This window comes from Haliotis asinina, chromosome 10 (assembly GCF_037392515.1).
Source record: "Haliotis asinina isolate JCU_RB_2024 chromosome 10, JCU_Hal_asi_v2, whole genome shotgun sequence".
In the NCBI taxonomy this organism is placed as follows: Eukaryota; Metazoa; Mollusca; class Gastropoda; order Lepetellida; family Haliotidae; genus Haliotis; species Haliotis asinina.
In genome coordinates, this window is record NC_090289.1 from 36,443,772 (window position 1) to 36,515,860 (window position 72,089).

The 72,089-nt window shown below is 39.9% G+C and overlaps 5 protein-coding genes across 9 annotated transcripts; 3 read left to right on the forward strand and 2 right to left on the reverse strand.

Annotated features, from left to right (window-relative positions):
- Positions 1 to 16,086: 16,086 nt before the first annotated feature.
- LOC137298830 (uncharacterized) lies at positions 16,087 to 20,735 on the forward strand. Its single transcript, XM_067831117.1, has 5 exons — positions 16,087 to 17,220; positions 18,304 to 18,396; positions 19,316 to 19,390; positions 19,769 to 19,833; positions 20,021 to 20,735. Exons 1-5 carry the CDS (start codon positions 16,998 to 17,000, stop codon positions 20,120 to 20,122), a joined length of 558 nt encoding a protein of 185 aa, XP_067687218.1. The 5' UTR covers positions 16,087 to 16,997; the 3' UTR covers positions 20,123 to 20,735.
- LOC137297755 (uncharacterized) lies at positions 16,138 to 16,887 on the forward strand (the record flags this gene model as incomplete). Its single annotated transcript, XM_067829695.1, has 1 exon — positions 16,138 to 16,887. A coding segment is annotated over one exon (750 nt), but the record flags the coding sequence as incomplete, so codon positions are not given.
- A 2,084-nt stretch (positions 20,736 to 22,819) lies between the features above and the next one.
- LOC137298828 (uncharacterized) lies at positions 22,820 to 33,801 on the forward strand. Of its 2 annotated transcripts, XM_067831113.1 has the most exons (6): positions 22,974 to 23,097; positions 23,675 to 25,125; positions 28,906 to 28,998; positions 30,535 to 30,609; positions 31,809 to 31,873; positions 32,074 to 33,801. In XM_067831113.1, the coding sequence occupies exons 2-6, from the start codon at positions 24,909 to 24,911 to the stop codon at positions 32,173 to 32,175; spliced, it is 552 nt and encodes a 183-aa protein (XP_067687214.1). In that variant the 5' UTR covers positions 22,974 to 23,097; positions 23,675 to 24,908; the 3' UTR covers positions 32,176 to 33,801. The 2 variants fall into 2 exon arrangements, with proteins under 2 accessions (XP_067687213.1, XP_067687214.1); XM_067831112.1 differs by lacking the exons at positions 28,906 to 28,998; positions 30,535 to 30,609; positions 31,809 to 31,873; positions 32,074 to 33,801 and having other exon boundaries at positions 22,820 to 23,097; positions 23,675 to 24,885.
- Positions 33,802 to 34,619: 818 nt separating this feature from the next.
- On the reverse strand, positions 34,620 to 42,237 carry LOC137298829 (uncharacterized). 3 transcript variants are annotated; one of them, XM_067831115.1, is made up of 7 exons: positions 42,190 to 42,237; positions 39,242 to 39,850; positions 38,029 to 38,554; positions 37,027 to 37,131; positions 36,318 to 36,392; positions 35,912 to 35,985; positions 34,620 to 35,267 (listed from the first exon to the last, which is right to left on the reverse strand). In XM_067831115.1, exons 3-7 carry the CDS (start codon positions 38,267 to 38,269, stop codon positions 35,154 to 35,156), a joined length of 609 nt encoding a protein of 202 aa, XP_067687216.1. In that variant the 5' UTR covers positions 38,270 to 38,554; positions 39,242 to 39,850; positions 42,190 to 42,237; the 3' UTR covers positions 34,620 to 35,153. The 3 variants fall into 3 exon arrangements, with proteins under 3 accessions (XP_067687216.1, XP_067687217.1, XP_067687215.1); XM_067831116.1 differs by lacking the exon at positions 39,242 to 39,850 and having other exon boundaries at positions 42,190 to 42,224; XM_067831114.1 differs by lacking the exons at positions 39,242 to 39,850; positions 42,190 to 42,237 and adding an exon at positions 38,736 to 38,805.
- A 4,398-nt stretch (positions 42,238 to 46,635) lies between these two features.
- Positions 46,636 to 55,512, reverse strand: LOC137299001 (uncharacterized). Of its 2 annotated transcripts, XR_010957772.1 has the most exons (6): positions 55,365 to 55,512; positions 53,254 to 54,771; positions 52,377 to 52,475; positions 51,567 to 51,632; positions 51,197 to 51,243; positions 46,636 to 50,467 (listed from the first exon to the last, which is right to left on the reverse strand). XR_010957772.1 is itself a non-coding variant. In XM_067831464.1 (5 exons), the coding sequence occupies exons 1-5, from the start codon at positions 55,414 to 55,416 to the stop codon at positions 50,345 to 50,347; spliced, it is 387 nt and encodes a 128-aa protein (XP_067687565.1). In that variant the 5' UTR covers positions 55,417 to 55,506; the 3' UTR covers positions 50,265 to 50,344. The 2 variants fall into 2 exon arrangements, 1 of the variants encoding a protein (XP_067687565.1); XM_067831464.1 differs by lacking the exon at positions 53,254 to 54,771 and having other exon boundaries at positions 50,265 to 50,467; positions 55,365 to 55,506.
- Positions 55,513 to 72,089: the final 16,577 nt, after the last annotated feature.

Sequence of the window (72,089 nt, forward strand, 5' to 3'; positions counted from 1 at the left end):
CTAAAACTGAACATTACCTGATAAGATATCAAAACAGTTATTACAAGCATCAGCCAACGTCATATAAAACACATCCCACATTCCAGAAAACTATGTGTTAATGGGAGTCAGTCGCGGAAGGGAATGCTTTCCTTCTTTTCAAATAAAATTCTGTTTGATCTTGTGCAACTTGTGCTCTTTTCTCGTTGCTGCAACCTCTCATGATTTTTCATCTTTTCCTTCATCGTTCCCACGTGTATGTCATGCACAGCAAAGGTCAATTATTGCAGGGCGGAATACGTCGCCCTGATCATCTGTGTCTCTAAGCCATTCTTCATCAACTATATCCTCCTGTGTGTTGTTGCTGAGAAGGAATGTAGCAACATCCATCTTTGAATTTGACCTTGGGCAATTGTTAGGAGGAGTCTTCTCATTCCTGCGTGCTGCATCGAAGAATGAGACAGTTGGACGCTTTAAAAAGTATTCCAGATACACGAGGTTTTGTCAGTCTTGATGTGAGAGAAAAGACTAAACCGATGAATGAGTCAGTGAGTTTAGGTTTACGCTGCACTCAGCAATATCACAGCTATATGGCGGCGGTCTGTAATAATCGAGTCTGGACCAGACAATCCAGTGATCAACAACATGAGCATCGATCTGCGCAATTGGGAACCGATGACATGTGCCAACCAAGTCAGCTAGTCTGACCACCCGATCGCGTTAGTCGCCTCTTATGACTAGCATAGTCGCCTTTTATGATAAGCATGGGTTGTTGAAGGCCTATTCTACCCCGGGACCTTCACGGGTACTAAACCGATGAAGTACATAAAGTTCGGCAGAAGAAACTAAGCATTAATATCGCGGACAACGTAGGATTTGTCGGATACTAGACACAAAAAATGAGTGCACAACAATGAATGAATGAATGAATGAATGAATGAATGAATGAATATGGTTTTACGCAGTTTTTAGTGATACTCCGGCGATATCACAGCGCAACACCAGAAATGCTTACATATTGTACCATGTGGGGAATAGAACCCTGGTCTTCGATGTGACAAACGGACGCTACCTCCGCACTTGTTCCTTTGTGCTGCGCCTTCCACTAACTTGCCATCAGTGCATGGATGACGTCGCATTTTTGTCACATTGTAACTATTATTGACAATCAGTAAATGATTTATTGTCAATACTCATGATCGTGATGTTCAATATGCATGAAAATATTATTCCAGCAATACCACGGCGTCTTGATGACAATCGAGTACGGCCCAGATAATCTAATGATTGATATCATGAGCGACGCTGAATGGTTAAGATGAATGGCATTCAATTGAACTTTCACATCCGATTCATTTTATCGCCCGTTACGCCCCATTGCTTTCAGGGGGTCTCACTATTACATGGGACCCGATGGGAGCGGATAAAAAGTAGAGCTGACAGATTATTACATGACGTGGTCCCTGTTTGCATGGTAAGGTCACTTCAAATTCCTAGTGATTACAGTATTCGTTCGTTACGCCGAAAAAACGGGTTCGAATCCCCACATGGGTGCAATGTGAGGAGACCATTTCTGGTGTCCCCGGTGTGATATTGTTGAACTATTGTTAAAAGCGACATAAAACTATACTCACTCACTTTGGCTAACTGTATTTGAATGAGTGTAAATAGTCTAAATTAGAAGATTATACGTCCGCTACAACAACGAGAGGCCGTTGGTTTAAGGGACACAATTCCTCACTAAATATACTCCTCGTTCCTCAGAAAAAATCAATATAATGTATACAGGTTTATGTCTTGTAAGTACAATATCTTGCCGGTTATATGTATCATATATACCATAGTTCAACATCAATAATGGCAGGCGCAAACAAACCCTATTTCTGGCACACGTTGCCCCTATCTCACAACCACCAATACTTCGCTCCTGCGAGGCAGTGTTGGTTAACATGTCCTGTCATATTAATTAGTGGGTTTACTTTGAAGTTGTTTAGGGTGATATTTCGGCTTTGACCGCAGCATACGTTATAGTTACTATTCGTTTGCTTCAAAATGGTACCGACGAAATTCAAAATATAATCTGAAAAGAAAACGAGAAGAAAGATATGTGACCATACCAACTCGAAATTTTATGTATTACCATGAAGAGTAGCAAAACAATGTTGATCACTGAGTATAATGTAACTGTCGGTGTTTTAATACCAGTTGCCCCGTGAAGGTCCCGGGGTAGAATAGGCCTTCAGCAACCCATGCTTGCCATAAAAGGCGACTCAGCTTGTCGTAAGAGGCGACTAACGGGATCGGGTGGTCATTCGTGCTGACTTGGTTGGCACATGTCATCGGTTCCCAATTGCGCAGATCGATGCTCATGTTGCTGATCACTGGATTGTCTGGTCCAGACTCGATTATTTACAGACCGCCGCCATATAGCTGTGATATTGCTGAGTGCGGCGTAAAACTAAACTTACTCACTCACTCACTAATACCAGTTGTGGCAAGGGTTCGAATCTCTGTTTGTACAATAATTTTCAAAAACATAAATCTAGACTTTTGCAATCGCATAGTGTTTGTAGGTGCTATAATTCACATATATTTCAAATTTGAATGAAATCGAGGAATAAATAGATTTTTTAGGAAATTTTACCGCCACACTCGTTACTTAAAATACAGTGTGGAGGCTGAAGACCAATTCTAACCCGGATCCCAATTGCTTAGAACGGTGCTCATTATATTGATCACTGGATTATCTGGTCCAGAGTCGATAACTTACAGACGGTTGTTACGTGGTATCGCCGGTTGTTGCGTGACCGAGCTCTACCATTCGAGTAAAGTACTGCAATAAATAAATGTCACGTGTAAACAAACTTCCATCCCATTCCATTTGAGATATGGAGGTGCAAAATCGGGATAGTTTCTCCGTGCGAGTCACTATCTAAGTAATTATAGCAGCATTAAGTCCTGATAAATATTTAACGTGTCTCTGGGACAGGTCTTTGTTAAGAGCATTGTGTAAATTTAGAACATCTCTTCATGATTAATATATAAGTCACTCTGTTCCTAATGATCTCAACGTTATGAAGGACGAGGTCCACGTCCTGTTTATGTATAAAAGATATCATGACCTGAGATAAAAATATCCCCCAAGCCTATCCAATCACTATTCAGTGTGTAATATGTTAAATTAAAATAATGAGGATAATTTACGAGAACTCGCCATCTTTCCTAAAACTTAGAAATAGAAATAGAAATGTATTGTTCACCACGTGACATGTGTTCAGTGAATGTGAAACTAAACTCACTCACTCACTCACTCACTCATATGATCAGTAGGTATTATTACTCTCACTGTCATATTATATGGAATTATGGATTTATCCGAAGAAGAGAATATGTAAACTATCGATTATATGCTTATCTATACAAATAATACAAAGGGATTTATGTGAACTATTTTGATATTGTTATTCTCACATTGTCGCCTGTAGATAGAAAACAGCCTTAAATATTTCCCTTCATTTGAACGTCAATATATACAACCACATATATCCAATGTGAAACCGCGTAGGACGTCCTGTAGGAATTCCGTCCCGATTCGATGTAACACAAATGTTTAAATTGTGTACAACCATGATTTAACTTCCTGCTTGTGACCAACACGACACACGTCTTAAAGTACTCTAAGTGGCCCACAGCCTTCTAGGACATGGATAAAACTGAAGCATATAACTGACACCGCGGTAGCAGTAGTGTCTTTTGTGACGCCGTTATTACCATCGCCACACACGATGCGAGCGTGAGTATGTTAACTATAAGTCGTAAACTTTGTAATGTATATACATGAGAAAATATCACTCAAGAACTGGATCACACACAATCATGTTCGAATGGCTGTCTGTCTGCTGAAGTATACAACACATTCAAGCCATATTGACATATGTTTTTGTAAATCATTAGAGATATATGTTTGCATTTGACATATCCGTTACTTCCACGTAGACATCATATCAGTTTAATGGCATAAACTTTGCATTGTTCCATAAGGTGCAAGTAGCTTTGAGAGTAAATTTTGTTAAAAGAGGAATGTTTGCAGATGCGGAACTATTTGACTTCGAGACTGGACAGGGTGAAAATAATCGCCTTGTTTATTTTCCTTATTTCTAAATGACATTGTTGACAGTTTAGCAGCTACTGAAGAATTGAATATTAATTTAATTACTTTACGTATGTGCGCGCATTTGTCAGCTACATAGGTCATTCAAAGGCTCAATGTGATCACCACTTGTAATTATTTCCAGAGCAAATGACCTTTCCCTTTCAGAAAAGTATGTTACGCAAGTGTAGTACCTGCAAGGAGGTTATACGCCTGTATGTAAAGACACAGAAAAAGGAGCCAAATTTGTTTGTTGATCACATTGACATTTGTGATTTGAAAGGCAAAAGGAAACATAAAACTCAAAAGCAGTTAAAACTGAGAGAAATCGAAATCCATTTGTCTGCCCTCCGAAATACAGCAGGTGGCAAAATTATTCTTCATGTCAGCGGGACTGCTGGTGATGATCGTTACCTTGGATGTGTTGATGAGTTTCTGGAGGAGAGTTTGAACAATTTCCTATGTGATGGAACCTTGTTTGTTGATACATATTCACGGAAATGGCTAAGTGAAATACGCACATTTGAGGAATTCACAGATTGCATTCAACACGTCACAATTTAATTCTGGACTCACAAAAGTCCAGAAACTCTCAGCACTGTGGCCACTCTCTCACAAGGGATTTCGCAAAATTAAACAGGCAGCTGTTATGTATATGTGCTAAGGATGAAAAAATGAAAAAAAATTTTTTCGAAAACTCAAAATTTAAACTCGCTCGCCCATGGGCACGCCCATGGGCGAACAGTGGCCAATGGGTAGGTGTGTTTAATTTCATCCAGAATAAATGTTTTGGAGGTTGTAAATGAATTTAAAAATGTTGATAAGTATCATGACACAAATTTCAGCTTGTTGTGACTTGACACTGCTAACTGACAGCGATTTAAAAAAGTCTCGCCCATGGGTGAAAAACATATTGGCCCATGGACGAGAATAATTAATTTCATTGAAACTACATGTTTTTTTCCCAGGCTTTGCAGCTTTTCAATGAATGAACGTGTATTTATTATTGTCTTGACACGAAATTAAGCTTATTTTGACTTAATTCGGCTAATTTAGAGTGATTTTTCAAAACGCCTCGCCCATGGGCGAAAACCATTTGGCCCATGGGTGAGAATATCTACTTTTACTCAAAATACACCTTTTCCCATGTTTTGGAGGTTGTGAATGGATGAAAGTATGTTCCTAAGTATCATGTCACAAAATTCAACTCATTTTGAATTAATTCCGTTAATTTAGAGCTATTTAACAAAATCTCACCTATGGGCGAAAAACATTTTGGCCCATGGGCGAGAATATTTCCTTTTACCCCAAATCCATCTTTTCCGATATTTGGAGGATGTAAATGAATGAAAGTACATTTATGAGTATCATGACAGAACTTTCAACTCATTTTGACTTAATTCCTCTAAATGAGAGCAATTTTGAAAACTCTCGCCCATGGGAGAAAGACATTTTGGACCATGGGCGAGAGTATTTGCCTTCACTCAAAATACATCTTTTCCTGTGGTTTGGAGGTTGTAAATGAAGGAGGATATATTTATGAGTATCATGGCACAAAATCCAACTCATTAGGACTTAATTCTGCTAATTGAGACCGATTTTCAGAAACATCTCGCCCATGGGCGAAAAACATTGGGCCCATGAGCGAAAATATTTCCTTTTCACTCCAAATACATCTTTTGTAATGTTTTGGAGGATGTAAATGAATGAAAGTGCCATTGTGAGTATCATGACACAAAATTCAACTGATTTGGACTTAATTTTGCGAGTTCAGGAAGATTTTTTTTAAAATATGCCAGAATAATTACTTTTACTCAAAATACATCTTTTCCTGTGTTTTGGAGGTTGTAAATGAATGACGATATATTTGTAAGTATCATGGCACAAAATCCAACTCATTTTGACTTAATTCTGCTAATGTGTAACAAGTACAAGAATCTGGACTTCCACTTAAATTTTCATAGCTTTTTTTTATTGTCTTGGGGGTTGTAAATTTATGAATGAAAGTGTGTTTATAAGTATCACGACATAAAAATGAAATCATTCCGGTCTTAATTCGACTAATCTCGCTCGTGGACGAAAATATTTTCGTTTGCTTGTTTTCTTTATTTTGCAAACATATGGTTTAAAAATAGATGAAATTCTGATGAAAATTCAGTTTAATTTCGTGAGTTTAGTTTTATGTCGCACTCAGCAATATCCCAACAATATGGCGGCGGTTTGTAGATAATCGTGTTTGGATCAGACAATCCAGTGATCAACAGCATGAGCATCAATCTGAACAATTGGGAACTGATGACATGTGTCAGCAAAAGTCAGCGAGCCTGACCACCCGATCCCGTTACTCACCTCTTACGACACGCATAGTCGCCTTTTATGGCAAGCATGGGTTGTTGAAGCCCTTTACTTCCAGCAACATATACAGTACACTTAGAATACTAAGCCTTGAGATTCTTTTGAATTTAGGTATTCTATAAATATAACAAAATTCAACCTATATCTATGAAGTTGAAGTTATTTGTGAAAGCCCTAATGAAGAGTGACCAAACTCCAGTGACTATGCTGGGACACATTAATAAACGGTGTTGTGAGATCTTTAGACTGTATTGAAATATGTCTTGTCAATTCCACTGACATTCACCAAATGTACCTACTTAGTAGTTTTAAGTGTGCCTACCCAGTTTAGCATGTTTCGTTTTAATAGTGTGGTCTCCATTTTTAGTAATTCCCGTTTGCCCGTCCCGGCTTTTCTTCGTCCGAGGTTTTATGGGGTATTCTCCTATTTGTCAGACCAGAAATAATCTACAACAGGGGTAGGTCACTCGCTTGTTTTCTTTACCATTTGTACTAATTAGTATGCGCGTCCTCATGCTCCAATGCACACAGTGACCTGATTCGTCTCCATCGCAACTTAGGCTGCGTTTAACAGTACTTCAGCCAGTTTACTGTATCAGTCGAAATCTTGCAATGAATGAATGAATGAATGAATGAATGAAGAGCAAGAAGTATATGTGAATGAATGAAAGAAATGATAAAAGAAAGAAGTGCATATGTGAATGAATGAGAAAGATATAATAAAAGAAAGAAGTACATATGTGAATGAATGAAAGAATAAATGATAAACCACTGCCGTCCCTTCCAAAACATGCTAAAGAACGCAAAACTATCGTTAGATCACATGTGTTAACATCAGCTCGTTATTGTCTCCCTGGTCAGACGTAACAATTGTCAGAAAGGTTAAAAAAACAAACTATCTGGTTGACTGCACAGCTGCCTGTTGACGTAGTCTACCCACATCACCTACTTTTCCTGCGTAACCTTCATCTACATCACCATCCTTAATATACTGAGCAGAGAGCACAGAAGGCCCTATAGCTGTAACCACTGAACCGTGGCGTCTCTCTGCTTCCAAGTTCCCAAGTGGGGGTGTCCTTTTCTACCTATTCCATTAATCTTTAAAACATCTAACAAGCTCAACGCATGAATTTTTTTACTCAAATGTGATGTTATACATATCATAAGAGTATTTTTTATGTATTATTCAGTTGATAAATTATTATTTCATGATACATATATGTACAATATTTTGCTTCGATTCTGTAACTACCCACATTATGACATTGAGACCATTCTGATTTATCGAGTAAAATACGATTGTATAGTTTTGAGTTTGAATCTTGGCATATTTTACCGGTTTGCCACTTTTGCACTCTACCTTTTGAAAGGGGGCGTGCATATTTTGGTGGTTTTTAGTATTCCATCTATTCATTTGGATTTATTAATTTATTTGTTTTTGTTTTGTTTTGTTATTTCCTGCTAGTGGGCCTGTTAGTCTGCTTTGATAACTGTAAATTTATTCTGACGTTTGACGAGCGGAACATGAAGTGTTGTTATCATGTATGTTATGTAATTATATTATTGGTATGGAGCGGCATTGATATGTATGTTTATGCTTGCCAATCCAGTCCCGATTACTTGAGGAGATTAGTTTAAACTATAGATTAACGTATCCATACTATTAATGTATAATCATTATATCGGGCTATGAGGAATACGTAATGTAATCAACATTGACTTTGCATTCACTTTTCTATTTTTTAAATAAATTTTCACTATTTTTGCTTCACTCGAAAAGATTTACTTTGGATTTCGTGATTGTGGTCTCTAGGTATTTTAGAAATTATGTTGTTGAGACAACTGGAACTGTTGATCTGCAGTCTTTCAAAATTCCTTTTCACGAGATATATTCACCCTTTTTACCAGTTCTCAAAATGAAGATATAGCTGTTTACACAAAGGTATCTTCCCGTAAAATAAGTAGGACGAAACGTGAAGCATAGCAGCGCATTTGCCATAACTGAAGTTGTTAAAATGATCCTGAAAACTGTCATTTTCAACATTCACCTTGCAGGCAATTTTATCAAGAAACTAAATAACTCATTACTAATGGAAGGAGTGAACTGAAAGCCCATTTCAGTAACTGACGTCACTGATTGAACTCGCTATCATCGATTCACTTACATTCTGGTACACGTGTCTTATTTCGTTTCCTGAGGACACACATTTTACTTTTTTTATATAGAAAATCCGTATAATCCGTAATCTAATCCCATAAAACAACACCGTTGTCACTGCACCAAACGATTTTGACCACGACCCAAAACAAAGGTTTAACTTACAGGACTACCTGTAAGATATCCCTTTCTTGATAACGAGTTTAACAGCTACGCCGAAATGCTGTTTACCTTATAAGAAGTTGTGCATCCATAGAACTTTCGTGTTTTTTTTCCAAATGATCATGACCTGAACAGATATTACTTTGTCGGAGACTTCATGAGTGATTTTCAAGTTCTAATCCACACACTGATGTCCACTTTTTCATCATTTTGACTTTTATCTCAGTTTGCTGAGTATCTCAGCATAACTCGCAAAGACAATGGAAACTGAGCGGAACGATGACACTTTCTGTTTCTTCCGCGTTCACTTACGTAATTTCCGCAAAGCGCCTACGACAATTTGCGCCGAAAAAGTTATGTCTCGTCCGCTGGTCTTGTTTATTGGAGTAAAACAGCTGCCGCTTTCAAGTGTATTTTACTTGTCATATACAAAATTCATCCATGGATCACATTAGGTCATTAGGGGACACCAGCTTTTAAATGAACAGGTGTTCGTGAGTGTATATGGATGAAAAAGACTGATTGCGCAAGACGCGCAGCCAAATATCTCACATTCAAAGGAAAACTCGAATTGATTGTTTTATAAGGCGTCGAGCTGACCAGTTGGTTTTGGTGTTGTGTATGAACCTCCTTTGCAAGAACTTTGTCAAGCATACCTGCTTTGTCCTTTTGCAAGACCTGCACATATTAGTCTTTGAAAGACATTGACATTTATGTGCAGGTGCTCTGGAAAACCTTGTCCGGCACGATATTCCTTCCAATTTAGTTATTGTGTGCATGCTGCATTTCAATTTTGGAAATGTGCTTAAAACATATTTTGATTCTCAAAGAATGTGGTTCGTTTAGCAAGCAAAATATTGCTTTGCTTTGCTTTGCTTTGATTAACACTTCACCAGTACCATACAATATTACAGAATACACAAAACCGGATACACAAAAACGACATATTATAGCATTGTGATTAGGGGTATATGGAGTTATAGGAGTCCCTTTTTATCCACCGAGACAAGATTCGGGGAGGGGGTAACGGAGGAGATGACCAAGACACACGTACTCCACACGCTATCATGGTCTTCCTTACTGCTTGAAGATCGACCTTTTCTCACTGTGGTCTATGATGACTCGGTGAACGGAAAAGAACTTATTCACTGTGAAGACCAGAAAATAGTTGAACCTTCTCACACATGTTCAGTGTTTCTACAAAGAGCTAGTCAGACACAACAAACCATAATTCTATTTTCATGTTTACTTATATGATAGATGTATTTGATGTAATGATATGTATGCATATCTTATTATATGATAGTTCATATGGATGACGACACATGCTTCATTTATATTTTGTATTATATGCTGTATGGGTGAGGTACAGTAAAGCTTGTTCACCAGTCCCAATCAGAGTTACAAAACACACAAATATACAACAACATGGAGATGTGTGGAGAAAATAGAGACACATGGAGAACAGCAATGTCATAACTGAACAGAAATCATTCCCTCTATTGGTGAAGGCCGTGTGGGATTAGTTAAACAAAGTAATCTAGTCGACCATGCCTCCTAATCCTCTTACTCCTTAAACAAACGACTTGCCTGAGCTGTCTAAAATTGAATTGAAATTTTTGTAAATTCGATGTTTCGGGTATTACGTAAGGAGGTAATCAGGTGTCAACACTATGGCGTTCGATGCTCCGGACATGAAGGAAAACCAAATACGTTATAAAGTACAGTAATGTGGTCACTATGAGCGAGGCAGACAGTCTGATGAGCACAGCTCATACGGAAATCTCTTGTCTTTGGAGCTGCTCGTTGAGACGCTGAAGCCTTCTGTCAGGTTCGTCTTTATTCTTTATTGTGGCCACTGTGTCACAATATGCAGTTTACATGCTCACAGAGCCTCGATTCACGATGACGCCAACTTTCTCGACTACTGTTCGTGCGACGACTACATTCAGGAATTGGTTCCACAGCTCATTCTTTCACCGATGTCTTTGTGTATGTGTTTTAGCTCGTTAATTAGCGTAGAGATGAGTCTTCTGCTATTCTCGGGCACAAGTTCTCCAAGGTCGTCGACGCTACGGGTGTCATTAGAACAGTGTTGAGCACTGTCACACTCCACTGCTTTTCGACAGTCCTGTTGTGTATTTGATAAAACAATCGACAATCCGGGTGTGAACCAAAAGAGGATACCACCATTCTCATCGGTGGATGAAATGGGATGAAGAAAACCCGCATACTCTTCATCACGTTGCTACACCGTATTTACCATAACGGATGTTTAAATATCACTTTATGTAAATAGAGCATCAAAACAAGCTGAAACCATGTATTATATGAATATGGTACTAACTATAGTCGATTCGAACCACTGCTTTACGGTTCACTGACTGCCGTGGATGCAGGCTTTTCCCACGTGGCGGGGTAAAACTTAATGATATATTCTCCCTCGCAAGGCCACGTGAACCAATCAGAAATGGACATTCTTAAATGGGGTAGGAGAAATGTGCCCTGTACGTTCTTATGAACCTTGATCTTTCAGGTACATTTCATCAGTTGTGTACAAATACTGGTCTAGAAAAATGTTTCAAGTCTTTGAATGTCATTTAGAAGTGAAAATACATAAGAATGAAGATTTTTATGGATATCAACTTCTTTATGAGAGAACACAACGTTTCGGAGTTAATGCTTACTCCTTCATCAGGTGATTGAGAAAGGGATACAGAGGTGTATTTATATGAGAAAGGGATACAGAGGTGTATTTATATGAGAAAGGGATACAGAGGTGTATTTATATGAGAAAGGGATCGTTAACTCATTCCACTTGTTACTTTGTTATTGTTTTACCTGTACATATATAATACACCTCTGTATCCCTTTCTCAATCACCTGATGAAGGAGTAAGCATTAACTCCGAAACGTTGTGTTCTCTCATAAAGAAGTTGATATCCATAAAAATCTTCATTCTTAGAAAAATGTTTCAAACATTTTAATACGTATTGATGCAGGGGCTCCATATATGTTCTTGTTTACGTCCCGCTCGTCAAACGTCAGAATAAATTTACAGGTATCAAAGCAGACTCACTCGCTGGGCCACTAGCAATTAAAAAAACCAAACAAAGCAAAAACAGATAAATCAATTAATTTAAACAAATAGATGGAATACTAAAAACCACCTAAATATTAGTATGCACGCCCCATTTAAAAACATAGAGCGCTAAAGTGGCAAGATTCAAACTCAAAACTATTCAATCGTATTTTACTCGATAAATCAAAATGGTCTCAATGTCATAAAGTGGGTAGTTACAGAATCAAAGCAAAATATTTTACATGTTTATGTACGATTTATTTAGCAAAGCCAGAAAAATCCCCGACAAACACGGCCGCTTCTCCTCAATACATGGGTTTGTGAGAGTGAGGGTACTCCCTACAGGGCTCACTCCCATTAGTTAACAAGGCGTCCTCCCATTTTATGTATTTTTTACTCGATAGGTGCGGAAAATTAATTAGGCGATGTGGGTATGTCATGACTGGTTGATTTCTCAGGATTAGGTGAATTGGGTATGGCAGAGTCGATATACTATGATCATAGGGGATTTAGCAACCATGTTGGAGTGAAGGAATGACAAAACTCTGTGATAGATTAATGAGTGTCTTTTTTAAGCATTATGAAAATGGGAATAGTAAATTAACACAAAATGCCCTAGACCTGTCCTGCGTGTCATACATATATATATGATTATGTATAACATCACATTTTAATAAAAAGATGCATGCGTTGAGCTTGTTAGATGTTTTAAAGATTAATGGAATAGGTAGAAAAGAACACCTCCACTTGGGAACTTGGGAGCAGAGAGACGCCACGGTTCAGTGGTTACAGCTATAGGGCCTTCTGTGCTCTCTGCTCAATATATTAAGGGTGGTGATGAATGAATGAATGAATGAATGAATGAATGAATGAATTTCTTTATTTCCTCCAGAATTTACATCCGAAGATTTACAGCATCTCTGATGTTACTCAGAGCAAACACATAATGTTAATATATAGAATATGAATGCTAGAATAGAAACATGAATGCTAACGTCATAAGCTGCGTAAATAACTATTCAAGAACATATGTACACAGACTGTCGGTTATTGCTGCACAGAAAAGAGAGGACTGTCCAACACATTCTTGAGATGAAATACATATTTACAAAATAATAGTGACACATTTTCCCAAGTGGTCAAGCTAGCAATTCCAGGTAATGTTTGAGCCGGTCCCCAGAATAATGCAAGCATTTCATTTTCATCCAAAAGTTCAATTTTAACATAACTGTCAACATCCAGTTGGTCAATGAGGGTGGAGAAGAATTCATTTCGTTCAGTTACATAGTACTCACAGTGCAAAAGTACATGTCTGTCAAAATGGAAGAGGTAGAGAAGGACACCCCCCCCCCCCTTGGGAACTTGGAAGCAGAGAGACGCCACGGTTCAGTGGTTACAGCTATAGGGCCTTCTGTGCTCTCTGCTCAATATATTAAGGGTGGTGATGTAGATGAAGGTTACGCAGGAAAAGTAGGTGATGTGGGTAGACTACGTCAACAGGCAGCTGTGCAGTCAACCAGATAGTTTGTTGTTTTAACCTGTCTGACAATTGTTACGTCTGACCAGGGAGACAATAACGAGCTGATGTTAACACATGTGATCTAACGATAGTTCTTTAGCATGTTTTGGAAGGCATGACCGTGGTGTATCATTTATTCTTTCACATATGTACTTCTTTCTTTTATTATATCTTTCTCATTCATTCACATATGCACTTCTTTCTTTTATCATTTCTTTCATTCACATATACTTCTTGCTCTTCACTCATTCAGTCAGTCAGTCAGTCAGTCAGTCAGTCAGTCAGTCAGTCAGTCGATTTCGACTGATACAGTAAACTGGCTGAAGTACTGTTAAACGCAGCCTAAGTTGCGATGGAGACGAATCAGGTCACTGTGTGCATTGGAGCATGAGGACGCGCATACTAATTAGTACAAATGGTAAAGAAAACAAGCGAGTGACCTACCCCTGTTGTAGATTATTTCTGGTCTGACAAATAGGAGAATACCCCATAAAACCTCGGACGAAGAAAAGCCGGGACGGGCAAACGGGAATTACTAAAAATGGAGACCACACTATTAAAACGAAACATGCTAAACTGGGTAGGCACACTTAAAACTACTAAGTAGGTACATTTGGTGAATGTCAGTGGAATTGACAAGACATATTTCAATACAGTCTAAAGATCTCACAACACCGTTTATTAATGTGTCCCAGCATAGTCACTGGAGTTTGGTCACTCTTCATTAGGGCTTTCACAAATAACTTCAACTTCATAGATATAGGTTGAATTTTGTTATATTTATAGAATACCTAAATTCAAAAGAATCTCAAGGCTTAGTATTCTAAGTGTACTGTATATGTTGCTGGAAGTAAAGGGCTTCAACAACCCATGCTTGCCATAAAAGGCGACTATGCGTGTCGTAAGAGGTGAGTAACGGGATCGGGTGGTCAGGCTCGCTGACTTTTGCTGACACATGTCATCAGTTCCCAATTGTTCAGATTGATGCTCATGCTGTTGATCACTGGATTGTCTGATCCAAACACGATTATCTACAAACCGCCGCCATATTGTTGGGATATTGCTGAGTGCGACATAAAACTAAACTCACGAAATTAAACTGAATTTTCATCAGAATTTCATCTATTTTTAAACCATATGTTTGCAAAATAAAGAAAACAAGCAAACGAAAATATTTTCGTCCACGAACGAGATTAGTCGAATTAAGACCGGAATGATTTCATTTTTTTGTCGTGATACTTATAAACACACTTTCATTCATAAATTTACAACCCCCAAGACAATAAAAAAAAGCTATGAAAATTTAAGTGGAAGTCCAGATTCTTGTACTTGTTACACATTAGCAGAATTAAGTCAAAATGAGTTGGATTTTGTGCCATGATACATATAAATATATCCTAATTCATTTACAACCCCCAAAACACTGGAAAAGATGTATTTTGAGTAAAATTAATTATTCTGGCATATTTAAAAAAAATCTTCCTGAATTCGCAAAATTAAGTCCAAATCAGTTGAATTTTGTGCCATGATACTCATAATGGCACTTTCATTCATTTACATCCTCCAAAACATTACAAAAGATGTATTTGGAGTGAAAAGGAAATATTTTCGCTCATGGGCCCAATGTTTTTCGCCCATGGGCGAGATGTTTCTGAAAATCGGTCTCAATTAGCAGAATTAAGTCCTAATGAGTTGGATTTTGTGCCATGATACTCATAAATATATCCTCCTTCATTTACATCCTCCAAACCACAGGAAAAGATGTATTTTGAGTGAAGGCAAATACTCTCGCCCATGGTCCAAAATGTCTTTCTCCCATGGGCGAGAGTTTTCAAAATTGCTCTCATTTAGAGGAATCAAGTCAAAATGAGTTGAAAGTTCTGTCATGATACTCATAAATGTACTTTCATTCATTTACATCCTCCAAATATTGGAAAAGATGGATTTGGGGTAAAAGGGAATATTCTCGCCAGTGGGCCAAAATGTTTTTCGCCCATAGGTGAGATTTTGTTAAATAGCTCTAAATTAACGGAATTAATTCAAAATGAGTTGAATTTTGTGACATGATACTTAGGAACATACTTTCATCCATTCACAACCTCCAAAACATGGGAAAAGGTGTATTTTGAGTAAAAGTAGATATTCTCACCCATGGGCCAAATGGTTTTCGCCCATGGGCGAGGCGTTTTGAAAAATCACTCTAAATTAGCCGAATTAAGTCAAAATAAGCTTAATTTCGTGTCAAGACAATAATAAATACACGTTCATTCATTGAAAAGCTGCAAAGCCTGGAAAAAAACATGTAGTTTCAATGAAATTAATTATTCTCGTCCATGGGCCAATATGTTTTTCACCCATGGGCGAGACTTTTTTAAATCGCTGTCAGTTAGCAGTGTCAAGTCACAACAAGCTGAAATTTGTGTCATGATACTTATCAACATTTTTAAATTCATTTACAACCTCCAAAACATTTATTCTGGATGAAATTAAACACTTTCGCCCATGGGCCTGCCCATGGGCCTACCCATTGGCCACTGTTCGCCCATGGGCGTGCCCATGGGCGAGCGAGTTTAAATTTTGAGTTTTCGAAAAAAATTTTTTTCATTTTTTCATCCTTAGCACATATACATAACAGCTGCCTGTTTAATTTTGCGAAATCCCTTGTGAGAGAGTGGCCACAGTGCTGAGAGTTTCTGGACTTTTGTGAGTCCAGAATTAAATTGTGACGTGTTATTCTCATATCGGTTGAGAAAACAAAGGGAGTTGCTACTGTGGATTTTAAAACTAAAATTTGCTCCGACTTAAAAGTCGAAAGACCATCAACGCTTAATATCGTATCTCTCTTGTGTCAAAGGAAGAGTTCTCCCCAAAAAGCAGCAACATTAAGAGGTTTGCTACCAAATCCGCTTGAAAGTCGAAACATACAGCTCAAAGCATATCGACCTAAAGACCAAGACAAAAGCAACATTGAAAGTAACCCAGATACATTTGCTCAATATATTTGGGAAAAACTTCGCTTCAGGGAATATCTCAGCTGCATGACAAAAAATGAAGACGGAGGGTCCTTCTATTTAGGAATTACAGAAAAAGAAAAACAGTATCAATGTGTACCACAGGACAGCACACGAACCTACAGTAGTTTCGCCCCAGAGATTGAGGGATTTGTATTGCCCTTTAGTGAAGACGATTTAAAGAACAGTCTTTTGCGTTTGATTCAATCTCATGTTAGGATCCTACACGTTGATACAGCTCTCGAGGACTTTCCACCAGATCTTATAAAATTTCAGTTTCACTGTTCTAAAAGCAAAGGGTGTGTTCTGGAAATTGCGGTTGGTTATACGAGCGGGATAGCGTTCTATGATGAAAAAGGTCCCCTGGCTTATCACGTGAAAGAAGGGGAAGTTCAAAGAATAACCCCGGACGACTGGTTGAGTAGAGTAACAAAAACGTTTGATGATTTCAAGGGTGATTCATCTCCTTAGTAAGCAAGAACCTTGTAAGCAAAACCTGAAGGTAGCTGAACTCCTTTACACAGCGAAACATTACAGCAGAATCTTCATACGTTCTCGTCTACGTCAGAACAGTTATAAAAATGACGTCAAGTTCCGATGCGAATCGTTCCAGTCTCTCAGACGGCACCTTAGACAACCTTCATAAGGGCATGGTTTGTGCTTACAAAAACAACCGTGAAAATAGCAGCGATAGCAATGATGGACCATTGAACAACCCAAATAGCAAGTCCATAAATACAGGATGCCATGATTATTTTAACGAATCATCCACCATCCTCAGACGGAGAAAACCTAAAGTCCCAGGTGAGTTGGCTCCTTTTAATTTGGGGGATGAATGGTGTCTCAAATCTGAAATAGGTTTCTAGTACAATGCGACTGAGTCAAATGTAAAGTACCGGGTCACAAATATATCAACTCTTCAAGTCTTGGTTTTCAGTGAAACAGTCATACTAAATTTTTCACAGCGAGCGATCTTGAATGAAGGTCAAGCGTTGACGAAGAGGAAGACAGATGACACAACTCCAGTATAACTGAAAGTGTAAATCCGTAAATGTGTCGTCAACACAACAACCAGCCTTTACATACAGTCGGTCATTCTTGAGCATTCCAGCGAAATATGGAATCTTCGCGATCGGCCTCGCATTTACCAACAGTCAAAACACACAAACACAAAACACACACCCAACCGACGAATGCCTAAAGGGAGGCAACTCTGAAGCGCAACCTAAAAACGCCTGCCGTTAAAATAATGTTACCATGATACGAAATGTGACCCATAACAAGTATCACTCAAAACTCTAAACATTAATCAATGATGATAAAAATTACAGAAAACACACTCTCGTAACCGGTTCGTCATTATTTGCCTGCACAAATCTCCCAGGTTCACTGAGATATGGGCAAATCATGTCTGGTATTAGTGTTGTATGTACATCAGAGAACCCATTCAAATGTTTCCATGTTTATAATTCGGCGTTTCATTTTTTTAGAGTATATGCATGTTTGTACATTTCAGAGTAGTTTTTATCAATAATCTACATTAATATGAATGTGCGCACATTGTTTCAGCGTCCTGTTTAGTTACCTTAATAGAAATGAGTCCACAATGTTTCAGAGTAGTTTCCATGTCCTGTGCATTGGTGTGTGTATGCATACAACGTTTCAGAGTAACGCCTAATGCTTTCGTGATGTCTATCCACAATACAGACTTTTACAGGAATTCTGCCGAAACCAATGATATTGTATCAGCATCCAAATGGACACAAACTGTAAGGTCAGTTTGGTAGATAAAGAAGTGTGTTATGTACAGACATGCATTAGTCACGCTAAACTATACTGGTTAATTTTATACACAACAATATTTCAACATTACTATTTTTTCCCCAGAAGCAGTAACTCTTGCTGGGCCTCAGCAGCTACCTTCCACTTATGATCAGAAAGATCTGATGAGTATTTTGGTGAACATTCAAATTCACCAAGGTAAGAAGATGAGGAGAAGGTTGGTAGATGGCAAAGGTTTAAAGTAAGAAGCAAAGATGTTTGACAATGACATGAATATGAAACTAGGATTAAAAATATAGTTTTTGCAGAATATGAACCGAAAAAAACGAAAATGATCTGATGAGTATTTTGATGAACATTCAGAAACAAGGTGAGACCAACTATGAAGAAGGTGGATAGATGTCAGAGGTTAAAAGTAAGACGCCAAGACAATGACAAGGATGTGAAAGAAGAATATAAAATGTCGATTTGTGGAACGTGTACCCTCAAAGCCATCAGGGATATTTGCATTTTGTTGACTGTTTCACTGGCAAATATTACTTTTGTTTGTCAAACTCCGCCTAGTCCATTGTTTTCTTTGTTGGAAAAGTGGACAAGATGTGTTGAACAGTGCTATCGTCATATAAAATTCAAAATGACACCTGTTTACCAAAGAGAATGTGAGAAAGATTGGTTTGTGACATGTGACAATTTTGAAAGACTGTAGCACTGCATCTCGAAGAGAGACAGATTATGATCATTCCTACTCAGTTTAAGTGACGTTGGATGTGTATACTGTGTATCCTTAGCGCATGATGAATGACCGAACAAACGAATAAATGAACGAACGGATAAAGGAATGAATGAACGGATGAATGAATTTATAAATAAAACCATTCATTTGCACCCATGCATCCTAAAAGACACAGTTCCAATATTTGTGACCGAATGTTAGCCAAATGTGTCTGGTAGCCGTATGCATGTCATATTTGTCTTTTTAGTTATTTTCTCTGACAATCTTTCTTCAGATATAATCTAATGTACGCATTAAACTTCTGTATGTGATGCGATGCCTTGACAAATATGTCATGTGATTCAGTCTTAAACCAAATTTTGTTGTCATTCACTGTTGGGACAGAAACACTGCTAAAGGAGGTCAGAGAGATCAAAGACACACAGAAAGAGATACAACGAGATCTTGTGAGACTGAAGGGTAAGGTTGATCTCAAACTCGTTATAGTACATTTCACGGACAACCATCACCTGTAAGTCTTACTATCACACATGATTGTATTTTAGTACACCATGGGGCAGGGTGGTAGGTCTGACTTACTAGGACTCGCTGTGATGGCAGCTGTAATCCCTGGGTCACTGGTTCGAATCCCACATTTGCTACCAATATGATCTTTAAGCTGTAACTACCAAACCCCTTCTCGCTGGTTTCGCCACATACGTTGTCCTCAATGGCCTCACTATGTCATAATCTCAAGCTGTTCCCCACACAGTTTGTTTTTAATTTCTTCTTTATATTTCTATAGCGCGCATATTATTCATTGATAACGTGATGTGAAGTTATCCGTTTTCATTTTAGGCAGCAGTAGTGATGGTGACCTCAGTGTAACGGGCCTTGCCTATGACAGACGCGCCCGATATTCAGTGAGTATAAACTTATATGCTTCCCATAGAGTAGCAGTATTTTCCCCATCTTCCCCCTTGTACCTTTACGAGAACTCAGTTTCACTCAGATATTTATAGTGTTATCGAATTCAAATGTATGCAAGTGTTTTCGCACATGAAAAAATTCCTTGTATATCTTATATGAGGAAAACATTCTGACTTGCAGATTCGCCCCATGAGCACAGTATCTATGAGAATTCAAGAAATGGCGAATTCGGAATCAGCATATGTAAGAACCAATGAAGAGGAATTCGATACCAGACTTTAAGACTTCATGTATATTTTAAAATTATATTATTATTTTGTATTCAGTGCACTACACGAAGTTTCGTGCAGATGGATTGTCTAATGACTGTTAATTTTAGTCTCCAACGGCTGTGAATATTCATATGTTTTTCTTCACGACAAATACAGATCTGAATCAATATTTGTCTTGAAGGAATACATATGAATATGTGGGAGATCTTTAAATTGAACATGCCACAACGTCTTGGAGATGTTTGATGTTTTTATTTAACTGTCTGATCTTTTTTTTTTTGAAGGGGTGCTTCCTAGATGTGTCTTGACTGTTTTGGTTTTTTTCAAGCTGACTGAACACAAAGATTTTAGTTCCCCGGTGCGGAGTGTTATCGACGTGCCATGTCGGCAGGGAGTGTAGCTTACATTGAATATGCCGCATTATATGAATGAAGTACTTTGAGTTTCATATTTTGTATGGTGAATCTGTATGTTGATATTCAGTGGATCTAATGGGGACATGTTAGATGACTTCATAAAGAAGTAAGACTTTTTAACAGTTCTCAATAACACTTGCTTTTTATTATTGTACCTCATGTAAAATATTGTCAGTCTGCCAGAAATAAACTGTTCTTAAATTGCTGTATGACAGCTTTGTCAATGACATGCAACAAACACAAATGCAACACAATAGTATTGCCATACAGGAAGTACACACTAGGAGAACAGCCAGGCGGTGAAGAGGAACGCTTCATAAAGGCCCGTGAAGATCCGGGTTAGAATTGGTCTTCAGCAACTCATGCTTGTCGCAAGTGGCGACCAACTGGATCGGTGGTCAGGCTCGTTGAACTAGTTGATACATGTCATCGATTCCCAATTACGCTGATCAGTGCTCTTGATTTTGATCACTGGATTGTCTGGTTCAGACTCTATTATTTACAGACCGTCGCCATAGAGCTGAGCTGGAATAATGTTCATTGCGGCGTAATACTAGCCTCACTCACTCGCTGTTGGACTTACGAGAGTGGAGTAAGTTCAATGGAAAGAGAGAGAGAGACAGACAGAGCGAGAGAGTCTCTCTGTGTGTGTCTGTGTGTGTGCGTGTGTGTGTCTGTGTGTGTGTCTGTGTGTGTACAGAGTCACTTCACTTCAAGAATGGATCTCTTTGTTACCCTGGATGTACGGTTACTCCTGTAAGGCAAGGACCAGTGCTGTGTGTCTGAAGGGGCTAACCATATTATAGGAATTTCAGCTGACTAGCATGAGCATAGTTACCATGAAGAAATGCACTGATGTTACAAACCCCGTTGAAACAATGAGGAACAACCTCTTCTCCGTCATAAGTGAGTGTTAAACTGTGTGGTAGCCTGGCAGTTAAAGCCTTCGCTCGTCCCACCGAAGACCCAGGTTAGGGTGTCCCCAGTCGTGACATTGCTGGAACGTTGCAAAAATCGACTTCTAACTAAACTCTCTCGCTCATCGCTAAGTGTGGGCCAGAGTAATAGCCAGGGGGTTAAAGCATCCTCTATAGCTAGTCCCAAAGGATTCGATTGTCCCAAAGGGATTAATTAATGAAGTTCACTTCTGGTTTTCTCGGTGGTCTCGGTAAAATTAGTGTCAAGACACTCTCACTCACTCACTCACTCATTCACTCTAGAGTCACATGTGAGTTATTGTTATGAGATTAAATTGAAAAGGTGTAAGTGTGCATCTGAACTTTCGTGGGTCTGTTTGGTTTCTGGATGCAGGCCATCCAAGGTACATAACTCGTCTTGTGTTGATGACTAGGCAACGCTATCTGAATGAAGCATTTCGTACTCGTAATGTAGCGCTAATAAAATCACGCGTGATATGCCAACTGACTGTTCATTCATTGTCTGTATTTGTAACACTATAGTCTTCACCTTCCTTGTAAGACGACTGGCAAACGATATGTCGCTAAATATTCATAGGCTGTGTTGTGGTAAATAAGGCCTGCGATTGTTCTGATCAGAACCATATATTCAAGTCAGCAGAGAGGTAATGGACAAAAGAACTGTCACATAATGCTGAATTTGTACTGAATTTATACAGCTTGGTCATGAGTCAGCCTTTACCTCCTGCCAATTTTGAGTGCAGTGCTATTGACATTATTTATGTCAAGTATACCTAAAAGCTCGATGAATGGACACAATCCTGAAGCTGACTTGTAGTATCCGATAGAACTGCTTACGTTGCATAACAGTTTTCCTCCCACTCCTGGGCGACTGATGGTGAATAAAGACTGGATGTCCGATTATCAACAAAACTTGTTGGGAAATGATATGCTAGCCAACGTGGAAGAACTCAAAACCTAGTGATAAGAAAAAAATCATTGGCTTCAGGCTTTAATATGAACGAGGATATTCAGACAACGTCACACACCATACACCATGACTGTTAGTAGGGAGTGGGCGAAAAAGGTGGAAGATTGTCAGTGGTCCAATTTCTCCATTACGTATACTAGTCGAGTACTCCTTTCTCGTATCAATAAATTAGTTGTGGTTTTTTTCCCCTTGTCAGAACGGACATTAAGATGATCACATAGTTCATGTGAAAATCCATTGATTACATTTGGAAGGATTAGTATTGAAGGCCTTTCAATAGATATTGCGCTAGACTGACTCAGTCGTCATGGCGTAAACCAGCTCAAACAGGGTCGTCATGGCGCACAGTCTTGGATAGAAAACTATGTTGACAATTTCATTTCATTTGAATGTCAATATAAACAAGTATTTACATCCCATGTAGTGTTGGGTGAAACTAGGTAGGGCTTCTGCTCAACACAAATGTTTGAATTGTGTGCAAGCATGATTTAACTTCCTGGTTGTGACCAACACGACATACGTCGTATGGCAATATTGATGTCCCACCCTGGCAGTTTTCCAGGTGCGGGACATAACTGAAGCCTGATAAAACCTGTGTGATATACAAGACTACAACAGTGTCTCTGACGCCATTAATACCCTCAACACACACAATGAAAATGTGAGTAAGCTTCTCAACTATACGCCATTTCTAATGTATACATAGGGTGAAATATCACTAAGTAAGAACAGTTTCGTTTGCGCAGGTTATGTTGCCAGCCTTTTCGAGTATTCAACACATTCAAGCCATATTGACATTTGTTTTTTTTATATAACTGACATAATCTGGGTGGTTAGGCGGGTGGGAATATGGTTAGATGGGTAATTGTTGTATGTATATGATTGAATGTTTGTTCAGATGTACCTTTGTGTGCTCATGTGGTCACGTGGATGTGTACACGCGGGTGTGTGTAGTCATGTATACGCGTATGTATATATATGCGTGTGTGACTGTTTGATCTCATGTGTATACATGCGTGTGTGACTGTTTGATCTCATGTGTATACGTCTGTTTTAATGTTCATGTGTTATGAATACTTTTTTGAACGCATGTATATGTAACTGTGTTTGGGCAGCTTGTAGGAAGGTGTTTGTGTGTGCAAATGGGTAACTGTTTGTTTGTTTGTGCGTATGTCTTCTAAATAGGTCTTTCGCATAATTTCCACAATATTTGCAACAAATTAGTATTTTTCTTTCAGAAAGCATGTCATCCAGGTGCAGTACCTGCAGGGAGGTTGTAAGCCAGTACGTAAAGACACAGAAAAAGGAACCAAATTTGTTTGTTGATCACATTGACATTTGCGATTTAAAAGGCAAAAGGAAACATAACACTCAAAAGCAGTTAAAACTGAGAGAAATCGAAATCCATTTGTCTGCCCTCAGAAATACAGCAGGTGGGAAAATTATTCTTCATGTCAGCGGGACTGCTGGTGATGATCGTTACCTTGGATGTGTTGATGAGTTTCTGGAGGAGAGTTTGAACAATTTCCTATGTGATGGAACCTTGTTTGTTGATACATATTCACGGAAATGGCTAAGTGAAATACGCACATTTGAGGAATTTACAGATTGCATTCTCATATCGGTTGAGAAAACAAAGGGAGTTGCTACTGTGGATTTTAAAACTAAAATTTGTTCCGACTTAAAAGTCGAAAGACCATCAACGCTTAACATCGTATCTCTCTTGTGTCAAAGGAAGAGTTCTCCCCAAAAAGCAGCAACATTAAGAGGTTTGCTACCAAATCCAACCGAAAGCCGAAACATCCAGCTCAAAACGTATCGACCGAAAGACCAAGACAAAAGCAACATTGAAAGTAACCCAGATACATTTGCTCAATATATTTGGGAAAAACTTCGCTTCAGGGAATATCTCAGCTGCATGACAAAAAATGAAGACGGGGGGTCCTTCTATTTAGGAATTACAGAAAAAGAAAAACAATATCAGTGTGCATCACCGGACAGCACACGAACCTACAGTAGTTTCGCCCCAGAGATTGAGGGATTCGTATTGCCCTTTAGTGAAGACGACTTAAAGAACAGTCTTTTGTGTTTAATTCAGTCTCATGTTAGGATCCTACACGTTGATACAGCTCTCGAGGACTTTCCACCAGATCTTATAAAATTTCAGTTTCACTGTTCTAAAAGCAAAGGGTGTGTTCTGGAAATTGCGGTTGGTTATACGAGCGGGATAGCGTTCTATGATGAAAAAGGTCCCCTGGCTTATCACGTGAAAGAAGGGGAAGTTCAAAGAATAACCCCGGACGACTGGTTGAGTAGAGTAACAAAAACGTTTGATGATTTCAAGGGTGATTCATCTCCTTAGTAAGCAAGAACCTTGTAAGCAAAACCTGAAGGTAGCTGAACTCCTTTACACAGCGAAACATTACAGCAGAATCTTCATACGTTCTCGTCTACGTCAGAACAGTTATAAAAATGACGTCAAGTTCCGATGCGAATCGTTCCAGTCTCTCAGACGGCACCTTAGACAACCTTCATAAGGGAATGGTTTGTGCTTACAAAAACAACCGTGAAAAAAGCAGTGATTGCAATGAGGGAGCATTGAACAACCCAAATAGCAAGTCCATAAATACAGAATGCGATGATGATTTTGACGAATCGCCCACCATTCGCAGACGCAGAAAAGTCCCAGGTAAGATGGTTCAATTTTTTCTTGGGGATAAATGGAGCCTTAAGTGGTTCATGGGACTTTCAGCACTGGAGTCGCGTTGTGACATTCACTTGAGTCTGTTCTATACTGAGAGAAAAATAAGGGATCACGTGAAAACACAAAGCTTTCGTGTAATCCCTTCCTTTTTTCCCTCAGTATATGTTTTCTGTAAGATATGTTGGCCAGGTCATGCTTAATTTCTATGGATAATATACTGAATCAAAAAAAAAGAAACCTCACCTTCTTTCCTCAGTGCACTATGAAAGAACGAGAGATGGTAAGATGGTTAAATTGTTATTATTTCATTGCTAAGATCTGTGTGATATACTCGATACACTGACAGTGCCACAATCAGTTCCATTAGGCTATACCGCCGTTCCAAAACATGGGTATACAGAATGTCAAGTCACAAGAATAAAAATTCGAAATTTCTCAGTTCAGTATTGTGTATGGCATCCCAAACGTGCTCTATTGGATTAAGGTTAGGGGACCTCGATGGCCAATCCATGACATTGATTCCAGCGTTTTGAAGGAAATTTCGTGTCAACATCGCTGTATGCGGCTGAGCACTATCATGCTGGAACTGTAGACCTGGGCCATGAAAGGAACGAGTTGAGTGTTGAGCACCTGGTCGCGGTAAGCAGCAGGTGTGAGGTTTCCACGGATGACCAGAAGTCGGGAACGGTTGTTCCCACAGAAAGCACCCCATCGCCAAAGACGACTCGAGTCCAGTCTCTCTGGGTCAATCGGAGGTGACGTTGGGCCCAGCAGCAGACGTTGACATTGATGAAACATCGTCAGTATTGGCCCACGATTTGGGCGTCGAGAATGGAGATTGGCAGCCCGGTATTCGAATGGTCTGTGAGGAGTCGAGCTCTGAACACCTCAGCCCTGGTTCGTTTAGCCGACAGGTAGGTCACGTAGGTAACGTAGGACGATCTGACGGTCTTCTGCTCGTGACGTCATACGTGGACGCCAGTTTGTTGTAGAAGACCTCACAAGTAGTACACAGTACGACGGCTGCATCCCATTGCTCTTGCGACGTCAAAAAGTGATCTTCCCGCTTGCAACATGCCAACGGCACGTTCGCGTAGCACATTTGACAATCGTGGCATTTAAAGTACCGTTAGAACTGTGGTTTAAAAGTGTGGGTTTTTTTCAATTCTTGAGGTCAATGCAAACACATGCAAATGAAGAAAGCTTCGATGCGAAGAGCACGTGATCGACTGGACGTGCAAAACCTGATTTGGCACTAACGTCATTTGCACGACGAATGGAGGGGTTTGAGTTGATTTTGCTAACGTTTTTCTAGAGCCGAAAGAGAGGGATCATCAGAGAAAGATTATTCATTATTTTAAAATTACATTTTGTGAAGTTTTGTTTTTGACTCAGCATATCTGATGCTTCATATATCATTAACTAGTAATAATTCTAGTATTCTTCATGTGATGTCAAATGCAAATATCATACTGGATTTACCAGTTTAAGGGAAGATCTAAAATTTCGATTATTTACATATTTATTTATATGTTACTGTCAGATTATGAAATCTATCATATCGTGAAATGACTAAACATTTCACTGTCATTTCGTGAAATGACTAAAAGGGTCAATCACTTCGCGTCATTTTGTGTAACAGCAAATTATGAATATAATTCAGTTATTTCATGAAATTCCCTTTCTTCTATATGTGGTGCACAGGGCTTTGCGAGGTGTGGTTGCACTGGATACAGCAAGTGTGAAACAAACAGGTGTAAATGTTCAACAGTCGGTGCCACAATAGTTTTCCTTAGTGTCAATAAGTGAGGTTGAAATTGTGATCCACTCATGGAATGACTGAAGTGTATTAATTATTATTACACAAAAAGACGTCAAATGGCTGACCCTCTCAGTCATTTCAGGAAATGACTGATTTTGCAATCTGACTGTAACACATATATTAAGAAGAAAGAAAGGTAAACGGTATTTTATCACTGTTCTTACCTTTCTTGTGTTTTCCTTTCTGTTCTTTTCTGTTCATATACACTACAATTTGCCGTCAGTGTATGAACATATCTGGCCGGAAGTGTAGTTAGTGGGAGAACTTGTATTTGAATTCATTTTCTATACTACCTATCAAACGTTTGGACCTACTTGAGTAAATGTAGCCACTTAATTTAGACAACTGTCCAAAATAGATTTTTCAAAATACCCCACATTGTTTAAATGAACAGATGTATTATAAAACAAATTCGTAACGCTGAAAAGATTAGTATCAATAGTTAAATAAATGATGAAACTCTGTAAAAATTGGAGAATTCTTAACAAACTTTATCTCAAAACACAGCTGTTCACATGTAAGATATTTGCACACGCTTTTTCAGCAAACTGATGCATGATCTACGTCACGTGCAATTCATCTGCATCAGGTTTGTACTTGGTTCCCCAAATTAGTGGAGAAATTCATATTCAATGTAACCATATACATGTATGCATAACACATAGTGAGTGCTTTAAAAGAGTCTTTGGTGGGTAGTATATGTCAATAGGATACGTTTTAAGCAAAACACGGTTTAGAGAGAAAACTGAAAAAAGATTCCGAGGCGTTATGAGTTCTAACTACTCTCGGTTGTCAACCAGATGATATGAATATGTTCAAGTCTTCGTGAAAATGTGTTATCAATGGTTGACATTATTTAAACTTGACGAGTGGCAAGTTGGAAGTCAAATAGAATAAGACTTAGTGTATATGGATGACAACTTCTTTAATACTAGAACACGAAGTTTCGATACAGGTTCTTGTACCGTTTTCAAGTGTTTCATTTTAAACAATGCAAGAACCTGTATCGACACGTCGTGTTCTAGTATTAAAGAAGTTGTCATCCATATACACTTATTCTATTTCAAGGAACTGTATAGAAATTTACTTCCGAATTTAACGGATGCTGCTGTCTTCATATATACTCTGCAAAAAACGCAACAGTAGCTTGAAGATGTCTATTTAATGTACTTTTTGAAGAACCAACAGATATATTGTTAAAATTCCAAATTGGTAAAAGTCATTGTCATTGACTCAAGTTCAACCTTTATTCCACCTGCATAAATTACGTCCGGTATATGCAGTTGTGAGGAAATCGTGTTTAGTATTCATGCTGTATGATAATGTCAAATGGTTCCAATTCTATACTTTTGCGTTTCTTTTTTGCAGAGTATATCAATGTCTATACGTGTCAGGGATGCTTATTGTTTCTCTACATTAATATGAATGAGCGTGCACTGTTTCAGGTTAGCTTCATCTTTCTTTACATTAATATAAATGAGCACCCATTATTTCAATGGGCTTTTTATTGGTGTGTGCATGCATACAACGCTTCATAGTATCGACATACCTTCGTGGTGCCTATTCATGATGCAGCAGGGTAGCCTGGGCCAACCTTTAAGTGGTTAAAGCGTTGGCTCGTCACGCTGACCGCCCCGTTTCGATTATGCTCGTAGGTGCAATGTATGGAGCCCATTTCTGGTGTCATGATGATGCGGGAATAGTGCGAAAAGGGATGTAAACCCATATTAACTCACTCACTATCCATACTACAGTCGTTGTCATTCACGAAACACTAATTCTAATGGTACAAATGGTATTGTTTCAGCCACGGATATGATATTGTCCACGACATCAAAATGGGCATAAACTGTATGACGAAATGTATAGACAAAGAGTAGATGTGTCATGTACATGTATGCATTAGTCACCATAAAATATGTTGGCTAATTCGGTTTACCTAGATGAAGAAACTCTTGCTGAGCCCCAGCCGCGAGCTTCTAGTTATGATCAGAAGGATCTGATGAGTATTTTGATGAACATTCAGACACAACAAGGTGAGACCAAATGAGGAGAAGGTGAATAGATGTCAGAGGTTAAAAGTACGTAAAGGGCAAAGATATTCGACAATGACACGAATGTGAAAGAAGAATTGAAAATGTCGTTTTGAGGAACGTGTACCCTCAAAGCCATCAGGGATATTTCCATTTTGTTGAACATTCCACTGACGAATAATATTTTCGTTTCACCATCAGATACATTATGTTGAAAAGGAACAGTGGAAAGTGGCTTGTGACACCACTACACACATCCAGCACCTCTTTCCAACCGAGTATGAATCTTGCAGCATCACAGTATTTCCAAACTGTCACAAGCCAGTCAAAGCCAGGGGATGTGCACTCAAGTGTAACAAGCCTTGCCATTGCCCACCGGTTCACTTGCCCATACGCCTAGACGGATTGTGAAAGACTGGCATGTGACAGTTTGGAAATATTGTGATGCTGGATCATTCCTACTCAGCTGGCAAGAGGTGCTGAAAGTATGTAGTGGTTTTGTAAAGAAATTGCGGTTTTTTTTGGTGAACGAATAAATGAATGAATGAACCAACGGATGAATGAATGAATAGACAATAGTACATCTTTACAGTACATGTTATCATTTCCTCTTTATATTATTTCTTAAAGGTTACATGCAACGCAAAACAATCAATTATAGCTAAGCACACTTATCAGTTATTCATGAGATATAAAATGCATTGCCGACTAAGGAAAAATATAAACAAAATTATAAGCGTATAATAGCAAATATATATTTTATACTTGGGTTTAGCTCCCTCGAAACGCGATACCGAACCCAGTCAAAGCCGGTGGGTGTGCACTCAAGTGTAACGAAGCCTTTTCATTGACTATTGGTTCATTTGCCGATACGCTTACAGGGCTCTTTGTTTATGGCTTATAAAGCCCCATAGATGTTAATTCAAATTGCATGTCGTCAATGACTGAAGCTCTGCATTGCATATTGTCATTAGCAGACAGGCAAGCAGACATAAACGTGTCAATAAACCAGACATTGAGTTTTCTCTGTGACAGAGGCTGGTATCAGCATGTTTTGTTTTTTAATGTAACAAGTAGATTATTTACTTGTTTGCGTATACAACCAAGATTAGACTACTGCTCACCACCTCATACTCCGGGCAGGCATACTGTATCAAGCTCCGCGAACCTATTCACTGCGCATGCGTTATGAGCGCAGCGCAGCTGTTGAAACCACTGAGGGGAAATTAGTGAATCGTTTGACCTCCGATTTCGCGGGCTTTTTTCATCGCGTTTTTTTTAACTTCATAGGTTGAATTGGCATGACTTGTTTCGGCAGGTACATACCGAAAGGTATCAGAATCTGCAATGTTGTGTTTTACGTTGCATGTGACCTTTAAAAAATCATCCCACAGACATTCAGCGAATTTAATGTAAGCATTAAGCAAAGCACGTTATATCCATTACATAATACGCATGCACGTCTTTGCGTGTCTTGATAAGTCATGTGGTAAAGCTTCAACTATATATTGTTGATATGATATCATTCTGTTATAACAGATTCCATGCTGAAGGAGCTAAGGGATATCAAAGACACACAGAGAGAGATTCAACGAGATTTGGTAAGACTGAAAGGTAAGAGTGGCTAATTACTCAATTCATCAGTTCTATTCTATTTTATTCTATTCTATTCTATTCTATTCCTTGCTGTTGTGTCTGAGGATGTCACTGATCAAGAGCTAAATTGAAAAAATGTGTCTGGAGTTTTGATTTGAATCCAGTGAGAGCGGTCAGGTATTTAATGTCGATCAGCAGTTTATTCCACAAGCATGGCCCGGCACATTCAAAGGATCTTTCGCCAAAGGAATTTGTGCGTGATGTTGGTACTTGTAGTTGAAGTTCTTCTTACACACTTCAGAAGTTGGTAGTTGCATGTAATCCAACTTCTCATTTGTTCAACACATTCCTGGATCTCCAGGAACAATTATACTTTAACGGACTGTGGTTGGAGAGGCATAAAGGCAATGCATATCTGCGCGTCATCAGCGGTCAGATGATACTGGAAGTTGTGCTTTCATGCATGTCACTTACAGGGATCGTATACAAGGTGAATAACACAAGGCCTAAAACAGATCAGTGGCGACTGATTGAGAGATCAGCCTTTTTCTGATAGCTGTCCATCGATACACACTGGCTGCTAACAACCTGACATGAATGACCTGATCCATCCTAATGCAGCTTCTGTGACGCCGATTCTGTCCTCCAGAATTGTGAACATGGCACCGTGATCCGTGGTGTCGAAGGCAGCTGAAAGGACTGAAAGATTGAGAATTGTCAATGTCAATAGATTTGAGCAGATCATTCAGCACTTTACTCAGATTGTTTCAGTGATGTGACCAGACCGACAGGCAGATTAAAAGGGTTACAATCAGTTTGGAAATGTAGGAATGATTCGACGCAGGACGATAGTGTTTCAGGATATCATGGTCTTGAGGCATTGCATTGCGTTGCATTGCATCGCATTGTATATATTGTGACTGCATTATGTGCAAACAGTGTGACACGGTCGTCGGTGTTTATCTCTGCGCGTAGCTGTCATCTTTGGGTCGTGGATTCGAACTCCACATTTACTACGAATAAGACCTTTGAGCTGTAACCATCATACTTCTTCTCGTTGGTGTCACCAAGACGTCAACCTCATGAAATGCTACACTACGTCACAGGCAGGTCCTGTTCTCTACACAAGTTGTTTTTTCCTTCAATATTTTTATAATGTATTATTATCTTTCAGTGCTGAATATTATAAGATGTGTGGTTATTTGTCTTCATTGTAGGCAGCAGCAGTGATACCGACCTCAGTGTAACGGGTCTAAACTATGAAAGACGTGCACGATATTCAGTGAGTATGAACAAAAACACTTCCCATAAAGTACGCAGCATTCTATCCCTGATTTACCCATCTAGCAGTAACGTGTCTTCTACTAGAACACAGTTTCACTCGGATATTTGTGGTATAATCGAATTTGTACGCAATAGTTTTTAATCAGAAGTTTTCCCCGTACATCTTACTTAATATTACCTAAACACTCTGACTTGCAGGTTCGTCCGATAAGCACAGTACATTTCGGAATTCAAGAAAAGCCTAATTCGGAATCATCACATGAAGAAGCTAGGGAAGAGGACTACAATATTAAACTTTAAAAAAGCTAGCATTTTGACTGCACAACACCAGCTGCCATGAGTACTGATTGGTGTCCTAATGTCAGTCTATCTGCATGTTATGCAGTCGACGACCAGACAAAAGAGTTTCATCTTGAAAGGTACTACGTCAAGCAACAACATTCCAACTCAATGACGTCATAGCACTGAACAACATGTCAATGATATATCACTGCGCGTCGAAATTGAGCAGACCATGTCATTTTAACCACACATTTGTAAATTCTACATCTTACACAAATGTACCATCGCGTGCATCGTTTTGTGGGTGAGTTGATTACTTAAATGTCATTGAAATATAGGTTTAGCGACCCACGGCTGTGAATATCCATATGTATTTCTTCAGAACAAATATACCGCTTCAGATCTGTAAAATGCCAATCTTATACCACGTAAAATATCGTTGTGCACACAGCCATTGCTGATATGATATAGAGATGCCCTGAGAGTTTTATTACACAGACTGTCCATGTAATCTATTATTACACAGGATCTCTATGTAATCTACTATTAGAGAGGCTCTCCATGTAATCGATGCACTGCACAATGCACAATTTACCATATGTATTTCCCATTCCTTCAGTTCTATCTGTGCACTTATATATATATATATATATATATATATATATATATATATATATATGTGTGTGTGTGTGTGTGTGTGTGTGTGTGTGTTCTATATATCTTTAATACATACTATGTTGTATTCATCATAAATACATAGCTATTACAGATGTGTACGCCTCTGTGTGTGTGTGCGTGTGTGTGTGTACGTGTGCATGTGTAAGTAACAATATATAAGATATATGAGATCAGTGTGTGAGCGTGCGTGTATGTATGTGTGTATGTATGTGTGTGTGTGTGTGTGTGTGTGTGTGTGTGTGTGTGTGTGTGTGTGTGTGTGTGTGTGTGTGTGTGTGTGTGTGTGTGATATAAACACTGGAAGCACTTGCTCTTAGAAATGACCTGATGTAATGATTTGGGAATGTCACTGAGTTATTCAATGCGCCGTTACAATGTGAAGTAGTTTTCACATCGCATCCTAAATTTTAAAAATACACCGTTGTTTTTATAGTTCCTGCATGTAAGAGGTAAGCAGTGAATGACGTCTTCGTTATAATGACCCCGTGAACACTTAGCTGTTTCTGATATATGACGATTATATCTGTCAGATCACTACAGCCGAGCTTTAGGCGACAATGGAGGCAATAGATGGATAATGTACCTGTGTGAAGGATGTCTGTTGTTGTTTCTTGTTTAACCTCATCCCACATTGGTTGCAACTAACGCCAACCAATTAATTCTAACCCAGATCTTCGTGGGTCCTGTGTGAATGTGTACCCATAAATCGTCTGCTTGTTATCTACGTGTGTATTCCGCAGTTCCTGTACGTTGACATCATTGTGTAGTATCTGTGTTTGGTGTTTAACGATGAAAACTCTAAATCTGAATTCCTAGAAGGGATTATCGAAACGTTCATTTGCTTGTATGTTCTCCCCATATTTGCTACCTGGATTTTGGATTACTTCTCAGCTTACAAATAAAGGAGGTGTTATTTCAGTCAATGTTATGGATTTTGAAGGTGCAAATAAATGTATCTTTCCAATATTCGGGAAACTGTTTCTTTAACATGATTCATGTGATTGGTATCATCGCATCAGCAACAAAATTCCATATAATTGTTATTTCATATGGCTGGCAATAGCACCTCACCTCACCTCACCTCACCTCACCTCACCTCACCTCACCTCACCTCACCAATGAATTTAATCTTCAATGGTCAGTGCCATTCATGCTGTTTGACTGAATGTATCAAGTAATCAATGCCAACAAGATTTACAGTTTCTGATTTTCCCCGCGATGACACTGCTGGAATACTGCTAGAAATCAGTGTAAAATCAAACTCACTCACTCACTCACTCACTCATTCACTTAAACAAGCGATACTTGTACGTACTAAAAACGTGTTACTGTGCAGGTACCTGATAAATATGTGTAATCACCATTGTGTAATCACTGTTTGCATAAGGACATCAGTTTGTTGATCATTATCAGTGACATGATAGGTTCAATAGTATCGTAAATACTTCACGTGTTGTTACACTCCGCCTTCCCCAGTCAGCGGTATATATAGATACGAAATCTCATATTCCTCCATGCAGGACACCCAACAGTCCAGTACTCGTCTTGTATCAATGAATGGGCGTCAATACCTGAATCAATCATTTCCTACTCGCAGTGTGCCACCAATAAAATCTGCGTTATATGCCAACTGACTTGACTGACTTTTGTACATATGGCCTTATCAGACAGACGGCTGACAAAGGACAAATCGCCGAATATTCGTACGCTGTGTTGTAGCAATTAAACCTTCAGTGTTAATCAGAGACATTGTTCTGACGAGAATCATAAAGAATTAACAGAGATTAAAGACCAAAGAAATTTCATTGAATACGTAAACATAGAGTTGTGGTCATCAAATTTCACAGTTAGTCAGAGACATGTTTTGATCAGAATCATATATTCAAGTCAATGATGGACAAGGGAAATGTACAACTGAAACAAAGCGTACCGGTTATTAAAATTAATCTTCATTGTTAATCGAGGACATTGTTTTAATCAGAATCATATATTAATGTCATCAGAGAGGTGATGGACAAAAGGAAGATGACTTAATACTTAAAGACAGTATAGTGATAACTGAACTTTCATAGTTAATCAGAGACATTATTTTGAACAAAATCTTGTATGTAATAGGAGGGTGATAACCGACAATAGATCCATAACCTTCAGGCTAAAACACAGTCCTTCTCTCAGCCAGTCAGATATGTTCTACACTCGACGTGGAATACAATAACATCTCCCGCTGTCGGGGGTGGTTAGCTTGGTGGTTAAAGCGTTCGCTCATCACGCCAAAGACCCCACGTGGGTAAACCTAAACTTACACACTCCTCCCTGACTTAAAGACTGGTGATCTCAATGTCTGCGTCTGGTTCCACATCCCACGATTCGGGTGTTTGAGTTTCCACGTCAGACAAGGTGGTTTCTGTGCCAGTTGTACTCAGAGGGCGAACCTGCAACGATGGAAACATACTACTCAACCGTTGACAGGGATGCTGAAATAGTTCAGGCCACTACATCTACAACTTATGTACTGTAGCAAAAGTGGGGTGAATGATGATTTTGTTCCTGTCCCTTTCAAAAGGTGTGTAGTATATCAAAACACAACACAGCCAACTGTATATCAAACTGACCAGAGACAGAATTGATTTGCAGCAGCCTATGCTTGCCGTAAGCGCTCACGATCCGGATGGACCAGCTGACTTGCGTGATGCTTGACATAGTGTCTTAATTGCATTGATAGATGCTCATGATGTCAGTCACTGGTTTGATTGGTTTAGAGTCGATATTGCAGTGACTGTTATCATATACCTGGAAATGTGCGACCGCAACACGAAAAATAAAAGATTATAAACAAAATGCACACCCCTCCCCAGGTGGTCAGTTTCGCTGACTTGGTTGACACTTGTCATCGGTTCACAATTGCGCAGATCGACGCTCATGCTGTTGATCACTAGATTGTCTGGTCCACACTCCATTATTTACAGACCGCCGCCATAAAACTAAACACACTCACTCAGTCACTAACTCACAAATTTTCCAGTAGCGTTTTGGGGAAATAACACTATAATTTCTCTGAAAATACAATCCGACTCACAGTATACTGGGCACGTCTCTCGTAGGGTTCATAGTGCAGAGCCGTTATACTGCCATCGCCATCGTTACAGCTACCTACAAAGAAGATACGTGTGGGGTTAGGTCCACATTGCAGGGTTATGGCGGGCACAATATATGGCTTCCGACACGCAGGCAAACTGACACTGACAGCCTGAACATCGCACTGCGAATGCAAGATGATAATACATTGTGAAAAACAGTTCATTTATGGCCATGCAATTTAGCACGTAGGTTAAATAATTAATCTGATTTTCTTGGGGTTTTTTTTCCTTTCTGCCAATCTCCCAATGCCATACGGCCCCCATAAATTATTTCTGGAAGAATACTGTGCAATAATGCATTTGAACTAACCCACACGTGAACAATGATGTTTAGATTCTATTTACCTTTCAATCTCACCAAATCTTGTTGAATCTCCTTCTGAGTGTTTTTTATCTCACTTATCTCCTTGAGGAGCGTGTCTGTCAAAACAGTCAAGACATCACAACTTATTTGCAATAATTGGTTTCACATTAAACCACATGGTATATTTATCAACAGAAATGACAACATCATTGCTAGTTGAACATAAGAACGGTTTGATAAATACGTTTCTTTACTTACATAGAGGTCGATAAATATACACTAAGAAACAATCGATCATTTAATACTTTCATACCCATTGAAAGTTAGCATCGCGTTGTTGCTTTGTGCTCGTGCATTTTGTAAAATTAAACATGATAATACGATATGTCTTCATGTGTGGCAATCACACATATGTAATCTTGCATACTAATATGTATGTTATAATTTGTTTGTTACAGTTGTTTTAAAATTTGCAATACGTTGGGAAGGTGGCTCTCCGGATTTATGCAGCAAGACTCTCGTTAATCAGTGTACGTAAAATATATATCGTTATGCGGTATGTTGTTGAGACAATCTTCTGTACATTTTGAACTGTGTTACGTATGAATAGCTAGATTACAACAGTTATAGGGCAAACTGTCAACTTGCGTTTCTTTTACCGTTCAGTATATTGCTAAAATAGCAGTATCTGTGGTATCTCTATCATCAAGAACGTTGCTACTCTATCTGATCTTGATGTGTTTGTATTACCTTTCAGTTCATCGAGTTTCCCTTCCATTTGTATTTTTATCTGCTCCAGCAAATCTTCCTGATGACACACGTGAGACGGCGTCGCTTGTCTTTCAGTGTCAGCATCTTGTCATAATATAGACATTTTATGTGATGTAAAACAGGAACGCGAGGAATAATAGGCATAAAGCGTTAAATATAGCTATTGAATAGTTCGAAATAGTCATACGTTATGTGTTCTGGACACTTAAGAACATCCCTTGTCTTCTCAATTTTTGCATGAACAGTTCCATGTCAGTAACGTATTACAGACAATCCTATGCTTAAAATGTCGCGATCCGGAATGTTATAGTGAGTGTACACAATGCCGCCGACACCCCATGAGATCCGAAATCATAGCTTATATAGACTACTATATACATATAATTCATGCATCATGAATAGGCGAACATTTTATAATACATAACTACAGCAATTTTAATTTATTTCTGTACTATATGGTCTACAGTTGTACCTTTTAATTAATAAGGATGACATAAAGTAGTTACTTTCCCTTTAGCGAAGTGTTGAAGTAAAACTTGAATCCCATTAATCATATTATGCTCATATGATAATCATATTTATAATTGTTATAAGAATACAAAAAAACGTTGCTAAATTCATTTGTTTCGTTTTATATGGGTCATCCAATTTACCAACAGAGGTACTAAGTGTTGATATGCTAGAGCAATCAACCATGACATGTGTTGGGTTTTTTTCAAAACGTATGACAAATGGGACGTGTGACCAGTGGGGTGACACTGAAGAGAAGCAAGTGCGGTGTGGTAGTAAAGTCTTACTAGTGTCTCAGTCCTCTATTTATATTTTCGCGAAGTAATGTCGAATGTGGCTCAAGGATACCACGATAACAATACATGACAGGTAAAGAAGCATAATATTATTTATTTAATCCTAAAATTGTCTGAAGAATCAAATAATGTGTCATTCAATAATTATCGATATCATTGAGAAATACTATCATACCTGATTTAGAATCCAAGATGTTCGTCTCCGTGTGCATCGTTTCTTCACCGCAGTTGTTGCTTGCATCATTTTCAGGATCATTTACTGTATATTCGAATGTTTCATCTCGTGATCCGCCGCTGTCTTCACATGAAGATGTGTATAGTGTGTAGGCACACTGAACACCTGGACCTTTTTGAAGATTGTCAAGCGATTCCTCACCTGAGGAACTCGAATGGTTAGTCTCTGAACTAGACGTCATTTTAGGTGGATATGTTCTGTGGACCAGAATCGTTAGGCAAAATAACTGTGCTATTATGTTCCTATGTAATACGTTCCTGTGTAAAGGATATGTATCAATGAAGATGTCACAATCAAAAGCTGTGTTGTATTTTTGTCAGCAATTCCTAAAACGATTAACACCAACATTCATATTGTCAGAAGCAAAGTTTTCCCAGTGTCTGGGTGACGTTCAATACTGTCTTTTCTTGTTCTTCGAGGTCGATGATTCGACTGTTAGGTAGAGTTGATTTCAAGCCTCGTTATTCTGTGACAAAAGAGAGACACGATATTGAATTCCTCAGAACTTATTGCACACAACCGTTTGCTTGTATGAATGAACAAGGTTCCATCTCAAATATAACTGTTCACATTTTCTTCACAATTTTCATTGCATCCTCTAAATATAAAACTTTCAAATTATACAACTGTTCAAATGATTTACATGCCTGGGCCTTGAAATTGTAATCACTTCCTTTCATCACAATGTGTGCAGAATGAGCAACTCGGCCGTTATATAATCTAATCTTGAAATGTAAACGTGATATCATGTACGCCTGGCCAGGTTAAACTACGGTCAAGGTTCATAGTGTTTTATAGATATACACTCTTCAAAAAAAGAAACGCAAAACCCAAATGTCAAGTTATTCAAGGACGTGTTGATCAGCGGAAAACAAAGCTACAAGAGTACATTTTTGTGGAACAGTGCATTGATATCTTGCAATTGCGTAGTATCGATTGACCGTCAGATTGCCTTGAACAGGCACAAGTTCCGCCCCCCTCCCCCCAACAACCGCACACACACACAAACACACACACACACACACACACACACACACACACACACACACACACACACACACACACATACACCATAAGACACCCTTTACTGTCCACATGTTTGATACAACTAGGAGCAAACGTTCATGACGTAGTTTGTAGACACGGTCTCTACCATCACTTAGCCTGGGATCCATCGCTAAACCATATACGCTTCCACCTTGCCAGGTTCCATGGCAGAACCGTGTTACACCATCTCACTCGTCGACGTCGATGTAGTCGTTTCAAGAAGAGGGCAACTTTTTGGACTTCTCGGAGACCGTTCCTGATTGTCTGATCGGGCACTCTTCGGGCTCCAAACTGTTCTTGTGCTGTGACCCGGGCGATACGATGGTGGTCACCGTGACGGTGGATTACCCGGATGTACCGATCTTGGGCAGGTGTGGTGACTCTAGGTCCTACTGATCTTGGACGGTCATTTGTTGAATTTGTTAGACGGAACAGATCCCACAATCGAATTATTGTGCTGCGATGAACCTTGAAGATTCTTGCCACCTCACTCTTTGATTTGTCAACTTGCAATCGTCCAATTGCCTGATTTCGATGGGCAGCGTTGAGACGTCCCCATTTTCGTGTACAGTACTTGCAAAGATCGTGGATGAAATTGTGAGATTTATTTGAGTCTTCTATAGTCACATGCTGTACCCATCATGCTTTGCACGTGAGAAACAATCATTGTGGTTGATATTCGTGCTGCAGGGCATCCACGCACATCATGACAATCCTGATTGATAAAAAAGTTCAAAATCATTTTTGGTCGTGTTTGGTCAAGCATGATCTTCTAAAACATTCCAGAAACAATGTGCAACCCTAAAAACGCTTACATATGTGTGCAAAATTGTGAGCATCTTTTTTTAATTTCATTTTGCGTTGTTGTTTTTTGATTTGCTTAAGTTATTTGTTGACAAAAGAGACAATATAACCAAATCTAATATACTACTCAAAGTTTGATAAGGATCCAGTTTTGATGACATCTGGTAACCATTACCATTGGGATCGTTGCGGAACATCATTATCAGAGAGCAAATTTGAGATTGAGGATAACGGTAACTGCGTTTATATCCCCTCAGCGCCATGGACGTCATTTGCCTGCTGAAGATAGAGGCAGGGTCAAGGATGATAACGCACGTCCTCAGTGTGCCTGCGTTGAGCAGGAAACCATTGTTCAAATGGAGTGACTAGCCTGGTCATCAAGTCACAGCCCCATCCAACAATGTGGAACGAAGTGCAGGGATCCAGGTTTTGCTCATGTGCTCTCATTTTGACTGATTACATAATGTTTATTGACATTTTGTGACAAGCTGTAATGCTCTTCAGTTCATTCTTAGTGCCGTCTCGCAATACTGTCTTCAGCTATTGCAACAGCTGAATTTGTAATGATGTGTGTGCCTTTGCGTAGAGCTCAGATCACAAATCAGTTTAAGTTAAGCGGCGATGAGAGAGAGACCTTGGATGAGTGACTGTATTTGGCAGCTTGACTCCTGGAGTTTCCAGGACTTTACTCCTATCTCATAACGAAGCACATGTGGTCTCCCCTGAGGCAAGTGAGTTTGTTCAAACTTGCCTCTGTTCACCCAGCAGAAAATAGGTACCTAGTGGAATAACCTCCCAGTGCATCACAAGCAGCATCACTTATCTGGGGTAATTTAATCATATTTTGTAAATATATTTGACGTCTTAAGAAAGTTTCCGGTAGTAACCTCCATTTGTCATTAAAGTGTAACCGTCGAAATATTTCGGGAAACTTTGCGTTAATGACATGACTGTGTTTCATACCGTAAAAAATGAAGTAGTTGTCATATATAAGACCTTTATACCTGCTGTTTCATTGTTAGTTCATTTGAAGTTGAATAATCTCCTCATATGGCTGGTCTGAAAATAATCTCAACTGGACCAGACAATTCAGTGATTGACATCATGAACATCGATCTCATTGCCTGACCAACATATCTACCAGAAACTTCGGAGGTTGCTGATGACCTGCACATCTAATTTCTTGGGCGTGAAACAGATTTACAAACCCATAAAGATCCCGGCAAGAGCTGGTCTTCACCAACCCATACTTGTAGCAAGAGGAGATAAACGGGATTGGGTGGTCTGACTTGGTTGACACGTGTCATCGTATCCCAGGTAAGCCAATCGATGCTCATTATGTTGCACCCTGGATTGTAGTGATCCAAAGTCGATTTGACCGACACTTTATTGCTGGAATATTGGTGCGTGCGGCGTAAAACAAAGCTCATATTGTGTCTGAGGTAAAAACTAGCTATCTGATCGCACGGTGACCTATACATGTATACACATATGTTCATACATGGCTTGGGTTCGGTTCCTACAAAGACGCAATTCTTGACGTGATATTTTCGCATAATATAATCCTCGATAGAACAGCCCCATCCGCAGCCTATGTTTGTCGCAGGAAGCAACAAACTTCATTGGTACCAGAGTGGGTGAAGTTACTGCCGGCGGTGTAGCTCATGATATCAACCACTGATTTTCTGGGCTAGAATACCACCTAGAACACTGCTGAAATTGACATTTAATACAGACAAAACGGTAATAAAGCTACACTACACAATGATAAGATGAGAAAATTCGTTATCTGTTGTTCAGGAAGTTTTATACTGCATTCTAGTGATATCTTTAGTGACAAGCTGATCCCACATACCTGTGCGAGTTATCACAGCGATATCTTACTGTTGTAATGTTCTATTGTGGTAACCGTATGAAAATAGACAGATCCCTGAAACCAAAGAGTGACTGAAATTATATGAATTAAGTTATGACAGTTGTTCGCGAAAAAAGGCTCAAATTTCCTTCCCTGAAAAGGCACACAGACACCTTTGCATAAAAACGTTAGCGATCATTTAAGGCCTGTAAACCATCGAGTAAAGACCAGACAATCAAGTGATTGGTATCATGAGCACAGATCAACGTCGTCAGGTACGATACCAAGTTTTAAACAAACAAAACGTCTTCAAACCCAGTCAAACGATTCACTAATATAATGAAAACTGAAATTAGAAAACTTCTTGAAAACATCACATGTGGACGAGTACATACCTGTACATGGTATCCCTGGACATTTACATGCAGACAAAAAGACCTAATCTGGTTTAGCAAAGTCAGTGCAGTTACTTGAAAAAGGAAACAAATCTTAAGCGATACAATCTTTCCTTGTATCACTGAAATACAAGGTCATGGAAAGAAGTACAAGGAAGTGTCAGTGTTTCATGTTTAACCCGGTAATTTCTTCGGTTGTACAACGGAGATCTATAAATCATTGTGCTATCTTAACCCTTCGACTGTCCCACGCCTATATATATATAGTTTCCATCATAGGTTTAGACTCACTACTGTAAATATAGCCACCTACTTCAGACAACTGTTCTAAACCAAATTTTGCAAAATATTTCATACTGTGTAAAGGTACTGTTTACTCATAAACAGTTACTTATGCATAGTAAACAATTTCGTAACGTTGAAAAGATTATTGTCATTATTTCAATAAATGATAAAACTCGAATCTCGTTTTGCGAATTCTTGACAAAACTTTACACCAGAACGCAGCTGTTCACATGCATGATGTTTGCAAATGCTTTTTTAGCAGTTGGATGATCCTCGTGCAGTTCATCTGCATAAAGTTAACAGCTGATTCCCCAAAGTTAGTGAAGAAATCAGGTTTCGAATAAACTGTCCACATAGTGTTTAAGTGAAACTAAACTTTTGGTGGGAAGTATATATGCACGTGTTTCATGCCATACGCCTTACTAAAAATGTAATTATACAGACACTGATCAATGGCTTGTCTAAGGAGCCGCACCGGTCAGGTCTTTTAGGTCAATATAGATGTTTCGATATTGTCTCTGATATAATGGGGCCCGTGAAGATCCGGGTTATAATTGATCTTCCGTAATCCACGGTTGTCGTGAGAAGTGACTAACAGGATTGGGTGGTCAGGCGGTATCCTCTCAGCCTGATCTCATGTCATCGTATCCTAAATGCGTAGGCAGATTCTCATGATGTTGGACTGTCACTGGATTGTCTGGTTCACACTCCATTATTTACATACTGATGCAATATAGCTGAGTATGGCGTTAGACAACAAACCAAGCCGCTTCAGAGGCGACTAACAGGATCAGGTGGTCGGGTTCGCTGACACATGTCAACATATCCCGTTTGTGTAGATGGATGCTCTTGCTGTTGATCACGTGATTGTTTGGTCCAGACTCGATTATTTGCAGACCTCGCTGGAATACTGTTGATTGGAAAAAATTGATTGGATAAAAGTAATCTCACTCACTAACTCACACCCCTAATAATGATTCAATTTCTATTTCCAGCTTTGCTACAAACATTATTATATTAATCCTATTTGATTTGTACCATATGCTTCTAATTTGATGAAGCACGACTTGCCTTTGCCTGTGTTTAATACTGCTAAGACCGTTTAATACTAATGATAGTTCTATCGAGGGAACATTCATCTTATAATAAAGATATACACACAGCAGATCTTTCATCGTATAAAGGGTTAATCTTCACAAATGCCTTAGATTTATGTTCACAAACAAAGATTACACCTTTGAGCAAAATCTACAAGTGTTTTGAATGAGCCATAAAACATTCATAGACTTTATGTTCAATTATAGAAAAAGATATACAAAACAAAATTAAAACAGTTTGCTTTATATACACATGGGCATTAACTAAGCACCACCAAAAATACTTGTCGATTGTAACAAAACAGGATCAAAACAGAGAAGTCAACCGGTTATATCTAAATACATATGCAGCTAGCATGAAATTCACTTACAATAGCTGACTCGAATGCATGGTTTTCATGCTAAAGTTCTGTCATGGTACAAGCGATGAGGGGTATAAAAAGGTGAAATGAAGTATTCTCATTGCATTCCTATCGACGCATTAGTAAATGAACAGTGCTGAAATTGAACCTTTTTGGACATGCCAAGGCCTAGGCTTTCTGAAATATTATTGGCATGCATGCATGAAGCTGGTTTGTCCTGTCGCGGCATTGGGTCCAGATTGAATATCAATCACACTGTCATTAGTCGAATTGTAAGGAAACATGCGGCTCCTGGTTACATCAAGGATCGTCCACGATCAGGAAAGCCGAGAAAGACCACTCCCCGTGATGGTCGTGTCCTGGTTCGCCTAGTGAGACGCAGGCCCTGGACCAATGCCAAAGATCTCAGAGAACAATGGACCGTGGGTGTTCGTCTCGCAACCAGCACCATCCGAAGGAAGCTCATATCCTCTGGAAACGTCAAATCAGACGTCCCTTACTCACTGAAAGCGTGAAAGGCTCAACGCTTGGCGTGGTGTAACCAACGGCAAAACCACAATGTGAGGACATGGCGAAGGATCCATTGGTCAGATGAAACCCGTTTTCTTCTAAGTGTTACTAATGGTCGTTGGAGAGTTTGGAGAAGGAGTAATGACGCTTATCAACAGCAGATGATGTAGCTGAACCCTTTGGCGGTAGCTCTGTAACGGTGTGAGGGCGTATCTCCGATGACTGTAAGATGAATCTTATCACCATACAAGGGACAGTCAATGGTCAGAGATACCAACAAGCTGTGGAAACTGCTGTTGTCCCGCATTTTGATAACTACCCCCTCGCCAGTCGGCCAGTATTTATGGACGATAATGTTAGGCCCCATCGTTCCAGAGCTGTTATCGCATACTTGCAGAACAACGTCTTGGCCTGCGAAGAGCCCTGATCTCAACTCATTTGAGCATTTATGGGACCATCTAGGGCGTCAAGTTCAAATAAGGGATCCACCTGTTCAAACTTTACAGGAATTAGCCCAGGCTCTTCATGAGGAATGGCAGAGGATTCCAAAGATGCGCATTCGGCGTTTGATTTCCAGAATGAGGAGGGGGATTGCAGCAGTTATCAGTGCGAGGGGAGGATACACCAAATACTGATGTCACAATTACTGTTGGCTTAGGATTGAACAGTGAACGGTTTTTTTTGAGAACTTTGTATACGTTGGACCACAGACATTATCTGTGTGACCATAGTTTTGGGCATGATTATTGATAACGTTTTTAGTGCCTCCATATGACCGTCAATAAATTACAGCCAAAAGTAGCATCAGTGTTGGTAGTTGATGGATTGACACTTTAGATGGTTCAGTTAACAATATTATAACCATGTATTTGGTTTGCATATCATGAATTATCAGTGTCTTGTGTTAAACACAATCTTATAGCATAAAAATGGGTGGTGCTTAATTAATGCCCATGTGTATAAAATAGATAAGCAAATGATTATAGCAACGATTTTAAATGAAAACAGGTGTGTAAAACCTAAATTACTGCACCCCAATGGTAAATGTCCTGTTCGTAGTGTGAAATGACTTGTATACTTCTTGGTTCGATGTTAATCGTGGTTTGAGACAAGGGCGTTTATTGTCACCAATATTGTTGAAGTGATTAATCAGTTATTGTCATGTCCTGTTAGTCACTCGTCGTAATGTCGTGTTTAACAATATGTATAATTGTTGCATTTGATAGTTGTTTATGTTACGATTCAGTAGCAGACCCAAACACTGTGCCTCAGTAATACTGTCTAATGAAGGCAATGGGGCGTAAGGCATAACTACTGTTAATATACTTGGAAATCAAATGTTTGGGAGCAAGGAATCCAGGGTGGTTATGCTGGATGATTTAGTTCCTTGTGCGACTGTGTGGCCATTGCTCATTTTATCAGTACGTGCTTGAACTGGGATCTATTGCTAACAGCAACGGGGAAGAATTTTCGTTGCATCACAATGATCTGAACGAGGAAGAAGGATGTTAATAACAGCAAATACAGTATTTATGTTTACACAAGTCTGACAATCAGTGGTATTTTAAAAATAAATGTCAACGAAGCACTGATGCGATGCTGGATCAATTACCGTATTTGTCGATATAGATCTCTAGTGAGTTAACTGTTTCATGCATCGTAACGTTGCCATTGGAACAGCTGTGAATGTTCATATAATTATCCATTACCCTTACCCTAAAACTTACCCTAACCCTAGTCAAAGGTAAACTGCTTCCAAAGATGGCGGAAGGTATCTGGTATTCTGTAGTCTTACCGTCGTTAATTCATATGTCACTTATTGACATATTAAGATGGAACTTGCAAAAAAACTTTAAAAAACAAAAAAAAAAAACTTATGACACGTGAACCCTGACTTTCTGACGCAATGACGAGTGGGTGTTATCCAGAAATGATAAGTATACTGCAATAGGTTTGTAACATTGCAGGCCTATATTCCAATGATTCCATTATGGAAAGATGTTGTATAATTGCTAGTAAAAGAAACTGCATTCCATAAATCCATTTCAAACAACTCCAAATCGTTAAACAAAAACTGTTTAGGAAAGTTAGATTTCGTTGAAGATTGTGGTTGTGTTAATATTTTCAATGCTTTTTTTCTCTTTTTAGCATGATATTCAGTTGAAAAGCGAACAAACAAAACAGACGTCATCTCCGTGTAATAAAACTACCATTCTTTATTCTTTAACGGCATCTGCCGAGTACGTATCGAGCAATGGTCAACATAGAGATTATCACTGACAGAAATAACAGATCAGCACTCACAATGTCGCATTAGTGAACAATCACAGAAGCAAAATATATTACAAATATCCAAGGTACATATAATGAAAGGTACAAAACTATGTAACATTAACAATGAAGCATCATACAACGGGTTAGAAGGTTGAAGAATTAGAATGTAAGTTGGACTTTGGACAGTACGATGTCTGTCAATTCTAAGAATACATTTTGCGTTCAGCTTATAATATCATCCTTAAGAAGATTCATTTCATTCATGTCCTGCAATGGTGTATAACATGTGTGCAGGTTGTTTTATCAGTCCACATAGATGTATGCTCAGTAGTGATAGTCTGTCCTGGAATATTTGGCTTTCAAAACTTTTTACATGATAATTTTGCAAACGACCTTGCAGAAAGTAAAACATTGCAGGTCTGATTTACTAGTGGCTACAAGCACAACCGAAAACCCAAACCAAACTCGAAAAGGCCAATATTCCCTGGTAACACAATTATGCATTGTTTGGCAGAAAGACAGCAAGCAAAAGCAGATGACCATCGGTTAGTCAATGCTATTAGACACCTCCTAAATTACAATATGGCGATGTCCGAGAAGTAACCGAGAGAGACTCACTGAAATACTCCAAATGAACTCAACTCAGTCAATCTTAAGGCATAACGACTGTCGATCTAGTTACGAGAGTAAATCAAAAGTCGAAACTCTGGGGAACGCTGCAATGAGAGAAGCAAACAGCAAAGTTTGTCCGGAACGTCACCAGGTGTTATTCCTCGAAACAAAACATAAGCGACTGATTGGAAGAACTGTATCCTTTCTCCTTGTCAAACCGACAAGAAAGAGTTACTACATCTCAAACAAGAATCCAGCATCAGCAAGAATGTCAGCATCAGAATAGTGGAAGTAGCAAAGTATGACCAATCATTTAGTGTTCGACTGGCTTGTGTAAATGACCTTACAGCTGAAGATGGAGTTTATCCTATTCGAACGCAAAAAAAGCAGATGGGTGAGGTGCCCCCACAAGGCACATATATAGTCTTTTCCTGGCTCTGTCAAGAACTTGAGCAATTAGCAAACCATGCTGACATCCTTGACCTCGTAGATGCATGGAGCGGGCACTGCACAATAGCTAACAATATCCAAGTAGATATACGATCTTCATTTATGACCCGGAGGAACACTTTCAAAGGCAAACTATCTACGTCCTATATATATATGATATAGATGCAATGCACGATGGTGCTTGAAGCGAAAATCATACTGTGTTGGTGCCATTCACACTTCGGCATATTCCAATTTCGGAAATGGTGACAAAAGTTGATACTAATTATGTTAACAAAGTAATTCCATCATTTAAATATGAGAATCAGGATACATTTCTGACCACGGTCCATGTGGCACTGCGAATTCGTGGTGACATGGTAACTCACCCCAAACCAAAAACAGTAGTCATCAGTATTACAGAGCATACCTGATAGTTTGTACATGTTTCTCAACTTGTTACTTCGTGGTCAGCGTCTAAAATAGAGGAACACGACTTGGAAGAGAACGTAAATGACGACCCACAACAGGCTAGAATCACCAGTATTGCTCTAGGTCTCATGTCCATTTTTCGACAGACAACGTCGACATTAATGAGTACACTCTGGATGGTAAAGGAAAATTCCATGCCCCTCAGCATGGCAACGTGGTCCCCCCCGAAGATGACCTTCTCAGTGCCATTGCCATATCTAAGACAGGAACAACCTTCGATATACCTGAAATGATGACTGAACCATACAGAGGGATCACAGAGCGTCCATTTAGTGGTCTTATCCAAAAGGAATGCTTCATACAGCCACCTGTGGATTGTCCCTCAGCAAAAAGGGCACACGCAACTGACTTGGCCTTCATTATGTCCAGGCCATCTCATACACCAATGCCCATCTAGACATTCTACAATCAAAAGGCAAGCGGAGTCAACCAAGAGAAAACTACAGTGGGCTACCTATCTATCATATAGGCGCCTACATCTGACCTGGATACCTTGAACACAGTTGTCAAGCGAATGATCCATGTAGCCAAGTCGGTGGGACAGCAGCATGTTGTTCTGACTATGGACGAGGCCCTTTATCCAAAGCTGTTAGAACTGAATTGGTCTGTAGAAGAGTATAAGAACGTGTTCGTACCTTGCCTTGGAGGACATTGCCATAAACTTTGTCGGTATAATTGGACGACAAATTAGCGGGTGCAGTCTCTCCGCGTTTTGGGTAGAATGTGATGCAGTGGGAACCACTGCTGCTCAACATGCCATGTGAGGAAAGGGATATGCACACCCCATTCGAATACTTTCCAAGCTCTTTAGCACATACTCCTGCCACGACTCCATGCCTATGTAGAAGAGGTAGACGTAACTCGCAGATCTGTCTATGTCCATAGATACCAGCCACATTGCTGATATGGTTGACAGACTGACTACAGACAGATTTTAACGGCCTCTGAAATCTCAACAGAGAGGTGCATCTGTAAAATATAAGGTGTGCCTGCGGTCGATACATGCAACGACGCACCAGTTAAATTGTTTTGTCTCGGCCATGTACAAGAGACACTGTCACGCAACAAGGTTCCAAATCAGCATTCACACTACTAAGCAAGTGTCGGGAACCAAGAACACTGCCCGTACCCAGATCTTCCTCCAGTGACTGAAATGGGACGGGTTTACCAAGATGGTCAGTTAGTGCCCCGGCTACTCTCTCTGCCACCTATCCCAAAAGCTTGCAGAGAGATCACATCATGCATGCAGTGATATGAAAGGATGCCTCAGTCAACGCAGCAGTTGCAGGAAAATTCGCATGGAATGCATCGAGATTTGAATGGGAATAAGCGAATGCTTACTTTTACTGTGTACACTGCCAAGACACCGAAACCAAACAACATCAAAATTCATATTGCATCCTTAATATGCCACCTTGGTTTGACATGTTTAAACAAATGGGAAACCAATCAAACAGGATGAAGGACATGGTTATTGACCTTGTGAATATTCTTTGTTCAATATAATCATTTTTGCAATAGATATGCAAAACAATTATTTTCTTCCATTTAAATGACAAAACTGAGTATTGCATTAAAACATTAAACATAGCATTTTTCAGCTTTCTAACTTGAATAATGAAAGTGATATGTTAGTTTTCAGGTTTTGGTCTGTCGTTAGCGGCCATCTTGGATTTGTCAGTTTTGAGGCATTATGGGCTTTGTTAGATTGGCATACAGCATATTTGGATTCAGCACCTCTCAATACCCCTAAAAAGCTTGTATGCCAAAAATTGAAACGATTTGCCTTCAGCGCACTAAATAAGCACTTTTTGTCAAAAGCTGCCCAGACTATAACATGTTTTGTTGATATTTCAGTAGACTGTGTATACTTGATACATATGTACAACAACATAGCATTTCCATTGTACGTGAAGTTTAGAAATGTATGACAGTTTTATTAGTCAGTATTACTGTTACTGTCCGTGCACGCACATTATATCCACCTTAATCACGTGTCACAGAGAGCGGCAGATTCTTCAATAAATCTAAACGAAAGAAATTGGAAATAAATTCATTAGCAACACAAAGCATAACATGTTTAATACCCTCTGCCTAATCGTCAGTTTCACTTCCCCTACTGCGTCTTTGTCCATGTTGTGGGACCTGTAGGAGATGCGTTGTCAATATTTGGCTGTCAATAGACGTGTCTTCAGAAGAAGTCCTTATGACCTGAAACTGAGAAAGTGGTTAAAGTTTAACGCAGAGTTTCATACAGTGAGTGGTTTTCGTATAACGCTGAGCTTCATTCAATTAGCGGTTTGAATATAACGCTAGGTTTCACACAGTGAGTGTCTTGAGTTTAACACTGACTTTCATACAGTGAGTGGTTTGTGTTTAACGCTGAGTTTGAGACAGTGAGTGGTTTGAGTTTAACACTGATCGTGACTTTCATATCGTGAGTGGTTTGTGTTTAACGCTGAGTTTGATACAGTGAGTGGTTTGTGTTTAACACTGAGTTTCATACCGTGAGTGTTTTGTGTTTAACACTGAGTTTCATACCGTGGGTGTTTTGAGTTTAATACTGACTTTCATACCGTGAGTGGTTTGTGTTTAACGCTGACTTTCATACAGTGCACGTGAGTGGTCTGTGTTTAACACTGAGTTTCATTTATGGTGAGTGAGTGAGTTAAGATAGGGATTAGAACTGATCTCCATCCAGATTGTCGTAAGAGCCGACAAATGGGATCGGGTCGTCAGGATCGCTGACTTGATTGACACATGTCACCGTATCCAATTTACGTAGATCCATGTTCATGCTGTTGATCACTGGAATGTCTGGTCCAGATTCAGTTATTTACAGAGCGCCACAATACAACTGGAACGTTGCTGGGTGCGGCATTAAACAGCAAACAAGCAAAAAAATCCATTACTTTATTGTTTAATACTAGTTGATCAGTTACTTACGCTGTGGCGCCGACTCCGAGGTCTCTTAGCGCCTTCCTCATTACTTCCTGAGAAATAACAAAAGCATCATTTATATTTTACACGATCTCGATCGGGTGTTTGGGCGAACGCTTTAACCAGATGGCTATTCTACCGTTCACTTGCTACAAACGGAAACTTTTAAGGATTTCGGCGTGAGATTTCATGGGATCCAAGGCCAGGTGTACTCAGTCAAAACGAGGTTAACCTTATACGCCCTACCTGTAACATATACGTATCAAGTATCTCACTACCTGTCACGTTACCCTGTGGGAACGTCACTTTACCCTGTGGGAACGTCGTTCACATGGGTCTGTGCTACACTCTGTGGTTGTCACTATAGACTGCTTACCTTCAATCCTTATTAACTGCTTCATGACTTGCTCATGGTTCATCCGAACCTCCTGCCGAAGTGAATCTGAAAATGTTAGCGTTGTCAACTTATGCCTGTTAAATTGCTTGATCCGACTTAATGTCAATTTCATTATTTGTTCGCTAAATAACGTTGCTGTCGCCAATATTACCTCTGTATGGTAGCAGTCTGTAAATAATCCAGTCTGCAACCGACAATCCAGTGATCAACAGCATGAACATCGATCTAAGCAACTGGGATACGATGACAGCTGTCAAACAAGTCAGCGACCCTGATCACCCGATCCCGTTAGTCACCTCTTACGACAAGCATGGGGTTCTGAAGACCGGTTCTAGCCTGGATCTTTGTAATCATATATGGATATTTGACTTATAAACTGTTCATATCACAAATAATTATATAAAAATCTATAGTGGACGAAATTCTTACTTCTTACCCTTACTAACGATCAATTTCAGAAATTCAGATTCAAATATTTTTGTTACTTATTGACTATGCTTGCAGAAGGAGCTCATATCGTAGGTAAGTTGCCCGTTTGTTTTCCACCCTGAGTTGTTTAAACTAGTAGCTAATGCACTTCAAGTACATTTGGATTTCCTGGGTCCCAGCAACCTGTGCTTGAGGTAAGAAGCTACTGGATCTAGTGGCCAGGGTAGACCCCGGAGAGCTTGGTGTTTTACATAGTTTATCAGTTTTCGGTTTGTTTGGAAAATTATATGGATAAGAAATAGAGGAACATTATATTCAGTTGTTATTCTTTATATACAATCCATGTCAAACACATCTCACCTACAGAAGCTTTGACATCCATGATCTGGCGTTGCATGTCCAGGACGATTTGAAAGAGGCCCCTCTGATCACAATCAATAGGAGGCTGCAGTGTGACATCTTGAAAGAAGACGGGAATTCATGGGGGGAAATATGTATAAAATATTTATACTCATTATCATCTGATGAATGCGAATTGTACACCCCAATCAAATTCAATACGATCCAATACAACTGTAACTGGAGATATGCAAACACCCAAAACTACAAGAGTGGGCGAGTATGTTTCCGAGCAACGTCACAGAAATTAACGAAGACATATGTTATGGCTAACTTATCACAGCCACAAATAACAAGGCGTATGAGGAAAACAGGGTTTAATATAAATTTGTTTGAGTAGTGTAACACAAGGATAAGAAAATGCAGACATATTCGCACGGGTGAATGAGTGAGTATGGTATTACACCGCTTTTTTACACCGGCGGTGGGCTCTAGAAACGTGTTTCTTACATTGTACCCATGTGGGGAATCGAACTTGGGTCTTCGGCATGATGACCTAAAGCTTTATCACTTGACTACACCACTGTCCCAACCAGTCAAGAGATACAACAGGACAGATTAGGTCATAGCACCAAGTGTTTGGTGTTACAACGTCAATGTGTCCCTGTTATATGGATGTTTGCTTACAATGTCCGTCATCTGCGTCATCTACCCATATGTACGTTATCCATAAAGATTTAGGTGGATAAAAGACCCCGCTACAAGACAAGAATACCTTCTTTATCCTTTCTGAATAGTATTTCAAACCTTATCCAAATGCCTTTCGGTTGGAAACAGCCCCCAAACACTGCCACACAAAAACACAAGCATGATACCCTTTCAAATATATTCCAATTACCTGATTCTGAATCCTTAGTGTTCCATTCCATCCTCCGTCCAGTCATACCGCCACGGGGGATTTTATCATGAGGAACTGAAACCCCATCACAATCAGAGTGGTAACGGACCCGAGAGTCTGAATCAGTGCTATCATTGGTAGAGGAGTATCTCTTTTTGTACTCACAGCAAATGTTTTCATACAGATTGCCAGTGTTTATATCAGAATCGGTTCCATCCGAGTTTGAAGCCATGTTAATGCACACGTTGCGCTCCAATCAAGTCGTGATGTCCCAATCTCTATCCTTTAACCATATGGATAGCACAGCATACTGTTTCACTCTTAGGTCTGAGGTTTTTTCCGTTTTTTTAGTAAACGTTCCCACAGTCTCCCCTACTGATGAAAATTGTAAGACATTTAACCTTTGTTGCACGTTGACTTGCAAATGTCATCTAAAGTACTCCTTATTCTGTGCAACCAGTCCTCCTTTGTTAGTCTTTCAACATTTCCAAGGGGCAATATTTTATACGCTTCTGGGCCTTGCTTGTCAAAGAACACAATGCCTCCCGTCAAACAACCAACTGCAATTTCAAGAACGTATTTATCCGTTGCTACAGTATAAAACTTGAACTGTACAAGTTCCCGCAGAATGTCGACAAAAGAACTATTTGAGACTAGTACGGTAACGCTTGATGTTATTACACGATATAGTTGCTCCTCTAGTTCCTCAAGACCAAACTGAAGCTCAAAACCTTCAATGTGAGGAACAAGACTTTCATACTGTGCCTCATCGGGCGTCTTGTACGTATTCCTCTTTTCAGTAATACCCAAGTAATAAGAGCCACCACTTTCAAGTTTTGTCATACAGCTCAGATATTCTCGAAATCGAAGCTTATCCCATACATAGTTTGCAAATCTCTCGGGGTCTTTGTCTATAACCTTCTTGTCGTCTTCGTTTGGTTTGAAAGTCTTTAGCTGCACGTGTCGACTTTCATAAGGTACTGGTTCGATGCCCCTCAATTCTGCAGGCTTTACTTGACATGGGATCGAGTCACTCAAAATGGACAGAATATTAAGTGCTGATGGGCGTTCAACTTTAAGATCTGAGCATACTTTCGTTTTGAAATCAACTGTGGCCACTCCTTTGGTTTGAGTGACAGATATGATGATGAAGTCTTTGAAATGCTGAAACGCAGGTAGTTCCCACAGCCACTGTCTTTCGTATGCTGAAATGAACAGCTGTCCATCACAGATTAAATTGCTCAAACTTTCTTCAAGAAACTCATCGAAATAGCCAAGGAAATGATCATTGTACGCCTGTCCTCTGACATGAATTATGAGTTTGCCACCGGATGTGTTACGAAGGGCTGACAGACAAACTTGAATCCTTCTAAGTGCAGTTTTTGCATTAGGGTTGTGTTTCCTTCTGCCCCTCAAGTCAGTATAGGCCAAGTGTTGAATCAATACATTCGGTACTTTTGCTTGTGTTTTTGTGTACAGTTTCCCAGCTCTTTTGCATAGACCACATGGCATCATAATCTGAAAGAGGAAACGAGTTATTAAACCGAAATAATATCTGTTGTTTACAACAATGGACTTTCAACCTGTTCCAGTAGTACCAGTGTCTAATACTAACGCCCCAACGAGAGACGAGGATCTGTCGTTCCCTTCCATATCACGATCATATGGTCAAACATTAGAGCGGATAGAAAAATGAATAAGTTTGGATTTATGTCTCAGCAATATCACTTCAACAATATGACATCAGAAATAAGCTTCACGCATTGTACCAATGAAGGAAATATTTCCGGGTTTCGGTGTAACGAACGAATGCTCTAAATAGCAACAAGGCAACTACACTGTCCCGGATTTGAAGCGAGAGAGGATTACGAGTGACGCCTACAAGGAAGGACGAATACTGGAACGTGTATTCGAACATGAATACACAAATTGTATTTATGAGGAGTTTCAGAAACTGTAGAATATGTTGGCATTCTTCGTTAGAGCAACATATATAACTGTGTAACTGTGATGGCTGATAGAGAGGAAATCATGTATCACTGACGGTGCGACAGACACGGGCCGGGGGTGACAGATTTTAGGGTTGATAGAGTAATATGTCAAATACTTACCTATCGAACAGACTGAGGACAAAGTACCTTCACATACCTCTTGTATCACCATAATGCAGCAATAGCTTCCTCAGAAAGTGACAATGGACAACAGTCAATCAGAAGTAACATATCCCTATCGCAGCAACCGTCTCCACCCGTCACAAACCATGTCACAGTCGGCATTACGTACACCCGGCTCAGCAGATATACATTATTCATGAGCTCCTGACACTGACCTAGATATAGTTATACATAAACACAAAAGTCAAGTTGACATCGTGTTTATAGTTTACTTGAGCAAAGGCCCAGTGCGAGTACTGACAAGTCAGCAGATGCGGATGATAACCTGTGATGTTGGTCTGTTCTGTTACAGAATTGTAATGTGGTTTGCAACGGTTCAACGATCAGCCCTGGCGACCAGTAGCTAAGAGAGCACTACATCTTTAATTTCAGAGGTCGGTGTTGTGTTGTGTTGCTCGGTTTTAAGTTACGGCGCAGTAACATGACTAGTCTGTCCCTGAACCACATTATTTTCCCACATTGTTTTCCCAATTGCCAAGGCCCTCTCTTCAAAAAGCCTTAAGTAGAGTCCAGATTCCATCAGGTTCAGGATCTCCGGTCTCCCTGGGGCTCCTTTTCATTATGGGTTAGTGTGTTACTATCACAATTATATAAATTCAGAGACTAAGCATAGGTCTACAATGTGGGGAACAACCGTATATTCTTGTGTTACATTCGTATCTACAGGCCTCTTTCCGTGACCGGATTGACACGAGTTGTTACGAAAGTCTTGTATTAATGCAGTTCAACGCTAGGTACCACGTTTCTTTCTCGATTTGGGAAAGTACACTCCGAAAACGGCAGTCAACGGCGAGAAGGGATGGTTACCTTCAAATGCGTTTGACTGGTTATGCGTTTTTCAGTGAGTGAGTAAGTGAGTGAGTTGAGTTTTACCCCGCGCTCAGCAATATTCCAGCTATGTGGTGGCTATGCGTTCTAAACACTGGACAGGAGCATAACATCTGTGAACATAACATCTCTCTCTCTCTCTCTCTCTCTCTCTCTCTCTCTCTCTCTCGTATCCCACGGCTGTTATTATGCATATGTATTTCTTCAGGACGAATATAGGATCATATTTGTAAAGTGCCAAACTTGTATATAAATTCTGCCTGTGCACGACTTCGGCATAAGGAGGTGTTGCTGGATATGTTTTATTGCAATTTTTCCATCACAGAATCTCAAGATAAATCCCCATCCCATACTTCCATGGGGCGGTGGGGTAGCCTATTGGTTGAGCGTTCGCTCGTGGAGAATCGAAGAGCTGGGTTTGATTCCCCACATAGGTACAGTGTGTGAAGCCCATTCCTGGTATCCCCGCCATGTTATTACGGCTATATTGTCAGTAGAGGCGTAATACTCAAATCGTTCACTCACAAACTACAGGTTGCTCAGCCTGATCTGAGTTACTCTACATATGCATGACGAGGGAAGTCAAATGGCACAAACGGCAAGCTGAGTCGAGTTAACTTCATTAAATAGGGTAGCAGAGAATGTTATTCATGTTGCGTTCTTGCGAAAAGAATGGATACATGGATCAATCATTTCATGTGTTAATTGAGTTGTTTATACAGTCATAAGCATACAGCGTTCAGACGTCTCTTATTTTCACAGTCCGATTCACTCTCGATATCACTCTCTACACCCAGTTCATTTATCAGCAGCTCGCTATCTAAAAACTCGAATTGTACGCGCCATCAACGCGAACTAAGCGACGATTGTACGTCCGCCTCTTTGACTCGCTTCCATGGAATGGTTCCTTAAGATTTATTCAGAAGTCAGTATTCCTCGACTTATTCCTCGATTGTATATATGCGATACCCTCGTACTATCTCTCTACCCATGGTCATATTGTATCTGTAATACCTAGTACTCTCCCTCTACCCGTCGTCATATTGTATCTGTAATACCCAGTACTCTCCCTCTACCCGTGGACATATTGTATCTGTAATACCCAGTACTCTCCCTCTACCCGTGGTCATATTGTATCTGTAATACCTTGTACTATCTCTCTACCCGTCGTCATATTGTATCTGCAATACCTAGTACTATCTCTCTACCCGTCGTCATATTGTATCTGTAATACCCAGTACTCTCCCTCTACCCGTCGTCATATTGTATCTGTTATACCCAGAACGCTCGTTCTACCAGCGGCTATATTGTATCTGTAATACCCAGTACTCTCCCTCTACCCGTCGTCATATTGTATCTGTTATACCCAGAACTCTCGTTCTACCAGCGGCTATATTGTATCTGTAATTTACTCCAGTAACTTCCACCTAAACATTGCCATATTTTATCTGTAATACAACTGTACTCTCCCTCTACCCGTGACCATATTTTATCTGTAATACCCAGTGCCTTCCACCTAAACATGGCCATGTTGTATCTGTAATACCCTGTACTCTTCCTCTACCCGTGGCCATACTGTATCTGTAATACCCAGTACTCTCTCAACCCGAGGTCATATTGTATCTGTAATACCCAATACTTTCTCGCGTGGTGTAACCATAGTGTATGCGTAATATCCCGGTTCTCTCCCTCTACCCGTGGCCAAATCCTGTCCTACAACATTTTACCTCAGAGTGCTTAGCCATTGCAGCGTCTGCCATCGTTATATTCAGCTATGATGTTGGGCGTAATTAGTCTGCCCCGAGTTGCGTCCCTTTGACTGCCTACCTCTCCCAAACAGCAACCAGTGTATTCATGCCATTATTCTTATCGTCTTCCAAGTCAGTCTTAAATGGTGTCTACTGTGCACCAACAGCCCGTATGTCTTATCATACCATACCATACCATACCATACCATACCATACCATGCCATACCATACCATGCCATACCATGCCATACCATCAGTCTTCCAACTTCACCATTTCGAGGGGCGGTGGGGTAGCCTAGTGGTCAAAGTGTTCGGTTCGATTCCCCTCATGGGTACAATGTGTGAGGTCCATTTTCTGGTGTCCCCCGCTTTAATATCGCTGGAATATTGCTAAAGGCGGTGTAAAACCAAACTTACTCACTTACTCACTCACCATTTCCTTATGAAGTTGGCAGTCAAATCTGCACTTAACAATATGCTCGGCATGGGTCGGCGACCTGTATGATGTGGAGTCTGGTCCTAGCATTCCAGTGCTGCATACTGTGAGCAGTTATCAACATCGGTGTAATTAAATGCCACGTATTCAACCATGCGTGACCATCTCATCCATTTTGTCTCAATTGTCCAAGTATATCTAATTCATTAAACATTGAATATGTCACACAGTGTGTTACAGAGCTTTGTTTTCACAATCGGGGTATAATTTTGGATTACATTCTTTGTAACATTTGTTGTTACAATGAGTGCACTGATGCAATTTACATTGCCTGTTACGCTTCCGTCTTACATTAGGTGTACTATTGCTCGTTACATTCGGTTACCATTGCCAGTTACATTAGGTGTACTATTGCTCGTTACATTCGGTTACCATTGCCAGTTACATAAGGTGTACTATTGCTCGTTACATTCGGTTACCATTGCCAGTTACATTAGGTGTGCTATTGCTCGTTACATTCGGTTACCATTCCCAGTTACATTAGGTGTGCTATTGCTCGTTACATTCGGTTACCATTCCCAGTTACATTAGGTGTGCTATTACTCGTTACATTCGGTTACCATTCCCAGTTACATTAGGTGTACCATTACTCGTTACATTCGGTTACCATTCCCAGTTACATAACGTGTACTATTGCTCGTTACATACGGTTACCATTGCCAGTTACATAAGGTGTACTATTGCTCGTTACATTCGGTTACCATTCCCAGTTACACAAGGTGTACTATTGCTCGTTATATTCGGTTACCATTGCCAGTTACATAAGGTGTACTATTGCTCGTTACATTCGGTTACCATTCCCAGTTACATTAGGTGTGCTATTACTCGTTACATTCGGTTACCATTCCCAGTTACATTAGGTGTACCATTACTCGTTACATTCGGTTACCATTCCCAGTTACATAACGTGTACTATTGCTCGTTACATACGGTTACCATTGCCAGTTACATAAGGTGTACTATTGCTCGTTACATTCGGTTACCATTCCCAGTTACACAAGGTGTACTATTGCTCGTTATATTCGGTTACCATTGCCAGTTACATAAGGTGTACTATTGCTCGTTACATTCGGTTACCATTGCCAGTTACATAAGGTGTACTATTGCTCGTTACATTCGGTTACCATTGCCAGTTACATAAGGTGTACTATTGCTCGTTACATTGGGTTATCATTCCCAGTTACATAAGGTGTACTATTGCTCGTTATATTCGGCTACCATTGCCAGTTACATAAGGTGTACTATTGCTCGCTACATTCGGTTACCATTGCCAGATACATTAGGTGTGCTATTGCTCGTTACATTCGGTTACCATTGCCAGTTACATCATGTTGACTATTCCGTGTTACATTAGGCGTACTATTGCTTGTTACACTGGTTATATTTTGCTTGTTACATTCGGTTACTATTGCCAGCTTCGTTAGGTTACAATTGCTTGTTTCATTGGTTGTACTATTGCAAGTTATATCGGAGTACTATTCCGTGTTACATTAGGCGTACTATTGCTTGTTACACTGGTTATATTTTGCTTGTTACATTCGGTTACTATTGCCAGCTTCGTTAGGTTACAATTGCTTGTTTCATTGGTTGTACTATTGCAAGTTATATCGGAGTACTATTCCGTGTTACATTAGGCGTACTATTGCTTGTTACACTGGCTATATTTTGCTTGTTACATTCGGTTACTATTGCCAGCTTCGTTAGGTTACAATTGCTTGTTTCATTGGTTGTACTATTGCAAGTTATATCGGAGTACTATTCCGTGTTACATTAGGCGTACTATTGCTTGTGTTACACTGGCTATATTTTGCTTGTTACACTGGCTGTACTATTGCTTCTTACATTTGGTGAAATATTGCTTGTTACATTAGACTGCTGTCTCTTGTTTCATTAAGTGTACTGTTGTTTGTTACACCTGGTATACTATTCCTTGTTTCACCGGTCCTGCTGCCTGTTGTTTCAAGTGTTCTTTTGCTGGTTATATCAGGTGGACTGTTGCTTGTTACATGTGTGTGCTATTGCTTATTACAAGAGGTGTACTTTTACTCGTTACACTGGGTGTACTATTACTCGTCGCATTAGTTGTACTATTGCTTTTTACAATAGGCTACTGTTGCTTCTTACATTTGGTGTGTTATACCTTGTTACATCACGTGTACTACTGCTTGTTGCATTAGTTGTACTATTGCTTTTTACAATAGGCTACTGTTGCTTCTTACATTTGGTGTGTTATACCTTGTTACATCACGTGTACTACTGCTTGTTGCATTAGTTGTACTATTGCTTTTTACAATAGGCTACTGTTGCTTCTTACATTTGGTGTGTTATACCTTGTTACATCACGTGTACTACTGCTTGTTGCATTAGTTGTACTATTGCTTTTTACAATAGGCTACTGTTGCTTCTTACATTTGGTGTGTTATACCTTGTTACATCACGTGTACTACTGCTTGTTGCATTAGTTGTACTATTGCTTTTTACAATAGGCTACTGTTGCTTCTTACATTTGGTGTGTTATACCTTGTTACATCACGTGTACTACTGCTTGTTGCATTAGTTGTACTATTGCTTTTTACAATAGGCTACTGTTGCTTCTTACATTTGGTGTGTTATACCTTGTTACATCACGTGTACTACTGCTTGTTGCATTAGTTGTACTATTGCTTTTTACAATAGGCTACTGTTGCTTCTTACATTTGGTGTGTTATACCTTGTTACATCACGTGTACTACTGCTTGTTGCATTAGTTGTACTATTGCTTTTTACAATAGGCTACTGTTGCTTCTTACATTTGGTGTGTTATACCTTGTTACATCACGTGTACTACTGCTTGTTGCATTAGTTGTACTATTGCTTTTTACAATAGGCTACTGTTGCTTCTTACATTTGGTGTGTTATACCTTGTTACATCACGTGTACTACTGCTTGTTGCATTAGTTGTACTATTGCTTTTTACAATAGGCTACTGTTGCTTCTTACATTTGGTGTGTTATACCTTGTTACATCACGTGTACTACTGCTTGTTGCATTAGTTGTACTATTGCTTTTTACAATAGGCTACTGTTGCTTCTTACATTTGGTGTGTTATACCTTGTTACATCACGTGTACTACTGCTTGTTGCATTAGTTGTACTATTGCTTTTTACAATAGGCTACTGTTGCTTCTTACATTTGGTGTGTTATACCTTGTTACATCACGTGTACTACTGCTTGTTGCATTAGTTGTACTATTGCTTTTTACAATAGGCTACTGTTGCTTCTTACATTTGGTGTGTTATACCTTGTTACATCACGTGTACTACTGCTTGTTGCATTAGTTGTACTATTGCTTTTTACAATAGGCTACTGTTGCTTCTTACATTTGGTGTGTTATACCTTGTTACATCACGTGTACTACTGCTTGTTGCATTAGTTGTACTATTGCTTTTTACAATAGGCTACTGTTGCTTCTTACATTTGGTGTGTTATACCTTGTTACATCACGTGTACTACTGCTTGTTGCATTAGTTGTACTATTGCTTTTTACAATAGGCTACTGTTGCTTCTTACATTAGGTGTGCGATACCTTGTTACATCACGTGTACTATTGCTTGTTGCATTAGTTGTACTATTGCTTTTTACAATAGGCTACTGTTGCTTCTTACATTTGGTGTGTTATACCTTGTTACATCACGTGTACTACTGCTTGTTGCATTAGTTGTACTATTGCTTTTTACAATAGGCTACTGTTGCTTCTTACATTTGGTGTGTTATACCTTGTTACATCACGTGTACTACTGCTTGTTGCATTAGTTGTACTATTGCTTTTTACAATAGGCTACTGTTGCTTCTTACATTTGGTGTGTTATACCTTGTTACATCACGTGTACTACTGCTTGTTGCATTAGTTGTACTATTGCTTTTTACAATAGGCTACTGTTGCTTCTTACATTAGGTGTGCGATACCCTGTTACATCACGTGTAGTATTGCTTGTTGCATTAGTTGTACTATTGCTTTTTACAATAGGCTACTGTTGCTTCTTACATTTGGTGTGTTATACCTTGTTACATCACGTGTACTACTGCTTGTTGCATTAGTTGTACTATTGCTTTTTACAATAGGCTACTGTTGCTTCTTACATTAGGTGTGCGATACCTTGTTACATCACGTGTACTATTGCTTGTTGCATTAGTTGTACTATTGCTTTTTACAATAGGCTACTGTTGCTTCTTACATTTGGTGTGTTATACCTTGTTACATCACGTGTACTACTGCTTGTTGCATTAGTTGTACTATTGCTTCTTACAATAGGCTACTGTTGCTTCTTACATTTGGTGTGTTATACCTTGTTACATCACGTGTACTACTGCTTGTTGCATTAGTTGTACTATTGCTTTTTACAATAGGCTACTGTTGCTTCTTACATTAGGTGTGCGATACCTTGTTACATCACGTGTACTATTGCTTGTTGCATTAGTTGTACTATTGCTTTTTACAATAGGCTACTGTTGCTTCTTACATTTGGTGTGTTATACCTTGTTACATCACGTGTACTACTGCTTGTTGCATTAGTTGTACTATTGCTTTTTACAATAGGCTACTGTTGCTTCTTACATTTGGTGTGTTATACCTTGTTACATCACGTGTACTACTGCTTGTTGCATTAGTTGTACTATTGCTTTTTACAATAGGCTACTGTTGCTTCTTACATTTGGTGTGTTATACCTTGTTACATCACGTGTACTACTGCTTGTTGCATTAGTTGTACTATTGCTTTTTACAATAGGCTACTGTTGCTTCTTACATTTGGTGTGTTATACCTTGTTACATCACGTGTACTACTGCTTGTTGAATTAGATGTACCATTGCTTGTTACATTGGAGGTACTCTCTGTGTGTACCGCAATCTGTATCCCAAAGGGTACCAGTGTGAGTGTTATAGTGTATGCTATTATAAGTATCTCAGAGGGTTAATATTTTGTGTTAAATCTGGAACACCAATGACGGTGCCATTTGGATTTTGGCTAAAAGCGGCGTAAAACCAAACTCACTCACTACTTCAGAATGAACTGCGGGTTTTAGAACTGCGGTAATGACGGTAATAACGGAATTTACTGCTGGATGGATGCACCTATGATTGCATATAAGACATCGAAGCCGAAGAACTGGGTCTACCATTTAGTGTACCTCTGAGCGTGCCTCTAACTGTACCGCTCGGTGCACAGTGGAGTGGGATACCATTTGTGGTACTCCTGGGTGTACTGCTGAGTGTATTTCAGAACTAGGTATACAATATACGTTGTCGCGAGGGGGCTCACTGGACCCTGAGGGACCAGTGAACAACGTATTTATCTTACCAAAAACCTGAATTTGAATTTTGAACTGTTTGAAGCACTTCTGTCGAATGCGAGACGAATCGCCATTTTGCAGACGACACAGGGTAAACATATTTAGAGTTATCTCCCTTCCATTGATTTTCAATCACAAAACATCGGTAATTTCCGTGCTTGATGCGTGATTCAATGTTATTACAGATAAAAAAAAGTACTACCACGAAGCACCAGAAGAGTTCGGAATTCTCAGCGGTGTACATTGAAAATAATGCGTCGCCTGTAAGCGGGGTACATTGAAAATAATAGAATAGCGCTTAGCCAATCAGAAAGCGACATTCATGTGTGAGGTAAGATAATAGAGTTTATCTGACCTACGCGTAAAATACTTTAATTCCGATGATAAATGATACTTTATCAACTCAAGTTTCCTAAACAACTGGAAAACAATTACCTACTGTCAAATTATCCTCCGAGAACTTGCATCGCTAACAATTGTATGACGTCGTAATGTGACACATGCAGTGTCCGTAGCTTTTTTAGTTAACTGTGTTCAGCTTTATTTTACCCACTATCATCTCTGTAGGTATTTAAAGTATATTGTACGTTGAATCGTATGCACACTCAACTTAAACATGATTAACCAGTTTCATAGCAGTATAAAGCTGTCAGAATGACTTGCTGTTGTTTTTTTTTAAAATCCCGTCGAGAGGCAGACTGTCATATACTCGGTAGCGATCTTCAAAATAAGATAGAACGGTAAAATGATTTTGTACATAAACATGACGGTAAGATAAAACCGTGTAAGTTTCACTTTCGGAAAAAGCGGTCTGACGTATGCTTTTTTGAAGCTGTATCATCGCTCGGGTGACACTGCTACAATGAGGGGTACAACAGACTACCGGGTCGGGTAACACTACATCACAGAGGGGTACAACAGACTACCGGATCGGGTGACACTGCATCAAAGTGTCGTACAACAGACTGCCGAGTCGGGTGACACTGCATCAAAGAGGCGTACAACAGACTACCGAGTCGGGTGACACTGCTACAAAGAGGCTTACAACAGACTACCGAGTCGGGTGACACTGCTACAAAGAGGCGTACAACAGACTACCGAGTCGGGTGACACTGCTACAGAGAGGCGTACAACAGACTACCGAGTCGGGTGACACTGCTACAGAGAGGCGTACAACAGACTACCGAGTTGGGTGACACTGCATCACAGAGGCGTACAACAGACTACCGAGTCGGGTGACACTACATCACAGAGGGGTACAACAGACTACCGGATCGGGTGACACTGCATCAAAGAGGCGTACAACAGACTACCGAGTTGGGTGACACTGCATCACAGAGGCGTACAACAGACTACCGAGTCGGGTGACACTACATCACAGAGGGGTACAACAGACTACCGGATCGGGTGACACTGCATCAAAGAGGCTTACAACAGACTACCGAGTCGGGTGACACTGCATCAAAGAGGCTTACAACAGACTACCGGATCGGGTGACACTGCATCAAAGAGGCTTACAACAGACTACCGAGTCGGGTGACACTGCATCAAAGAGGCGTACAACAGACTACCGAGTCGGGTGACACTGCATCAAAGAGGCGTACAACAGACTACCGAGTCGGGTGACACTGCTACAAAGAGGCGTACAACAGACTACCGAGTCGGGTGACACTGCTACAGAGAGGTGTACAACAGACTACCGAGTTGGGTGACACTGCATCACAGAGGCGTACAACAGACTACCGAGTCGGGTGACACTACATCACAGAGGGGTACAACAGACTACCGGATCGGGTGACACTGCATCAAAGAGGCATACAACAGACTACCGAGTCGGGTGACACTGCTACAAAGAGGCGTACAACAGACTACCGAGTCGGGTGACACTGCTACAGAGAGGCGTACAACAGACTACCGAGTTGGGTGACACTGCATCACAGAGGCGTACAACAGACTACCGAGTCGGGTGACACTGCATCAAAGAGGCGTACAGCAGACTACCGGGTCGGGTGACACTGCATCAAAGAGGCATACAACAGACTACCGAGTTGGGTGACACTGCATCAAAGAGGCGTACAACAGACTACCGGGTCGGGTGACACTGCATCAAAGAGGCTTACAACAGACTACCGGGTCGGGTGACACTGCAGCAAAGAGGGGTACAACAGACTACCGGGTCGGGTGACACTGCATCAAAGAGGCATACAACAGACTACCGGGTCGGGTGACACTGCAGCAAAGAGGGGTACAACAGACTACCGGATCGGGTGACACTGCAACATTGAGGGGTACAACAGACTACCGAGTCGGGTGACACTGCATCAAAGAGGCATACAACAGACTACCGGGTCGGGTGACACTGCAGCAAAGAGGGGTACAACAGACTACCGGATCGGGTGACACTGCAACATTGAGGGGTACAACAGACTACCGGATCGGGTGACACTGCATCAAAGAGGCTTAAAACAGACTACCGAGTCGGGTGACACTGCATCAAAGAGGCGTACAACAGACTACCGAGTCGGGTGACACTACATCACAGAGGGGTACAACAGACTACCGGATTGGGTGACACTGCATCAAAGAGGCTTACAACAGACTACCGAGTCGGGTGACACTGCTACAAAGAGGCGCACAACAGACTACCGGGTCGGGTGACACTGCATCAAAGAGGCACACAACAGACTACCGGGTCGGGTGACACTGCTACAAAGAGGGGTACAACAGACTCCCGGATCGGGTGACACTGCAACATTGAGGGGTACAACAGACTACCGGATCGGGTGACACTGCATCAAAGAGGCTTACAACAGACTACCGAGTCGGGTGACACTGCATCAAAGAGGCGTACAACAGACTACCGAGTCGGGTGACACTGCTACAAAGAGGCTTACAACAGACTACCGAGTTGGGTGACACTGCATCACAGAGGCGTACAACAGACTCCGGGTCGGGTGACACTGCAACACTGAGGGGTACAACAGACTACCGCATCGGGTGACACTGCATCAAAGAGGGGTACAACAGACTACCGGATCGGATGACACCGCAACAAAGAGGCGTACAACAGACTACCGGGTCGGGTGACACTGCATCAAAGAGGGGTACACCAGACTACCGGGTCGGGTGACACTGCTACAAAGAGGGGTACACCAGACTACCGGGTCGGGTGACACTGCTACAAAGAGGCGTACAACAGATCGTATTGCCCTCGAGAGACGCATACAACTCAAGTATCGCTTGATTTACATGTACATTTATACTGATAACTGAGCGTACCATTGAATGTACCACTGGAGGTTTGTTGTTGCATCGTACGTGGTGTTGGCTGTACATGCTACGCCTCGGGAACGAAGAAGGAGTGACACATCGCTAGCTGAAGGTACGGTATGTTTCAGCCTACTACCTCGCAGGTTGACGTTGTGCCAATTTGCCCGTCTTTGCACTTATGCAAAACAGTGACGTTACAAACCGTGTAAGCGTAGTGGCCACCCATCAGCAACGACCCCACGTCAAGACTGATGTATTCAAACTACTCACCTCCCATACAGGTTACAGTCAGCAATCTTCACACCTGGCGACAGAGGTTTATCTGCGAGATCAGTTACTTGTCTGCGGTATCGGTGAAAGACGCCTGAACATCGGCGTTGACGTCTCCAGTGAAGCAGACCACACTGGCTGGATTTTCACAAAAGTATCTGACTCAAACCATAGTTAATGGGCTACCCTCTGATAATAATATGGAGGGACGTTCACGACGTCATCCGAATCATCCAACAACGCTGAATGAACTACACCAAAACTTTTCTCCGATGTGGAAGATCATCCCCACGACATCCATTGATGTTTAATGGCCTCAGTGAGACGAAGATGCCGAGGTCCCCTTTCACAAAGCTCTCGTAACTTTTCTCGTAGCATTCCTGCCTCACGTGTTACAGTTTTTTTAGGTACGAATGCGAAACTTACGGGATCTTTGGGCTACGACAGCTTTGTGAAACGGGTCCCAGGCCTGCATCTGTGCACAGGGTTGACACATCCGCTATTGAACCCGCTCTTGATTTGTTTCTTATTTGCCAGATGCGTTGTTCCCATCAACTGAAGGCTATGATACCTGGAAACTTTTGTCTTTCTACGTACGTAACAGAAATTCATTAATGGCAGTAAAAGTTTAACGCCAGTGTTAGTAGCTTTTGCCTTTGAGTGTATACATCACAGTCTGCTTCATTACAAAAAGAAGGATCAATAAATTGTGATATATTGGACTGGCCGTATAATGTCACACAATCTATTTGACGTCACTTGACGAAAAGAAAACACATTCAAACATCAAAACGTCTTCCTTTAGATTTCAAACACTTGAACCGATTAAAGAGACAATATTTTAAGCACAAGAATCATTTGTAGATTTACAAAAAAGACGGTCGGGAATCTAGATATCGGAGTGTGGCATATTTCGATGTTATTTCTGCATGACGAGGCACCTGTCAATCAATAGCAACGTATTACAGATCTTCTGTCGCGTCCGTCTCGAGAACGACGGCAATGGGCGGCTACACGTCATGATGATACAACACTAAGTGAAAACAACTATTTTTTTCAAAAGATGATTTGTTGCCCTCCACGCCTCAAAAGCTTTTTTCTCTGACATTCGTCTCGATATTATTCGATTTACTTATTTATGCAGCAGGATGAATAGTTACGACACAAGCGTATGATGGCCTCTAAGCAATCAACGAAGTTCTGAGTCAAATATTAAGGAAAAGAGGGATTTCTTTTTTCTAATGGCAACGTGATTTGAAGTCTATCCGTCCTCCCAGCTCAGAACTATTCTGTAATAATTTGGACAACATATTGATTTGTAAATTATAAGGATGCTGGTATGTTCTTTGAGGTGGACGTATTCGAGTTCATACTGTATACAGTTAGTAGAGAGTGAGTGAGTGAGTTAATTCTTGTAGTAGATTGTTCTGTGACGTTACGCAATGTCAACTTGATGTGGTAGGGAGGATGTAAATAACGCGGGATTAAAACCTTTACTACTATAGCAAAACTCATGAGTAAATAAACCAACAGTCACAGCCAATAAACACCTGGGATTCCAGTGCGCCAACGAGTTATTTATAGTGCGTGATATGGTTTCCACGCTATATATAATCCAGCTTATCATTGCGTGGTGGAGTGATCGAGTGAGTGAGTGAGTGAGTGAGTGAGGTTTTTAACAATATTCCAGCAACATCACGACAGTGAAAATCAGAAATGAGCTTCACACAATGTACCTGTGTGGGTAATCGGGTCTGTGGCGCATTGTCCGAAAAAAGCCGCAGTAATGCAGGTATTTAAAATTTCTCGCAAAATCATCGTACAAAGGTATGATGACGACAAACCCAGATACATTGTCGGTGCGAAAGTTCATTCAAACCAATGTTCATAGGTTTCTGGGTACCAATCCGCAAAGCGTTCTTGGCGCTACGACTTTCGTAAGCCATTGTAAACTGTAGACTTGCGACAGATCGTAACGTAAAGTGTCCGCTCGCACCCGGGTTTGATTTCCTACATGATATTGCTGGAATATTGCCAAAGGCGGTGTAGAATGAAATTGAATCACTCACTCACTCACTTGTCATGATATGGCTGAAATACTGAAATACTTTCAATCTTAGCTCACTGAATCAAAAGATTTCTATCGTTCACGGGGAATGCGGTGCCTCTGTATCAGTTAAAGATACATTAACAAAGCTCCGCTGTTATAATTAATAAAAAATCCTCTTTCCACTGAATACACGTCCTTGTTCTCTTATCTGACTCCTTGAAACAAACTTTATCATGTATGTACGTTTCAGAAAATTCGATGGTGTACAGAATATTCTGTGTTCAAGAAAGTCTCCTTCTGATAACTGCATTTGCTTCGTGAAATATTGATTCAGGAGATTATCAAAAATATTGATGTGTAACCACTCGGCTTCGTTCCCCTTAACTACCCAAAGGTGCCGATAGTCAGCTGAATAATTCAAATAATGAGTCTATTTGAGTGTACATATGCATATTATATAGGTAGCTATACATACATACCTACATATGGTGTATGTATACGTGTATATGGTTAAACAGTCGAAATATTGTTCACACACACGCGTACGTTTCACGCGTTTTTGTTACAACTCAGCTTGACGGTGATGGTTTTTTAGGTTCGGTACTTGGTCCATGTCACTGATTTATTTTGTCATAACTGATTAGGTTGCGTTGTTTGTGATCGAAAGACCGGCGAAGACCCGGGTTAGAACAGGTCTTCATTAACCCATGCTTGCAATATAAGGCGACTAACGAGGCCAGGAGTTCAAACTTGCTGAATTAGTTAACACACCTCATCTCATCCCAAATGCGTAGAACGATGATCAGTGGCTTGTCTGGTCCAGACTGGATTATTTACATCTTCATTTAGGTGGAATGTTGATGAATGCGGTGCAACAGCCAAATCAAGTTATCAATCTGATGGAATCTATCCATTCTGTGCGTAAGGCACTTCTTGCAAAGGCCAGAGAAACAAGAAGCTTCAAAATGGCCCAATATTACCACGACAATATCAAACACAAGCATCATTTTGTTGAACCCTACCGTGTAGCGCGACAGTATTTCTTGGAATAAATATTCCACCACAGATTCCTCAGTTTGAGCGAGTTTTAGTTTTAGACCGTACTCAACAATATTCCAGCTATATAGCAGTGATCTTCCTCAGTTGAATGATATACGTACGTGTAAACCCAACAAGGCAATTGAAAGCAATTATATTGAAACTTATTTTGCCTAAAGGTCCATAGAAGTATAGGTATATAGTTTGTTAACCGATATCTCTTCTTTAAGTGTCCAGTATATATTATTTCGAAGCACTTGTAACATTTGAGCCTTAATCTGAACATACACCATATGGATCGTTTGATGTGAGATACTAATAAACTCTCTATCTTTAGTACGTAGTTTCTTTATAGACGTCCGTTGACACTTCACTAAACTCTTTCAGTAGACAGAACTGGTTTCTATCATCCGATCTTCTCTTTTCTCATACTGGTCATAAACATCTGCCTCGGGACCACCATTCCTTAGTTTCCAGTTGAAAATAGCTCGATTGTTTCTACTGATTGGAATTCTGAGTAAGCAACGATAATTTCACATTAATACACCTCTGTTGTATCTAAACTGAGGGGGATCAGAAACAGGTTATTACAATGTAATGGGACATACCAAACGTCTATATTGCTCAGTGTCTCGTTTGTAGGTCGTTATCTTCCTTCACGTTTTGGTTTATCGTCAGTTGTAAACGGCATTTAGCTATTATAATCAGCAGTATTGTTGTCGTGTACCATTATCTGTTTTAGTAGGTATATGAACATACTGAGGGGTTACAGAATGGACACGATAAATTTTCACACAAAAAAACATTTGCATATTGATAACACTGCTTTAGGAATCATGATTGTTTTCTTCCACTGTAGACACGGATATGGACGTGTGTACTGAAATTTAATATTAATTTGAAATGGCGCTTTCTACGGTGCCATATCATGGTCTTGACACGTGTTCATCCTGTGAATGGGTGACAGATAGCATCACATGTACACTAGTTTTCTTAAATGCATTTAATATAAACAATATCAGACATCGGCATTTCCAGAGGCCCTCCTCAACAATTACAACTTTCTTACGGATTATTTTTTGTACATCAACGTATTGAAATAACACTATTTTGAGTGCCATACACCTTCGCAGCAGTCCTGATATCCACACCTCAATTACTAACGCAAAGATAGCTAGCAGCCCATCGGACAGATGATCGGTTCTGGAATGATACACCTAATATAGTATTTTGAAAATTGGGGATTATATAAATGAAGTCATTTTACCTTCAGAAAACGGAAAATTGCATCTGAGAGCATCTGATCTTAGAATATACCCCCTAGATCCTGGATCGACAAATGATACGTTGATTCCTTTGATGCCACAGTTACGACAAGACATTCAACTTAGACACACGCAAGGTAACAACAAGTACCATATTTTATAAAAGTTGCATGCATGTACGTGACATTATACTGGAGCGTGAATTTAATGTTCAATGTGTGTAGTTCAGTTAATGTGATTGGCCAGTGTGGTTGTATGTCTTCAAGATTCCAAGAATGAAACATAACGCTGATATGGATCTCCATTATCAGTCATGTAAATATTAACCGAAACATATAAAGTGATCACTGAAGTTAATGACATAGCCTT

Excerpts from the sequence above, each read along its gene's own strand:
- LOC137298830 (XM_067831117.1), top strand. The coding sequence starts at position 16,998 with ATGACGTCAAGTTCCGATGCGAATCGTTCCAGTCTCTCAGACGGCACC. Across the intron at positions 17,221-18,303 it reads GAGAAAACCTAAAGTCCCAG|AAGCAGTAACTCTTGCTGGG; the intron begins GTGAGTTGGCTC and ends TTTTTTCCCCAG. Across the intron at positions 18,397-19,315 it reads GAACATTCAAATTCACCAAG|AAACACTGCTAAAGGAGGTC; the intron begins GTAAGAAGATGA and ends CTGTTGGGACAG.
- LOC137298828 (XM_067831112.1), top strand. The coding sequence starts at position 23,680 with ATGTCATCCAGGTGCAGTACCTGCAGGGAGGTTGTAAGCCAGTACGTA.
- LOC137298829 (XM_067831115.1), bottom strand. The coding sequence starts at position 38,269 with ATGACGTCTAGTTCAGAGACTAACCATTCGAGTTCCTCAGGTGAGGAA. Across the intron at positions 36,393-37,026 it reads GAAACTCGATGAACTGAAAG|ACACGCTCCTCAAGGAGATA; the intron begins GTAATACAAACA and ends CTGTTTTGACAG. Across the intron at positions 35,268-35,911 it reads AGAGACGTGCCCAGTATACT|GTTCGCCCTCTGAGTACAAC; the intron begins GTGAGTCGGATT and ends CCATCGTTGCAG.
- LOC137299001 (XM_067831464.1), bottom strand. The coding sequence starts at position 55,416 with ATGGTGATACAAGAGGTATGTGAAGGTACTTTGTCCTCAGTCTGTTCG. Across the intron at positions 52,476-55,364 it reads GTCCTCAGTCTGTTCGATAG|ATGTCACACTGCAGCCTCCT; the intron begins GTAAGTATTTGA and ends TCTTCTTTCAAG. Across the intron at positions 51,244-51,566 it reads GCAGTTAATAAGGATTGAAG|GAAGTAATGAGGAAGGCGCT; the intron begins GTAAGCAGTCTA and ends GTTATTTCTCAG.